General features: G+C 35.9%; 5 protein-coding genes across 7 annotated transcripts; 3 read left to right on the top strand and 2 right to left on the bottom strand.

Annotated features, from left to right (window-relative positions):
- Positions 1-5,661: 5,661 nt before the first annotated feature.
- On the bottom strand, positions 5,662-10,474 carry LOC149415352 (uncharacterized). The gene is made up of 3 exons (XM_089642319.1): positions 10,348-10,474; positions 10,085-10,172; positions 5,662-8,861 (listed from the first exon to the last, which is right to left on the bottom strand). The coding sequence occupies exons 2-3, from the start codon at positions 10,157-10,159 to the stop codon at positions 6,099-6,101; spliced, it is 2,838 nt and encodes a 945-aa protein (XP_089498445.1). The 5' UTR covers positions 10,160-10,172; positions 10,348-10,474; the 3' UTR covers positions 5,662-6,098.
- Positions 10,475-16,038: 5,564 nt separating this feature from the next.
- On the bottom strand, positions 16,039-37,807 carry Pits (Protein interacting with Ttk69 and Sin3A). Of its 2 annotated transcripts, none has more exons than XM_089642550.1 (4): positions 37,065-37,807; positions 22,954-23,202; positions 18,556-18,899; positions 16,039-17,745 (listed from the first exon to the last, which is right to left on the bottom strand). In XM_089642550.1, the coding sequence occupies exons 1-4, from the start codon at positions 37,636-37,638 to the stop codon at positions 17,620-17,622; spliced, it is 1,293 nt and encodes a 430-aa protein (XP_089498676.1). In that variant the 5' UTR covers positions 37,639-37,807; the 3' UTR covers positions 16,039-17,619. The 2 variants fall into 2 exon arrangements, with proteins under 2 accessions (XP_089498676.1, XP_089498677.1); XM_089642551.1 differs by having other exon boundaries at positions 18,556-18,884.
- On the top strand, positions 27,394-62,543 carry LOC149415348 (uncharacterized). Of its 2 annotated transcripts, XM_089642555.1 has the most exons (3): positions 30,850-30,878; positions 30,990-31,037; positions 61,696-62,543. In XM_089642555.1, the coding sequence occupies exons 2-3, from the start codon at positions 31,005-31,007 to the stop codon at positions 62,401-62,403; spliced, it is 741 nt and encodes a 246-aa protein (XP_089498681.1). In that variant the 5' UTR covers positions 30,850-30,878; positions 30,990-31,004; the 3' UTR covers positions 62,404-62,543. The 2 variants fall into 2 exon arrangements, with proteins under 2 accessions (XP_089498680.1, XP_089498681.1); XM_089642554.1 differs by lacking the exons at positions 30,850-30,878; positions 30,990-31,037 and adding an exon at positions 27,394-27,444.
- LOC149415350 (uncharacterized) lies at positions 39,960-42,704 on the top strand. Its single transcript, XM_089642552.1, has 2 exons — positions 39,960-40,374; positions 41,383-42,704. Exons 1-2 carry the CDS (start codon positions 40,033-40,035, stop codon positions 41,848-41,850), a joined length of 810 nt encoding a protein of 269 aa, XP_089498678.1. The 5' UTR covers positions 39,960-40,032; the 3' UTR covers positions 41,851-42,704.
- Positions 44,499-50,868, top strand: LOC149415349 (uncharacterized). Its single transcript, XM_089642821.1, has 4 exons — positions 44,499-45,554; positions 45,927-45,961; positions 46,151-46,613; positions 49,407-50,868. The coding sequence occupies exons 1-4, from the start codon at positions 45,195-45,197 to the stop codon at positions 49,899-49,901; spliced, it is 1,353 nt and encodes a 450-aa protein (XP_089498947.1). The 5' UTR covers positions 44,499-45,194; the 3' UTR covers positions 49,902-50,868.
- Positions 62,544-65,575: the final 3,032 nt, after the last annotated feature.

Genomic DNA, 65,575 nt, shown 5'->3' with positions numbered 1-65,575 from the left:
CCTTGACAATTCGGCACCCGGAGCGGACTACTCCAATTGCGCCCGGTTAGGGCCGGCCCTGATTATGGTAGTAAAACGATGCGTGGCATAACTTTCCATGAATCAACCGTCTCGCGAACATAACCCCACTTACCGCTGTGGGCGTTACATTAAAAAAATGGTCATTAAAAGATTTACGTGTTAGGTACGTGTTACCCGCTTCTTTACACAAGCATTGCTTAAAAGAGGAGCGTACCTAGTATAATTTATAATAGCATAGTTTATAAACAATTTCAACAATAAACAAAATTTCGTGCCTGCTTAAGTATAAAGAATATATTATATTATTAGCCTGAAACACTCATCCACATTGAAAAATCTCCTGATAAAAGATACATGACGCCAACGGGACTTGAACCCGTGTCCTTTCGATTTCCGGTCGACAGCTCTGACCACTGAGCTATGGCGGCTTATCTCTTATCCGCGAAATAATTCAATATATACTAGTGTTTCATTCAACAATTACTGCTTATTACATTTTTTCACCTGAAAACAACCAACTTTATTTTATATGAGAAAGGCATTGTAAGTGCTAACTCTCTCACTAGATGGCTTCGAGACAAATTGTCTACATTTTTTGGTGAAGATACTAGAACTTATCAAATATTATTATTTTTTTTTTGGTAAACTAATGTTTAAGACAAGATTTTTTATGCATAGCACAAAGGGTAACAATTATTTTCCGGAAATCGAAAGGACACGGGTTTAAGTCCCGTTGGCGTCATGTATCTTTTATCAGGAGATTGTTCAATGTGGATGAGTGTTTCAGGCTAATAATTATTGCTTATAAAATAATTGTTACCCTTTGTGCTATGCATAAAAAATCTTGTCTTAAACATTAGTTTACCACAAAAAAAAATAATTAATATATTATTATCGTAATTTACTAATTAAGGTGACGATATATAAGAAACTGGTCACATAAGATAATATTCGGAGCAATTTCCACACCTTGCTCATTGTTGCTTTTCCAAGAATTTACTGGATAAGCCGTAACGTGTGTAATTTCTCGAACGACCGGGAAATTAATGCATTTACGACAGTATAATTACCTATTGTAAAATAATTAGCTACACAATACACATTGCCTATTGTATCTCTTTAATTAATTATAACATGTTGAACCTTTCGCCTTGTATTTGTCAGGTTTGAACGACTAATCCAAAACTAAATATTTAGCTTTATTTCTTCTCAGAATCAGTTCTAATTTATTTTAATTAAAACTAGCGCTGTTTATTTTGAGTGCTTTTGATACTTATACAGCTTTACTAATACCAAATCACTTCACAACCGTTAAACGGTGTTTTTGTTACACATTGTATAAAGGCTGTAAATTTTATTATTAATATTACCAATAAAAATACCTCCAACTGCACTGCGAAGAACTTGCAACGTTGCATTTCGGCAGACTTCACGCATGCGCCGTGGACGTCAGTTTCCCGGCGAATGAGTTATGATTTGACATTTGTAATTAAAATAATTTTTTTAATAATAACTTATTCTGATGACCAATTCACTACTATACTAGCATAATTTAATATATTTTTTTTATTTTAAAAGAAATACAAACATTCCCGGGTTACGAATAACCTGACAATATTTGAAAATCTCCTACTACCACCACAGTAAGCTGAAAATGTTGCTTGTGTTGTGATGGAGGACTTAGCCAGCCGAGGAATTGAACACACTATGCCCGAGTGGGACCCAAGCGCGATGTCAACTCGGCCACCGACCGGAATTTGTGTTATTCTTTGTCAGTTTTAAACTATCAATAATATCATATTGTGAATATAGTTTTATGTCATCGGCAACGCGAAATTATTTCGGACTATTTTTTTAGTTAACTTTTACCGCGTGAATTTAATAAAACATCCATGAAAGTGATGTTGTATAATAACACACATGCCTTAAGCATATGTACGTAAATACAAATGCTTAAAAATCAACGTTTATATTGTGACAAAATGAATCCAAAATGTCTTGACTCTTATTATTCTCTGGAAATAATTATAATATTTTTAATTACATGAACGAGATCAAAAGTGAAAGGACAGTTCTTGCATTTTTTTTAAAATAAAAGGACTGTTTTGGAATTTTTTAATTCTCTGAAATTAATCGACTTTTGATTCAAAATGTTTGTACTAAGCTTTTTTTATAAAACGTTTTTCATGTTTAAAATTAAAATATTGCAATTTTTAAACATTAAAGTATATTTCGAATACAAAAATCTAAAAGGTAATTTTATCTAGTTTCCAAATTGATATTTGTTTTTACGACTCATTTTGAACTAATTTGTCAGTTTCTATTAGTAAGGTTTTCACATACAAGGTCATTTATGATTGAAAAAAAATTTCACCAATAGTATTTATGCCAATATTTAAAATGCTTATTCTTTCTGTGATTTCTTTTTATGATATTTTATTACTTACAGAGAAGGTAGCTTGTCAGCATATCAAGAACCATATTTATATGAAGACTAGCTGAAGTTCCCGTAGTGTCCCGGGTTTTGCAGAGTTTTTCGAAATTTAATATAGACATTGATTTTCTTCGTGTTTTGAAGTGTGCAAAATTTCATCAAACTCGGAATAAAATTATAGATTTGTGTACAAATCAAATACAACATCCAACCCACCACAAACAGGGTGATACTGAGCATCGTCCATACCACATATTATTTAATTGTGACTGTAACTGGTTTATCTTATATTCAACTTAAATATAAAATGAATTCACATGTACAACTGTCTGTTTCCTAAATAAACAAAAATAAAATAAAATAACACCTTTTGATCAAAATAAAATTTTTGCACATGCCGGGATTAGAACTCGTGACCTCCGAATTGCCTGTCGAGTCCCTCATCCGCGGAGGCACTGCCGTCTCTATAGATGGCAGTGGCGGAGGCCGTCAATAATATTTACATAACTTTGTCCATGCATTCTTAAAAAAAGCGTAGTTGCTGGTTTAACTTGCTGAATTTAATTAAAATACATATTTATAATTAAGTACCTACATTTGAAATAAAGGCCAAAGGGATGTAAAATTTTTCCCAGTAACTACTAACCGAATATTAAATAATATTATATTATATACTTCTTTTAAATAAATGTATGGTCACCCTATCTCCACAACAGTTGTACTCACACTATGAACCATAATGTAAAGCTGTGTAAGTAAAAATACTATACCTACATCCATTTTCCAGCAAATCTTAATTGAGTTGCAAATTAAGTGGACAGTAAGAAAGGAACAAGTCTAAAGATTCACAATAGTTTTTAATTTTATTTTTGGTCCGATTTTATTTAGCATGGATTAATTATGGTAGTTAAGTATACTTATGTGCAACTTCATTTGTGATTCCCCTATCGTAACAAACAGATTGCAATCTTTAGAGCTCAGGCATCAGGTCGGAATGCTGTCCTTGTTCTACCGGTATTTCAATGGAAGATATTCCGAGGAACTAGCAATGTAATTTAATATTGTTACCTTCGGCACCGGTGAATTTTTTTGATATTTTTATCGGTTGATATTTGTCATATGACGCATGAGAATAAGTCTCTTCTACGACTCCTTCTTGAGTTTAACAGCTCGGCTGTGGAATAATTTGCCTGCCTCTGTATTTCCTCCCTCCTACAACAGGTTCACTCCTTCCTCTCCTCAAAAAGACCCACCAAACATCCCCAAAGATGACAGAGGCCCTGAATGAAATTATTTTCCTGAGGACTTCAAAAAATAAGTCGGCATTTAAAAAAAAACATTACCCTTTATTGGAGATGCCATTATCCAACTCTGAGCAGTTGGATTGTGACTTATCAATTTGTATGGTCATAATTTTCTTCTTCATAAGTCTTCTGTACAGGTGCATTGAAGCAGTCCGCTCTGGGCGACGAATTGCATGGCGCTGCTACCTAACACGGCGCCATTGAGGTTTTTACGAGCGCCAGGCGCCATTTGGCCCTGGATAAGTCATCTGGGATATAGCATCGGACATAGGTCTCCAGTTTGACTGATTCTAGGCAACTCTCACCCATCTTAAGCCGGCAGTTCTCTTTAGGTCTTAAGCTAATCTTATTTGTGGGCTATGTCTAGATAAAAACTCATTATATTTAAATAGTTAATAAAGACAGTAAACTTAGTTATTCGATATCTCCAAAATGACTACTTTCAAAGTGAATATAGATCAAATGTATAAAATGTGTCTTGTGACGTCACACGTAGTAAATTCATAATTCGAATGCCAGAGTTGCGTAAAGCCGCGCAATGCGCATGTACCGTGATGTTACACGCTTTTGGGCTAGCTGAAAATATCAACTTTTTACGGCTTATATCTTTGCCCTCAGCCCGCTCTAAATAATATCGTCGCCGTTCAGACAAAAGTTTTGAGATTTGAATATTAGAGAAATAATTTTTTTTGTTGTTTGTTTTTGGGGTGTTATGCCGTGTTGCGCTAACTCCTTCTTTAGCCGACGTTTCGGACAGCGTTGCAGTGTCCATCATCAGGGCAGATCCGGTAGATCCGAAGATGTGTAGATTAGAGAAATAATCTTATTCGAATGCTTTTAATTTTTTTCTATTAGTTCCTATGCCAGTAGATGAAACATATTTTAATGTTTAGGTTAGATAATTCAGCTTTCAAATTTGCAGAAATTGTTCAAAATGTGATTTTTGGCTGAATGGCGATGATATATTTATAAATATGATAAAATTGTAAAGAACATGAAATTATGTTTTAGGAGACCTCATTAAAATGTAGAAATAAGTAAATAAGTTGCTCTTTATGTAGTTTTCTCACATTGTAATGACAACAATTGAGATAAAGAACAAGTAGATAAGATTATGTTTTTATCAGATGGATTATTATTATTTCATTGCATTGTCCGAGTGTCAATTTATGCTTTTATGTAATTTGCACCCACCAGCTGTCCAAATAAAAAAAAAATTATTACTGACAAACCGAAAACTATATTGTATGGCTGTAGGAAGACATCGTGGTCTAGTGGTAAAACACTAGATTTATGAATTGTCGTGAATCTACATAATATTTGCAAGAAACAATTTAATACATTCATCGTCATTCTTAATCAAAATATAAAAAACAATCAAATACCCCCATGCACAAGTTTTGAGATATCTAAATTTGAATGTTAGAGAAAAAATTACATAATTTGAATTGTTCTCATTTTTTTCTGTTATTATGCGAGTGGATAAAACTTTGGAATTTCCGTTACATAAACTAATAATATATGTTAGCTTTCAAATTTGCAGTATATCAAAAATGTGTGTTGTGGTTTGGTGTCTTTTGTCTGTACGGCGACGATGTGTTCAATTTGCTAATAAAAAAATATACAAAATTGTTATAACAATTTACCACTTATGACAATTTTGAAATACCTTGATTATAAAGGATGTAGACATAATATTGTAGCGTTTTAGCTTCCATGCCAAAATTGTTTTAATTTTTTTATTTATTGGACAGTGCTAAAAAGGTTTAGGTTAATTTTTGGCTGAAACATAAAATGATCATGTACAAAAAAAAACAACTTGTATAATATTATATACCTACGTTAATATTTAAAATTTTATCAAAATTTTACAATTTTGCCACAACAATTACAATTATGGGAGAACACATCTTAAAGGAAGAGACTAGAGTAAGTTATGATAGTTTTCAGAAAAAAGCTACTCAACTGTTTTATAGAGACTGAAAAATAAATAAATGCACATATTCACTTAACCACTGTTAAAATTCACCTATACAAATATAATCTAATTTCTACTTCAGAATTGGTGCACTGAATGTGCTTTTGTACTCCTAATTCATTTCATTGTGCGTCCATGAATGCTCAACTGGAAGATTGGCTGCCCACCTTGCAACAATAAGAATACCTAATGCTATTCGAGGCTAATTATATTATTCCACATCCCAATGTTGTTTTGGATTCGAAATGGACAAATAGGTCAGATGTCAGCATATTATTATTATGTTGCATCAGAGTCTAAGGCCTAGATAATTTTTATTTGTTGATATAAATTAATGTCGCCATCGATATATAGAACAGGATTATTTTTCTATTATAATTTGACCTGCACTTAATTCCCCGTCACTCTTCCCCCCGTAATTTGTCCTGTCAACGTGATCACTGCTGCTACTTGTCACGGGTGAATTAATATTGCTATTGGAATTTGATTTCGCCTGTCTTCTAATAATAAAAGACTTCTTCCGGAGAATTCTTAAATTGATTTCGCCCAAGCTGTGAGTTTCACTTGATTCAGAATGAGATACGTCTGTATATGTTTCTGTGGAATCTTTTAACGTTGGATTGGGGCTGCTTTCGTGATGTATTATAATTAATTTCTCTTTCAAATCTTTATTTCCAAGACTTGAATTGTTTTGGAGAGCCTTATTTTTCAATGCCGTTTCTAAATTTGATAATGCTTCCCGAGCGGATGATTGTATACTGGTGGATTGTGGTTTGGGCAATGTTACATCGTTATGCGTTAACTCTTCCGAGTTTAGAGACACGTTTATGTCACAGGGACTCGTGGTCGCATCTATTTTTACCTCTCGGAATATTGGAGATAATATTCGGCTTACCATTTCGGTTGGAGATGTCATTGCATGGCAACTTTTTAATGGCGAGGTCTGCGTGTCTTTTGGGAGGGACAGTTTGTTTACGGTCAAATCTTCTGAACCATGTACATTAAGTAAAACTTTACTATTTTTATTTAATTTTTTTTCATTGTCTTTGCTGCAAGTAGGTGTGTTATCAGTGTTAATGTCATTTAATTGATTTGAAAAGAAGTTTATATTGAGCGAAGCTAAACTTTTTTGTATCTCTATCATGTCCCTCAATGTAAGATTTGCAATGTCAACCTTTTCATTGGAATTTTCAGCAACATTCAATTTAAATTCATTTACACTTTCTTTTGTATCTACTTCTCTGGGACTTGTTTGAGTTTGTTTGAAATTTGAATATAATCCAACACCACTTTGTGTCGAATCATCTTTGGTTTCTATGGCATGAACAAAGTCAAGCACTTCGATAGTTTTCTTTAATTTTAGGGTGATGGGTTTTTTTCTATTTCCTTGCGGCACAGTATGTGTATCTTTTTTACTGTTATGACTTTTGGTGTCTGACTTTGACATTTGTTGAGAATCAGATTTAGAATCATCATCAAAGTCATCGACATAATCGTTTGGTGATTTTTCTTCACTAGATGAAGATTCGGCCTCGGATGAAGTTTTATTACTCTTTGATCGCTCTTTAGAAATTTCACTGTGATCACTGCGATCGGAGATATTTCCATCTTCATTTGCCTCAGATTTGGTATCATCCAAATCATTTCCTGAAACGGATTGTTTCCTTTTTGATGCTTCGCCAGAGCTAATTGTTAGTTGTGTTGTTTTCGCAATTGCCTTTTTATCAGATTCGTGGATATATTTATTCATTTCATCGGCATTTAAGCCCCCCACCGTCAATTTAGAATAAGGGATATATTCTGTGGACGAGTGATAGCTTTCACCTTTTAAAATTGGCACATCGTATAGCTTCCTGTCAAATGTTTGTGGCTTCTTCATTACAGAGGAATGTTTGCTAAACTGCGTAAAATAACTACTCGAAATAATGGATGATTTTTTCGAAACGGTTTTTCTAATATTGGATTTAGGATTGTAAATCTTCTGTATTTCTGGTATGGCATATTTCTTTAACTTAGAAATTTTTTTTGAGTAAGATGTGGAAGGAATGCTAATGTATTGGTTATCACTTTTAGATCTATCGAAAAATAAAAACGGTTCATTGGAATCGTTTAACATTGATCCTACACTTTGATGTTTGGTCTGCGAATTTTTTGGAGTTTTCTGTCTTCCCTGTGAAACGAATCTGTCCAAAATGCTTTCCATATTTGTATCTTCTAATGTTTGTTGCCCTGTCAATTTGCCTGTTTGCATTTTATCCTGCCCTCCTACATTTCCACAAATTGGTTCTTCTGGGAGGTTTATTTGTACCCTTTTTCCCGTTGTCTTTTGGTCAGAATGTTCCAATCTTATTAAGCCTACATTACTTGCCTTTCCAGGTTGAATGTTGTTTTGGTCTTCGGGATAAATATCTAATGAAGGAATCTTCTGTTCGATTAATTCACTTCTAATATTGACGCTGGGCATTACAGTGATTGACAATCTGCAATTGGTAATAACAGGACATTCTATAATTTCTTCGACTGCGTCAGATTTGATTTCAACTAGCTTGTGATTTCGAATGGACAGTCTTGTGTATTTACCTTCTGCTTTGCTAATCTTTTCGCTTGAAGGCATTTCATTCCTAGAACTCTTAAAACTACTTTCTGATACAACTCGATCGTCATTCTTTGAATAAAATTGGGTTGGGGAATCTTGGCTTTTGAAGTTTAGTTCCTTTCCAGCAGCCTTGTTACTTACATCACCTGAAGTGTGTGAAGTCTTGGATCGTTTAGTTTCATGGCCATCGCTTCTTCTGTCGCTGATAGTCTCTAAGGCCTGTTTAAGAATCATGATCTTTTGAATCTTAGAAGCAGCTGTATCTTGTTCGACAACTTTCATCCCTTGAATTTTGGCACTAACGAGATTCTGAATGTAACTCTTTTGATCAAAATCCTCATCGAAATAATTAGGTTCAGGAAGGTGAATTATCTTCTGTTCCCTGTTCTGCGTCAGGCTGGCTGCGATGTTGTTGATCTCTATCTCGGCAGATTTGACTATATTTTTGATGACCTCGAGTTTTGCAACATCTTCTTCCGCAAGAGAACCTTGCAAGTCAGAAGTTATCTGCCGGTTAGGATGACTTTTCTGTAACAAAAGTGAGATAGGTACATCATAATGGCCCTAAATTTCAGTTGCTCTTTAAGAGAGATATTTACGTTCATCAAGTTGCTAGTAGGAGCCCTGATAAGATAAGCAGAATAATACCATTACTAAAAATTACTGATGTACCGGCCCGATAAGCATCAATGTTTGGCCTTATGCCTTAGAATAAGACTGAGTGAGCAATTTAGGAAGCTAGATGAACACAACTATTAAACCAATGTGTGATCAAATTAAAGTTTAGAGTAGAACTGGAACCCTTTATCATTCAGGAAGTTCATGGTTAGAAATTTTATAAAATGTATAATTATCACCAATGACGTTTTAAAATATATAGACACATAGTAGAGTTCTCAAGAGTGCCAAGCAAAAGATTCAGTAATTGTCATACTTTCGATTTTAACCTGTTGAAGGCCGGATCATAAAACAGAAAAATATTATTGGAATGCTGATTTTGTTTTTTGTACATTTTTCGAAGCATTAAGGTCAAAATCGCATTGCAAATTATTCTAAAACAGATAATATTAGAATGCTCGCATGTTCTCTAGAGACCCATCGGCGTTCTGCTGGTTAACTGCCATTAGAGAAAGTGAGATGGCGAACGTAGCAACATATAAATATAAGGATAGCCTACTGGCAGTAGGTCGTCTCATATAGTGTTCCGTATTCGTTTTGGTGTAAGCGAGTAAGCGCAGGGTCATCTCATTCACACCAGTGATGTAGGATGTACTATTAAACGCAACTTTTAAACACAAAAACACCGGCCGGTCCTATATCTATTTTGTTCATACACACATATTCTTTGAATATTTATCTTTGTCGTACATGAACAAAGTTTGAATTACGAATTTACTGGAAACGCAAGTGTGTGATAATGACATGTCTAGATGTATTTTAATGTCGTAGATTGCCTGCATGGCACCAGTAATCACTTAGGCCATAGGCCCATCGTGCTAACTCTCAAGTTTCACCTTATTCCTTTGACAAGAGCCCATTTCTTATAATAATTAAATTTAGTAGGATTGTCATTGGGTGTTTGGCGATGTCTCTTGGAAACACAATGTGACTTCTCCGGTATCGGAGCCTTCTTACCATCAAGGCGGAACTTCGGTACAGTAAATTAAACTAGTGCTGATTCCTCTTCTTCACATCTGCATTGTAAGACAGTTTAAAATATCGAGAATTATAATCAATTTACATAAACTCACCAAATATCTTTGCAATGGATATGTGTACTGGTTTTCTTTTGACTTCAAAGCCTGTTCGGTATTGTCAGCTGCCATAATCGCCTGAGATCTGAAATATTGAAAAGTTTTCAGTAAAAATAATGAACTTGCATTATAATACTGTTATTATGAGCCTAAAGCAAGAGCATAAAAATGTATATATTTGTACAACTCTTATGGTTTGTGTACACAACTTCAAGTCGTATTTCAAATTCACTGCAAAAAACAACTAGTGTATTACTTACTTCTTGTTTTGTAATTTGACACTGGAGAAACACACTTCTAAAAAACACCAAATAACTTATCGTCACGCTTTTAACTTATTGATTGAATTCATTGTTATTTTATGTGGTCGTTTCTATGATAGCAAAAACTTATGAATACATTTGCCTTCCAAAATTACTGACATTGTAAACAAAATTATTGAAAAACAGTTGAAAAGTCGAGTTCACTTGAGTTTGTTCAGTTTGTTGCCATTTGGTTGCCAATGGTAACCGACTGACATCCAAAAAAAGTATTGCCATAAACAAAATAACAAATCCCTGGATAAATTTTAGGACTAATAATTTAAGAAATGGCAATATTAATTCATTTTTTGATATGCGGCAAATTCAAACCTTGACCATTTGGTGCTTTAAATAATTACTAGCAGCAGGTAAAAACCTAGAAACGCAAATTTTTGGCTGCTAGGTCCCGTCAGGCGGGTTTTTCTTGAATTTCCGTGCAGCCCACTGCATCATGCCCACTGAGCACGACGTGACCATCGTGCACACCACACCCGCCATCAAGGTCCACAGTATCTGTGGAGACTTTCACCTCACTGGAACATCAGGAAGACCCGTGGTCTTCACCACCAGTGATGGTGCTCCGCCCGCAGCCCGTCGAGCAACCGATTACATCGCCACAACCACTTACAACTACCGTTTATCTCCCCTTCTACGGTGTCGAGCATCAGCCTGGTGAATATGCCATCGCGGTGGAAATAATCAGTCGGCCTGGAGGATTCACTGGAGGAGCCACTGATAATCTCCACTATGCGTCGAGCGTCAGTCCGTAGGAATTCATCGTCAGCAACAAACTACTACTACACTGACTTCTCTAATAAAGACACTGTGCACCGACCACATCTTTCATTCGTCTCTACCGACCGTCACCCACATAGGAATAAATTCAATTTTTTTCACAGTCCTCACTGGGGTTTCCTGATCGGAGGCAGCCTGTAGTTTTTGAAACTTTTGTATATAGTTTAAAGTTGTCTTTACATTGTCTTCATAATAATAATAATAATTGGATGACTTGTAATGACTTGAATTCTGTTGGACTTGTTATGAATCTTAGTTCCGGAGGGAGTTTATTCCAAGCCTTCGGCCCAGATACTCCGAAAGCTCGATCACCAAACTTAGTATTTGCTTGCGCTTAGGTTCCATCAGTCTGCCTACAGCTGATGATGTTGTTGATCTAAGAGTTGACTGCATCAGACCAGTGTTTTCCGGGACGCATAGTTCAGAGATGTAGGGTGGGGCCATTTCATTGATGGATTTAAAAACCATCCAGCACAATTTGTACTGGATTCTTTCAGGGCACTTGAGCCAGTGAAGGTTTTTATTTTTTTTTTTTTTTATGTGACACCTCACAAGAGTGTCCCTGCCTGTGCAGTGTACAGACAGAGGAACTATGTCACCACCCGGTTGGGCGGCGTTGTGAGGCGGAATAAGGTAGGGGCTGTAGGAAGGGATTTGTTAATGCGGGCCTTGAAGAGGCTAGGATTATAGGAGGGAGGAAAAACAGATACCGGTAGCTCGTTCCACATACGAGCCGACTTACACAAAAACGACCCGTTCTTATGAAGCCAACGTCAACCGTGAACGGGTGTTCAGTTCGTGTCCGTCGAGTTTCGCGCACGTGCACCGGTGTTCAGGAATCAATGCTGCTAGCTCCTTGGAGCAGGCTCCATTGAAATACCTGTAGAACAGACACAGCATGCCTACATTGCGTCTATGCATTAGAGAAGGCAATCGGTCTGTTAACAACGGATTGTCAATCAGACGGATCGCTCTCCTTTGCACAGATTCAAGCAGGTTTATCAAGTATTTTGGGGCACCAGCCCAAAGGTGGCTCCCAAATTCAATAGTTGGGCGGACTTGAGACTTGTACAGGGTCAGCAGCTGGTCACTGTTGAAGAATCTCCTAGCCCTGTACAAATATTTGCACATTTCAGAACATCTTCGGTTACGAAGGTGTTCTGAAATGTGCAAATATTTTAAAACCCCGGTTATGAGCCGTGCTGCTGCATTAAACACTGATTGAAGTTTGTCAATTTGATATTTTGGAAGGCTGGCATAAATTCCGTTGCAGTAATCGAGACGTGAGACTACTTAAGAGTCGATAAATAGTGTTGTTGCTTCTGTAAGAAGGATTCTTCGGACAGACTTGAGATGTCTTAGGTGAAAAAAACCAGTGCTTACAGTCCTATTTATTTGACTTTTGTAATAATATTTGTAAGTTGATCATCACTTTGTTCTCTCAGCCATGTTTTATAAATAAATTAGTTTCCATAAAAAAAAATTGATTTGGTAGAGCATTGTATGGTTCCGTAGCATTTAATTTAATATTTTATGTCCAAAAGATGTATTCAAACTGGGAGTAACCAGTATATTTTGGCTTATTACTCAGGTTGAGTATTTATGTTGGGCAGTGGAGTAGTCGGATATGTTTTTTTAAAAGTTTAAATGTTATATTTTATGAAAATAACTTTTGTACAGTGTATACTTCAAACTTTTGAAATATTTCTTCTTTAGAGTTTCTAACCGAAACATTTTGTGATATTTTGTCTTTAATACTCCTTTTTGGGCTATGTTGAGCCGCTCTGTGAGTGCCCAAAGCAGATCCCATCCAGTTATCCCATAATCTATTAGTGATTGACACAACTTTTTTATGTTGAGGTTATTACGGATGTTTCTAAAGAAGCATATATAGACCTGGTGTTTTTTTGTAATTACTTCAATGTGTGAGTTTCACCGGAGATTGTCATCGATTTCAATTCCAAGATATTTGATGCTTTTGGAGTGTGCTGAAGTGGGACAGAGGCATGATAAACCCTGATTATGTTGTTAGATTAGTAGTCATCCAACTATTATATAAAATTTCAGATATTTTTTTTTATTACTAACAGATATTAGTTTACCAATTCTAATATATCTATTGTATTGTAAGGGTTTACCTACTCTGAAATATCTATTTAAAGGTTTACCTACTCTGAAATATCTATTGTAATCACAGACATAGGAATTAATAGACGAGAAGATAATGGCGAGGGGTAAAATCAACTGTTGAAGAACGAAGGGGGTTAAGCTGACTGTGATTCGTCAATAAATCAATCTGACAGTAAATAGGCATCTCGCATTATAATATCACCATTTAGTTCTTAAAAGTAAAATCTGCTTTTGAATGAATAGACATTTTTACATGGGAGCGCAAATTACTCGCCACGTTATGAACTAATTTGCGAAGTCCAAATTCGGCAAAGTAAATTTCTTCTGTTTGCAGAGTCGTAGTTAGTTTCAGAGTATTTAGTTAAGACACTTTTACAAATGTTTCATAATTTACTTACCCCAGTAAACAACGATGAGCACACTTGAGAATCGCTACATTGTGATGTGATAGTATATGTTTCTAAAACTGATCCATATAATACGGTGTGAATAAGCTTAAAATAAAGTAAAATAATGCTTACTTATGGAATGTAATACGACAATTGGGTTTATTCTCTTTTTCACATCTATTTTTACAAGTTTTCATATCACAAGTCAACATTTTGCCGTGTTATTTCGTAAAATGAACCGATGATGCCTCGACCATAGTTCGCACAAGAATGATGACGTCACGTTTTCAAATTTCACTTGAGGCCTTACGCGAGCCCAGCCGGCTCCAATGGAACCGGAATGGGGAGTGGGGATAATACGCTTTTAATCACTTAGGGCAGGTCTACTAATATTCATATGTCTATGATTGTAATGTTTACCTACTCTGAAATATCTGTTGTAAGGTTAAGTTTACCTACTCTGAAATATTTATTATAAGGTTAAGTTTACCTACTCTGAAATATTTATTAGAAGACAAATATGTATTTACCTTTTTTTAATTGAAGTAGATAAATTTTGAGACAAGTTTGTCTGCTCTGAAATATTTATTATTAAATGAGACGCATAAGTTACAATTATTGTCCTAGTCTAAAATACCTAGTATGTATGATACAAATTAATTTCTCAAGCGCCAAAAGTACCCATCGGATACAAAAAATTTGTATTCGTTGAGCGACGGCGTATCTGTTGCGGGATTTTTACCCTCAACACACTACAAAGGTAGTTACGGAAGCTCGGCATTTCAAAAATTAAGTTTACATAATCTGAAACGTCATTTAGGAGACATAAGTGAAGCTATTTAGAGCAACAAAAGCCCAACCCACAATTCTGTTAAAACACACTTATCTACACACATATTTAAAATCGGCTCTTCTATAAATGCATAAATCGTGCAAGGCTGTATTTAAATTACAATGATTTTGCAGTGTAAAATTTGTTCATGTCATTGATAATGCAACACCAACCCATTGAGGATTGGGCTGTTGTTGCTAATTAAGGTATGCGTCATTGTGCAATTTACTCCAAAACAACAAACAGCCTAAACCACATATTTTTCTTTTATTTATGGATATTTTTCAAGAATACTTGGTATAAATTTATGCTAAATTATAACATGTTAATTAACATAGCTGACGTGTACCTGGCTTTGCCCTACTTTCTATAAATATAATATGCATGTCTTTTATATATAAATCTTCCGGAAGAAATTCTGTAAATGATAATGAAAACCCTATCAAAATCCGTTGCCTAGTTTAGAAGAACCAAGCGGACAAACAGACATATGCAGATAGTATTTTTTATAAACTTTATTTTAGTATAATAGAGATTTGCACTTAAAATTATACCTATTTCTTCAATTAAAATAATCCTTTTTATTTTCAATACTTCGTAAGCATTGACATCCAAATTATACTTGCCCTTAGATAAAATCTGGGTATCATTTCAACGAGCTTATTCAAAGCATTCTTATACCCTCTCGGGGCCAAAAGTATGGTCTCGTGGTTTATCTCCAGCTCGTCGAAATGATACCCAAATTTCATGTCAGGGCAAGTCTATTAACCGTTTGATTGCCAATCGTCGATTCGTGTTTTAACAAAGATTGCCGATCGTCGATTTCCGTCGATTGCGTCAGTCGTGCTCTGATTCGCGCGTACGTCGGGTGTAGTGCTGCGGCGTTGGTAAATATTATCTTAATAGTTGTAAGATCGTAGTAAACCATTTAAATTTCAGATTCATTTATTATTTTTTTTATTTTAGTTAATTGAAAAAATATAACGTCGAGGGCGTCCTCTGAAATGTCTGACAGCGGGAGCGACAATTTCCACTCCTCTAATTCAAGTTCGAGTAAGAGTAGCTCTGATGAGAGTGATGTCAGTGATGTCATACCTGTGTTTCCCAACCGCAGGATGCGAATTTCCAGTAATTCTTCGGATCGTGACCAAGAAATGGAGAGTAACACCGGAATTTTCAAATGTACCTCCCGGAACCAATTTTTCTACCGAAAATTCTCATTTTTTCGAAACGCTGATTCTAAACCAATATTCTTTAATAAAACACCGAAAAAATCATCAAAATCCTTGAAAATTCAAAGAATTTATAGGGTTTAAAAAAAATATATAGTTTCATAAAAAATAATGTTTTTTTGGTGGCATTTTACAAGCAACTGTATGAATTTTTTGGCATTCAAACGGTTAATTGGGTGTCTATGCCCTGTAGGATTGAAATATCCATTTAATTGTCATTAACAAAAGCTGGTAGGGAATAAAAGGTATGTGTAAATAAAAGAAGAGTGTATACAATACAATCACATTTATTCATAAACATTAATACTTAGCACTAGTTTCAAGCCGATATCCATTGCGAGTTTAAAATCCTTCCAAAATGTTACATCGTTTTGCTAAACAAAATATGGATATATATTGGAAACAAAACACTGGACACTCACTGAAATATACAGGATAGGTATTGTTAACGCAGTAAGTTATTTACAAAACATTCCAGAGAAGTTGGGCGAAAGAAGAAGCACAGACAGAATAGTCTGGATTCATTCCATAACAAGCGAGGCGGAGCACCTCTTATAAACAGAGATATTTAAACAAAATTAACATACTAAAAGTAGACATTATAAGGTAATTATGTTCCTTTTTACACATATACCAGCGAGTTTTAGAGTTCCTATATACGCCGCAGCAAATGGGCTTGCGGGCAGTTATTACAATTCAAATGACTAGGTTAAGTTTATCATACGACAGCGGACATTCCCGGCGGGACCATTGTCCTCAGTGGGAACCATAGACAACCCACCAGCAGTACTATCTCTAGAGACCAGAGACGGTGAGAATCAGAGATGGCCACCACATTCTGTGGGCACTCTTGGAGAACCAAAGTATAACCCACCTCACACTGACAAAGTTATAACAACTTTAATTTATCAAATCAACAAGGAAACATCATGGTCTTAACACACTTTACGTGAATACAATTTCTCTTTGATTGTCAATATAATACAAGATAAGTTAGCAATTAAATGATGACAAAACAATGCTTTCATGATCTGCAATTATACATTGTAAAGCTGACAGTATTGTCAACGAGAAGTAAACTTACTAAATTATATTCCTACTGTAGACTGTGTCCTATGTGATAAGTTATAATAAAATTTGTACAAGTGAATTAAACATTACTCTGAAATAAAATTCTAACATCTATTTACAATTATTTACAAGGATTACGGGATGCGGGGAATCCCCTTTCAAAGGAGTAGTACGAAATAGAACCTTAAAAATCAGATCAAACATGATGCCATGTTACGATATCAAAAAACCTACATCAAACTAAAACCGAGTACTTTATAATACACGTCCAAATTCACCCCACGGTCTCTCGAAACCAAGAATGAATAATAAAAGTAACAATCGATTGAAGCGTTCACGCTCAAACATAACAAAACCTGGGTTCCGTCCGCAGCGCTGCGGCCTAGCGCCGTCCTCAGCCATTATACGGACGGAACGACTCTACAAGTGTTACTACTGGCAAAGTTTCACTCCTCAATATACCGCACAGAGAGCCAAATAAAATTTATACATATCCAACAAATGCTTATTACTTATATAATGACACGACCGTGCGTTTGCGCAATCTAACATCTCCGCAAGCCGCCAACGCGCGGTGAAGAGACTTCTCCATCGGGCGGCGTACGGCGCCTCGAGGGCCACCGTCGGGGACAAGTCACGCCGCGCCGACCCGGGTTCCAGGGCACGCCTGGGCAGGTCACGCCTGGGCAGGTCGCGCCAGGTCACAGCCTGGGTAAGTCACAGGCCGGGTGCGCTTAGGACACACTGCCAGGGACAAAGAGAGGAGCGCTAGCCCCGGCGCTTAGGTATCGCGCTCCTTCTTGGGCTTGAACTCCTCGCCGAGGATGGTAGCGATCTCGCCCTGCATGAAGGCCCACGGCACGTTGGAGTTGGCCAGGGGGCACTTCTCTCCGCTCGGGCAGTACACCTGAAACACATCACAGAGTTAAAATTTTGTAACTTCTATATATATTATACGCTAACGGATAAAACAGTAACAACAGAATGTAATTAAAAAAATAGGTTAGGATTTTGTGTGTTTGTTCTTTTTTTTTACGTTTCTTCAATGTTCTGTTTTGACATGGAACCATATACATATGATTATATGCAGAGAGAAGTAAAATTCACTGTCCTAAAGAACGTCTGAATGTGCAAATCGGTAACTATACATTAAATCTGTTTGAAGTTACAATAATACATTTTTCAAATGAAAAATAGGGGTTTCTGTAAAATATGAAAAGGACTCGGTTGTAAATAGTATTGGCAATCGGGGTGCAGATGGGTGGTAATAAAACCAAGCGATAAATGATGGGGGGAAAATGAAAAAAGAACTAATCCATCATTGACAGGGTGTTAAACTTTGTCAAATTTGATTGGAAATCAGATCGACAGTTTGAATTTGGCCACATGAATGATCCCATTAAAGACTGATTTGATTGTCAGTCCATTTTAGCTTTTGATCAAATTATATTCAACAGTTGACCAATAGCTAAAACGAACTGAGAATCAGCAATGGGGACCATTCAAATGACAAAAGTTCAAAGATTTGATGTAATTTGAAACACTCCAACCTAAAGCATAATAAAAAGTTGGGAGAATCTAATAAGCAGTATTTTATGTCTCTTGCAGATTGACTCCAGATCTGATTAGGGTTTGTTAGTATCCAGTCATTCATGTATAATGATTATTCAAGCAACGAAAGATGGATGAAATGTGATATAACAGTAGGGCAACTCACTTCAGTTCCAGCCTGCCTCTTGATGCTGTCTCTGCTGCAGGGGAAACAGAACTTGTGGTGCGGCTGCGAGGGGCACTGCACAAAGTGCGTGTCCTCCAGGCGCTCCTGACAGAGCGTGCACTTGAGCGTGGGGGCGACGGGGGCAGGGGGCGCAGGCGCAGGTTCCGGGCCGGCCACTCCGGGCCCGCCCTCACCAGGTGTGGTGGGCCCAGCCGGGCCGGGCCCCGCAGGTCCCACGGCCTCCGAGGACGTCACCGAGGTGGTGGAGGACACGTGCCGAGAGCCCGACGAGCGGCGCCCACTTGACGTGCCCGATGTTGGGAAGTGTTCTGGAACCAAGGACACTGTTTAATCAGTGATATTCTGCACCAAAACAGAACTAATAATTATCTAAGAATCTTTCTATGTATTTAATATATTACAATTCTGTTTTTACAAGGTTCACAGAGCGTAATGGTATAATGTGTCCGTACTTAGAATTGAGTACAAATAGAATAATTCCAGAATAATAGAATGATTCGAGGGCTTAGAGTCAGACAGCGTTATGTACAAAAAAAACATAACAAAAATTCGAGGGCTTAAAGTCAATTATTGGTATAAATGTTTTAAACTTTTATTTCAAATAAGGAATTATTCAATAACGTATTATAAACATCACTATCTCACAATTCTTTTTTCAAACTTTCCTCAGGTAGATACCATAACATTGAAAAAATAAATAAAAAAAGGTCATGTAATGTGACGATTTTACATTTGAAAAAAGAATCTTATTGCACCATTAAAACGGCCACTATCTTTAAACAGGAACAGAAATTGAGTAACGGCCCTTCGCTGCGCTTAGTTAATTACATATTGAAAATTTAGAGTTAATATTGTCTGAAAATTTTACAGGAAAGGCAAAAACAAGATACAATCTTACAATAAATTATGCTAGCATAGTGCAAAATCGATGTGAAAAATAATTATAAACATAAATGTTACAATAGTATAAAATTGATTTAAAATAAATATGATTTTTATATGTTACAAGACCAACAATTGGCGATAATATTTTCTGAGAAATATAATTTATTTACATCTTTTTATTCAAATAATAACACGATAGTGTATCCATCATTATTTCATGCACATCACACATATTATAATTGTAGTGAGATAGATGAGGATGCGGGTAAATCATGCAAATTATGTATAAAAAAACTGATTTGCTGATGAATATTGTAAATATGAATTATGTTAATTAGGTAAAAGCTGACGCAGGTTATTAAATCAATGATTAGGTACATTCTGGAAAGAAATTAAACCCCGTTATAATCATTATAATACTATTGTTTAAATTTGGCCTCTTATGGTTTTCTCTGGAATCGACTTTTTAAATAAGACTCGGTAGTATTAAAAAATTTGAATCTATTTACAAGGTTTGCTCGTTAGAGGTGTTCCTATCTAACTTTAAACATCATAATATAAACTCATAGTGCTGACCTCTATTGCCAATAAGTGAAATTTATATCTTGTTAAAACAGAACAAATGGTTTGAAACCTGACTATTGGTTCATATTTTTTAATAATCTTTTGTAGTTACCAAGATTTTTTTAAAGTTAATGTGTGGTGTACACTGTACAGGATAAATTGTCTTTTTAACTGCAGTGATAGGTACCTAGGTAATATTAAAATAATATCAACTCTTCTACCAGTAATCTATCTACATAAATAAAAATTTTAATGTTCATTTGTTCAAAATCTTAAATCTACAAAAGTTCTTCACCAATTGTTTTGAAATTTTGACACAACGTTGAATTTGAATAAGCGCGCGTTTCTAATAAATGTAATATCAATAGAAAAGGAGGAAAAATAGCAACTGTAAATTTCATACAATGTGTAGTGTTTTTAAGGTAATTATTCGGAATCGCTGGACAAGGGTTATATGAAATATTTATATATAAAACCTTCTGATTTACATTAATTTACTATAAAAGGAATCTGACTGCATTTGGGATATTTTCAATTTTAGCATTTTAATTTTTAATTACGTAAATCGAAAATTCACTCTCGTTGTATGGGATGACAGCTGGAATGGTTTCTGTTGATAAAATTTTCTTTTGTTTGTATTCCTGATACGAGTGGCTATATTTTTTACCATGTGCAAATACTAGGTAGGTACTATTTTAGCCAAACTCGAAAAATAAAATAAAGATATTTAGGTATGTTTTATAAAATAGAAAAATTAAAAAAGGTGATGTTATTATAGGTTAGGTTGGATAATTTTAGGTTAGGTTGGTTTATTATTAGGATTTAGGTTAGGATAGATTGGATATTATAGGTAAGGTTGGATTATTATAGGTTAGGTACGATTATTATTAGGATATAGGTTAGGTTGGATTATTATAGGTTAGGTTAGAATATTGTAGGTTAGGTTCGATTATTATAGGTTAGGTTGGATTATTATTAGGATATAGGTTAGGTTAGGTTAGGTTGGATTAGGTAGAATGCAATCACAAACCAGTCTATACAAACCTAGCGTAGCCCACAAACTACTTGAAAACTGGGATATAACTCTAAAGGGGACGCGAGCAGGCGTTATTAAAGGTTCCCCAACATTTATAGGTTAAGTTAGGTTGGATTATTATAGGTTAGGTTAGGTTGGATTATTATAGGTTAGGTTAGGTTGGATTATTATAGGTTAGGTTAGGTTGGATTATTATAGGTTAGGTTAGGTTGGATTATTATAGGTTAGGTTGGATTATTATAGGTTAGGTTAGGTTGGATTATTTTAGGTTAGGTTAGGTTGGATTATTATAGGTTAGGTTGGATTATTATTAGGACATAGGTTAGGTTAGTTTAGGTTGGATTATTATAGGTTAGGTTAGGTTGGATTATTTTGGGTTAGGTTAGGATATAGGTTAGTTTAGTTTAGGTTTGATTATTATAGGTTAGGTTACTATAGTTTAGGTTAAATAAAACAATAATTATAATAATAACTAAATATAAGTTTTTTAAGTAACATAAAAATATTTTATTTTTCGAGTTTGGCCAAAACAGTACCTAACTAGAATTTGCATTCTGAAATGATTCAAATTCTAGCTACTCGTATCAGGAATACAAACAAAAGAAAATTTTATCAACAGAAACCATTCCAGCTGTCATTCCATACAACGAAAGTGAATTTTCGATTTACGTAATTAAAAATTAAAATGCTAAAATTAAAAATATCCCAAATGCAGTAAGATTCCTTTTATAGTAAATTAAGGTAAATCAGAAGGTTTTATATATAAATATTCCATATAACCCTTGTCCAGCGATTCCGAATATTTACCGTTTTTAATATTGTGTCTTAAAACTGTGTTTATTTGAAGTGACCTGCCTGTAAGCGAGTTTTCTTTTTCCGTTTTGTATGTGTATATAATTAGGTAGTGCCTAGAAAGTTGTATTTGTACCCTTGAGGTGATTTTTCACAATTCCTATCATACTATTAGAGTTGTTCCGGGAAATCAATTCAATATATCGTTAAAGCTGAATCAAATCGGACCATGTAATTCTTTAAGGATTCCCACGACTCCCACCAAACCTGAATATGTCATTTTATAAATATTCCCATTGAACTAAAATTGTTCCTAAATCTATCATTCTGTAAGCATTCTCATGATACTAATAGAACTGAACCAAATTTGCACAAGTCGATCGGTAAGTGTTCTCATAACACTTTCAGAGCAGAATCGAATCTCAATCAGTCATTCTGTAAGTGTTCCCATGATACTATTACAGCTGATTTTACTTAGAACAGGTTGTTTCACAGAAATTCAAATGTAACAATGTCATCAAATAGCCATTTAACGCCATTTTGCCTTTTGACAGTTGAAAGGTCCCAAAAAAATACCGATTCTAAGTCTGTTTCAGCTTTTGAACCAATTATGATCAGCAGACGAAGACAACTATCATGCGATTAAGCTTGTCAGCTTATTACGACATTGATAAAAAGCTGAAACGCACCTAGAATCATCGATTAACGGGAACCTTTCTAATGTCTAAAACAAAATGGCGCTGAATGGCCATTCGATGACAATGTTACATTTGAATTTCTGTGAAACAACCTGTCCTAAGTAAATCAGCTGCAATAGTATCATGGGAATACTTATAGAATGACTTAGCCACACGTGAATTTCTGCGAAACCATTGGGCCTTAGTTTTAAAGGAAAATAGATTTCGCAAATGTTCCTAGAAGAAATGTCCACATGAGTGTTCCCGATACTATTACAACTAAGTGTTCTCATGATACTAAATTAGAGCTGAAGCTGGTTATCGGTCTAAAATGAAATTAGCTTTCTAGAATGTTCCTTCGATTAGTGCTTTGAGAGTAACACGAAAAAGAACAAAAAATAAAAATAAATACCTATAATTTACCTGAAGAGTTGGGCGAGTGTTGACTGGAGCGGCTAGCGGACCGCTGCTGTTGTGGGGCTCCAGGGGGGGAGGCCGAGGGGGCGGAGCGGGGGCTCCCGGGAGGCAGCGTGTCGGCCACAGACATCAGGGCCGCCATGGGTGAGGGGCCAGTCTGGCCCTGGCCCCCCTGACTCTGCCCTGGGCCCTGCACGGGGACGCCTGGAGGGGATGAGGACTGTCCGTTGGAGAGGCATACGGAACTTGCGTAACCTGAAAAATAAATTGAATTTTATTATTTTGAAAGGAAAAAAGTAGACCGAATATGCTGTAGAAATGAGATATCTGAGCGAATCGAATACGTGATTCGGGTCATGACAAAAGAGTTACAAAACAGAAAAGTATGTATCGTCGTTGCGCTTGACAAAAACAGCTATGTAGATTTCAGCAAAACGTTATTTTTTACACCAAAAATTTCTGAAAAAATTATAGAATCGGGCGCAATCTTAGAACCAATATCGAACAACACTCATTCATATGTTGTTTTTTGATACATTTGAATACAAAACTGGGAAGTTACCGTTTCCCCTGTAAAATTTGGTAAAACTCACACAGTCGGTCTTGCAAGCGCAACAACGGTACGAGAAGATATGTGAATGAAGCAAGAAGTGTGTGCTATGTTGTGTGGCGGTCTATACTATCTGCCTACCCCTGCGGAGAAACGGTGTTATGGTTGGTTGGCTAATCAGATAATTATTTTTTCAGACCAATATACCCTTTCTAGACTTAGTTGGTCGATGTATGGGACCCAACAAATAATATACGAGGTGGCAAAATTGATAGAAATATTATTATGGTTTATAATTAAGAAGGTATTTAAATACCTACATGTATATACTCGGCATATTCTAGGTTAGGAGCTGTTGGGACTATTGATATTAGTGTGCATCACTTGTATCAATTTTTGATATTAAAGTGTATCATTGTATCAATTTTTGATATTAGCGTGTATCACTTGTATCAATTTTTGTTATTAACGTGTATCATTGTATCAATTTTTGATATTAGCGTGTATCACTTGTATCAATTTTTGATATTAGCGTGTATCACTTGTATCAATTTTTGATATTAACGTGTATCATTGTATCAATTTTTGATATTAGCGTGTATCACTTGTATCAATTTTTGATATTAACGTGTATCATTGTATCAATTTTTGATATTAGCGTGTATCACTTGTATCAATTTTTGATATTAACGTGTATCATTGTATCAATTTTTGATATTAGCGTGTATCACTTGTATCAATTTTTGATATTAACGTGTATCATTGTATCAATTTTTGATATTAGCGTGTATCACTTGTATCAATTTTCGATATTAACGTGTATCATTGTATCAATTTTTGATATTAGCGTGTATCACTTGTATCAATTTTTGATATTAGCGTGTATCACCTGTATCAATTTTTGATATTAGTGTGTGTGTGTGTGTACTAATACCATATTCTATATTATTTTGAAGAGGTATCGCAGCCAGAATTATTGATAAGAGCACAGAATCTACTCACAGAGATGAATTGCTTGCATACGTTTTAAGCTTGTTATTCGAATTCAATAAAAAAAATGGAAATTAATGGGAAAACTTTTCAAACATTTGAAAACGAACAACATGAAGATAACATAACATAACGTGAACGTTCAACATATTTGTACAGCGCCCTTGAGGGGATTTTTCACGAAAACGGCGCTATATAAATCGGCCAAATATTACTATTATTATTATAAACGTGTCACATTTTAGTAAGCAAGTCATAGGGCTGTATCTCAGTGACGTTTCACAAGGAGATCACTTGCGGAAGTTTTTGAGTACCTACCTACATAATAATGACAACATTACAAGTTATATAGCACTAGCGCAGTCTTGTGAAAAATCACGGGATATTATGATAAAATTTTGGATTTGTGAAGCTTTTATTATAAAAAATTAAGACATATTATGCAATTACATTATTAAAATACAAAACATGTTGCATTCATACTAATCGAACAAAAAATGCAGCACCGCTTATTAAAATGGTAGCCATTCGAAGAATATGTGTGTACAAATGAAATAACTGAGTGAATGGCCCACTAAAGTATGTCCATTGGACATAGTTCAGTGAAACCTCGCGTATTGTCTCAGTTCACTCTATCAACACCTGTCAAACATTTCAAACAGCAGTTCCAAATTTTTAAAGCTAAAAGTTATTGAACTTGAACAATGTTGGCGATGCACTACGTAGTGTAATATTTCGAATCGAGCCGCTATCAATAACACACCTTACGTAGATGGCAATAAGGCTTAAATTACCGCATAACACCATCCACCTGTTTTGATTTATGCAAGAAAAAAACATGGCCAAAAGTGCCTTTTATTTTATTTTGTGGATGTTCAGGCACAAATATTTAAATGTTTTTCGATCATTTTATAAATAACTTAGTTCGCCACATTATACAATAAAACCATAGCCGAAAATGGGTTCGTAAGAAGAGATTTTGAACTTTAAAGCAGTTTTCATAGGCCTTTACATTATTTTTTTCTGGGCTTATAAAAAGACTTATCTAAAAAATACTCGATTATTTCAAAGGCCAAGATGTATTCTACTCTCAGTATTTAATTAAAGCATCTGAAACATTTCTAGGCGACAAAAACACATGATTTTGCATAACTACGTAGTGAATCGCCTTAAGCATTACACAGGAATATTTCACACTACGCACGCACGATTCAGTACAATTCATAATATTATTCGAATGACAATGCTGCAGCACCGCCATGTCACGCATTTCGGTATATTTTCACCAACCAGGGAATAAGTCTATTTTTCTGATTCTGGTCATCAAAATGAGTAATTTTTGCATTTTAATTCATAATTAAAATAATATAAAACTTCAGTTTCCTAACAAAAACAATATAATTAAAATTATTTTTTATCCATCCAGCACACAGTACTCAAGCAAAGGTATGTTTAATGATTTTACTGTATTAAAAAATGAAAACTAGAAAACAAATAAATATAAAGTTCCATCAATACAAATAGAAGTAGAACAATTAATTGGCTAACGACCGATAGTAGCTGAATGGTCTAAAACGTCAGGTTCCCATCCGGGTGTCAAGGGTTCAATTATCTCTTGTCCTCCATCGTTGACTAAGCAACATTTTAAGCTTGACAAAGTGGGTGGAATTCAAATTTGTCAGGTTATTTTCGTGACCCGGGAATGTTTGTTTTTAAAAATAAATAATTAATACATAATCTTGGAGGAAATATATACATGTGTAACTAATCAATAGAAATAATAAATAATAAAACAAGTTGTTCTCGGTTCAAGTGACGTCACAACGACAATTAAGCTATTAAGGTTAAACGCAACGCTCGTTGTATTCTACCTGTTCACAGATGGCGTTAATTAATTAATTTTGTTTAAATACGCTTTTGCAAGGTATTGCTTTACAATATTAAGACAAATCATTTGTTTGCGCCCGTATATACGCAATATGAATATGAATCAATAGTTTTGTTCGTTTAAAGACTTAATTCTTTCGAGAAAGGCACACAAATACAATATTTTACCGATGATTCAATCCAATATTGTATTTGTATGCCTTTCTCGATAGAATTGAGTTTTTATATGGACAAAACTATTTATTCATATTCATATTGCGTATATGAGGGCGCAAACAAATAATTTGTCTTAATACTGTAAAGCAATACCTTGCAAAAGCGTATTTAAACAAAATTAATTAATTAACGCCATCTGTGAACACGTAGAATACAACGAGCGTTGCGTTTAACCTTAATTGGCCCATTACGCGATGACGTCATAAGTCACTAGTGTTGGGCTAAAGTCGATTCACAAATACATCTAATGTCTCGAAACTAAATAAGATTTTAGTTATTTTTGAAGTGAGTAAAGTACATTGAAACGTTTGATATAATAGCTTTTATTCGCATGTTGTGATTTTAGAAATGACGAACTAGAACTATTAAAAAGTTTTTTTTAAATGAATTTATTTATTAATGGCCTTATTGGTAAGAGAGAAAATAAATATATCAATCAGTCTACCTCGAAACTATGTTGGTAGTTAGGCAGGCAATAAAAGTAAATTTAATGTAAAATAACACTTGTGTTAAACGATTCCTCCGCTAGATGTCGGTGGGCGCACGAATCGTCGTGTAGTAGAAGAGCAAACGAGCAACGTCGAACATCGTAAAAACCCGGGAGTATTGACACGGTACGTGACGTCATAGACGATTTACCAACACTGCGACAAGCACCGCCCTACTGACGGCACCAACACATCCAGACACGAAAAACAGTCAGACGCCGCGCGCCGTGGAATTTCTGTAGCGATCACGCATACCAATGTAGTAATATTCTCTCTCTCTTTGATCACGCACCACGTCTGGCACGCACACGCATCCAGACATAGATGGTGACGCATGCGTACAACGCCGCACGCATAAATAAACAAGTATGCGTTATTATTGATTATTTATACCTAATATACGTTCACGGGTATTCACGCACACACGCGCAGACGACATTCCGACGAGTAGTAGGGTTGTGCCTTAAATTACAATCGATATCGTTGCACTATTTTAAAATTGCGCAGTTAGCGTGTAAAACTTCCAGATGTTTTAAGGTAAGGTTTCGTTGTGGTCATTTGAACCATCGTAGCATTTTATGAACATTATATTGTGAAGTCCGAGGTGTAAACATATCATAAATTTAAATTGAGATTAATAGTAAACATGATTATTGCGAACTTCTAGAAGGACGGATTGTTTCACAGAATTTGAGTGGTCAAGTTATATGAAAAGTCCTATTCAAGTTCTGTTATTATCCAAGTAATGTGAAACACCGGCTCGTGATGAAATAATAACAAAACTTGAATAGAACTTTCACAGAACTTGAATTTTAACTTTGATGATTTGTCAAATACTGTGAAAAGCCCCATCCTTAGTGATATTACATAATTGTCTGTTAACAACTAACCTAATTCCAAAAATACATGCATATAGATTTAGGTCCCTTACAACGACAACATTTCTGTTTTTCAGACTTTCGTTTTCAAGGACGACTATTTACACCTACAGAAAAACTAAAAAAAGCTAATGGAATCTTGAAAAAACGAGCGAAAGAGAAGTTACAACGGAACTCTTAGTAGCAGTACAAGTAGTAAAATAACACTATAATGAATATTGATATAAGTTTTGTTATATGTATTTAGATAAACTTGCTTGATAACGGTGTTCTAATGGGTAAAAACGTACCTCATTTTAAAAACAGTCTTATGATTGATGAGATGTGTTGACAGCGTGCACTCGAGTATAAATCATTAAAAAAGGGGGCCAGTAATCACACAACACGTCATGACGGGCGGCTGTGAGACAGACATTGCAGGGCCATTGTAGGCCATCCGGTACCCATGTGATCTGTCAAGGCCTGTGACGTCACGGCAGCCTTTCGCTAGTGTTGGGCGGACACCACCACAGCCGAAAGAGAGCGATGCATGTGCTATGTAGCCAACCCACCACTACTAACTAGCCTGTAACCACGTAGCGTGTCGCGGCTGTCGTGCCCGACGTTGCATCGCAACTCTGCCGTGACGGCGAAAACCGGTTATGTTTTTGAGCAGCATAAAAAACGACAAGTCTACGATCCGTGAAGAGTATGAATGATTCGGTAACCCCATTATATAATGTATTAATTTTGGCTATTTTAACAAAGGACACCACTTAGCACACAATTCATTCAGTAGGATAGTAAATATTGACATAAGTAATGTCATTTTATTACAGCTTACTATGCATTTAAACAAGGTATAACAACAAAAATATTCCCACATTACGTACTTATTAAGAAAGTGATTAGCCAAATAGTAGATTTGTTATACAGGACAAACAAATAAAAACCCGCGTGAAAAGCGCAATCAACAATATTATTATTACGCCGGAAGACGATAATTATCAATAATAATAATATTTGTCTTATTTACATAGCGCCGTTTTCGTGAAAAATCACCTCAAGGGCGCTGTACAAATATATTTATCAAATAATTAATACTAGAACTACTGACATAAAACTAGTGACTTACATCTAAGAATCATATCTGGTGACTTACGACTAAGGCCTATAATTACTATCTTAATGACATATATATTTAAATATGCAGAAACACACAACTAACATTAACAATCTAATTTTACTAGCGCCAGAAGAAGAAGAAGGAAGTTCTATAATATTATCAAGGTAAATAATGTAATACACATCTATAATGATCAAATAATGCGGGGAAACAAAGGAAGTTATCCCTTATCAACCGACGACAACACTTGTACATAATGTAAAACTAATAAGAATGTGACATAATAGAACAACAACTAATGTATAATATTAAGTATGACGAGACGTCGCAATGAGACGACTTTGAGACGTTTGTTGGAGGTTATTTTCGTATACAGATTTAATTAATGTTTATACCATCTTACCGCAATGTTATGATATTAAATCTGTAAAACGTTTTAATGCGGTTGGTACGGTTTTTACACCGTTTAATTGCAATTAGACAGAAAAATATGTAATCTTCATTTTGTGCTTATACCTACTACACGAATGCTCGTTGAACAAGAAAATAAATTACCGATGTATCACCGAATATATTTTATCTTTATTATTTTCGTTGATTTTACACATCCAAGATGAATTTCCAAGTAAACTATTCTGCATAAATACATTACTGTTTATATAATCAGCTATCAATGCCGCTAATAGCTCCACTGAAACTTCCCACTCTTACAATCGACGCAGCATGTAACAGAATGAGAAATTAAAACAGAACTCTCAGCGGCAGGACCATATCTGTCAAATGCCTGTATAGGTGTCAAGGGACGCACTTATCTTATAATGAATGTAATAATAATACTTATTTGACTTATACTTTACTTTAACCAGTGATTCCTGGCATTCTTTGGAGTAAAAGTGTTAATGATATTTTGGTCTCCGTTGACTTTTGTTTTTTTTTCATACATTTTCATATTTTTTTTCTTTTCAAAAACTATTTACCGAAAAAATATCCACGTAAGTAAAATAAGTCAAGTACGTCCCCAGAAAAATGTCTGAAAAACTTCGTCATCAAAACCAGTACGCATTCATCTGATCCATTTTAACAACAAAAAAGGTTATCTGATAAATTATTATATTATTATTAATTATTGATTATTAATTATTATTAATTATTATTATATTATTATTAATTATTGATATTATAATAATTTTATTTCGAAAGATGAGAAAATAGTAAATGTATTTACGTATGCATAATTCAGACCTACCATAACGGACCTCGCATTATTATAATAGAGCGGTTCTATATCGATCCGGCCCGCCTCTCCCATCCCTAGCAGAGCCTGGTACCTACGGAGGTATGCGCGGCAACTCCGCCCCACCGTTTCGCGGTTACGGATTTTGCAACAGTGCAAAAATGTCGTCATGACCAACGACCAACGCAGCGTTGCCAAACGTCGGGTGGGAGGCGCCGCCAATATTTCGTTGTCATAATATTATAGTTTATTATACATCTCGACGGTATGCACATAATATAAACAAAGGGCCAGTTCATTATTATCGCGATAGCAAATAGGCTATTTCAGTCGATGACGTGTAGATTAGTCGCAGTAAACGACGATAAAAATGCCACGTGAAAGTGACGAGTAGGTAGGAATTAATTCAGTTCAGAAAATTAAAACAGTCTGAAATTACTGTTTGGCGACTTAATTTGAACTAGGTGCATTGCTGTGTAGGAGTGGAGGACATGAAATTGGCAAAATAGTTGACATTTAGCTGGTATTTCAATTACTTTTTAAGCCCGGCTTGTGAGATTTACCTCCGTCAAGTTGCTCCATGGTAAGATACGCATTTAAATACCACTACTAAAAATGTAACAGTAACAGAAATGGAATGTTAAAACAAAGCCTTTTCGTTTTGAGATTAAAATGCATTTATCTATAAATTTAGACGGGACGTTGAAAAATGCAACATGGCAGCTGGAATTCAAAAACAGAGGTACATAACGTCATATTATTATATACACTGAAGCAAGTTTAGATATTTTCTCTATCTTTATTGACTCTTGATAAATTGACATAGGTATAATTTACTATTGATTTAAGAAATTCATGCGGTTCTTTTGAGAAATAACATAATGAATATGGGAATAGTTTCGATGAGGCTGATCCTTCTGACATGCTTCTGAGGGTTCTGTTGGTGTTTTTTTTCCCTCTCGTATCTAGGTACCTACCTACATATTCGTCATACAGAACGAAGGTATTATGTATTACTTAGGTGTGCTGGGTGTGCATGCGTTTTAACAGAAGCAATCGTGAAAGTTGGATATTTGTATAGTGCTTGATTCCGGGACGTTGTAACTCTTGTAAGGTATTCGAATACAAATGTAATTTCTTAAATTTCCTAGACCCTGCTAACGAAGTCGATGTTTAATGTATATTGTGGCAGGCACGTTTGTTGATAAGGTTGCGTCGTTCTGAGAAGTCTTATCGTGTTTGCACGCGATTCGTGTAAATAAAACTGCCCTGGAATCTAACAAGGGATGAATTGGATCGTTTAGTTAAAAAAACGTGCACCTGAACTATGTATAATTTAATGAGTTAGACAGGCATCATATCTAATGATTGATGAATGGATAATTTATTTTTAAAACACCAATTTTTCACCTTACATAGTCTTCATGAAATAAATAAATTTAAAAAAGGGTCAATAAGGGACGAATTGAATAGACAATCCAAAAACACTACTTTTTACTTGCTGTGTGGGGGTCTTTTAAATGAGAGCAAGTTTTGGGAAGGAAAAGGTATGAGGGATGGATATGAATCTAGGCACCAGTGTGACCAGAAATCACAGAGTGAGAGACCAGTTGAAGTGGTCAAAGGGTCTCCCCAAACCAACCTCTCCCGAATCTGGCAAGTCACGCATTATTGGGTATGCATTAAAATGAATCATCAACATAAAAAAAGTTTTTTTTTCAACTTTGAGGATTTAAAAAAAAATCACAAGTTGCGCCACAATACGAAGTATGTCAAAAAATACAAATAAATAGTAGTATATCTGTGTGTAAGGATATAATGGTCAACCTTATGATTCCAGAGATAGCCTCATTTTTAATGTCAGTGCCATACAAATTTTTCTTAAAAAATGATGACTCCTTCATTTGTACACGCAATTGCTTCATACAAAATTTTATAGCATAGTAATGATCAGCAGAATTTATTTCTAGCCAAAAAAATACCCTTGAAAATTCAAGTCTGTATGTCTATGAAAGGCGACTTTCAGCCCACTGTGCGGCGCTACGTGCCACACAAGCAACGAAACCATTGATCTTTTACGGGAAAAGTTTCCGGACCGTGTTATCTCTCGAAGAGGTGATCACAATTGGCCACCGAGATCTTGTGATTTAACACCTTGCGACTTCTTCCTTTGGGGCCACGTGAAAGAAAAGGTCTATGCCAACAGCCCAGCGTCGATTCAAGATCTCAAAGATGGAATTCGTGAGGCTATCGAGGACATAAGGCAGCCACTTTGCGATTTGGTTATGGAAAATTTCATGAAAAGGATATGATATTGTACCGTGGTGGTCATTTGACTGATGTTATTTTTCACTATTAACGGCATACCTTCCTCTTTATAATGAAATAAACATTCGATCATTTATATTAAAAAAGTGCATTTTTTTTAAATATCAAAATAACACCTCTTATTGGAAAACCCTGTATTTTTTACATAATAATTAATTAATAATTAGCAATGACGTTACAGTAATGTCGTTGCTAATTACAGAAAATATTAAAGGATCCGATATTGCACAATTATTGTGCAAAAAAGATTATATTACTGAACATAAGTAATTACCTACCTACATATTACAGACTTGCTATGATTTTCAAAAAAGATAAGTTTTGAGGTTTGCTCTGAATTCTTAAGTTATATCATAATATAAATCTTGAACATTTTGACAGATATAAAAACAATATGGCGGCCTTCAAAATGTAGTTCCTAAACGTTCGAAAGTCCACTAAAATTGTAAGGCAGTAAAGGTTAAGTGAAAATGTTTTATGTGTTACATCTGGAGATTACAAGGTAAAATGTTGCATTTATGACTCCATTGGCTAAATAAATGTTTGAACAAGCCGTGTTTTTCAGGTAAGTGATTCAATTATTGCTTCCACGAACGCAGAGTTGAATTTATCAATTCAGCGTTATCTTATGTATTCGAATCAGTATAAATATTTACCTGATGTATTTAAAGATATGTGTAAATAATAGATTATAATATTATTATCTGCATTTAATTTTTCTCCTTCGAGCCGATAAAAATGCTGATCCGGATTGATAACCAGTTTTTTTGGAATAGGAATAAACCCATTGATAAAATATAGAAAACATACGATGACGGATTTATAAAAATGGTAGAAGGTAAGAACAGAGATTAATATTGTGATAAAAAGAAATATCGTGCCCTCTGTTCACACAAAACTGACGAGATAATTGGATTTGGCATATTTCAACAGCTCAATGCAATGACGTCTTCTTTGCTCTGTGGCAAGTTAGAATTTTATAAAGTTTGGTAGAGGCGTTGAGGTAAGGTATATCTGACTCAATTTTCCTTATTTAAAAAAATAATGCAAAGCACTACGAAGTAACGCGAAATCATGTGTTTTTGGTTTGAGAATTTTATCGCTTACAAATAATACTTTAATTAAATACTGCGAATAGAACATTAGTAATTAATGTAACGTATTTACGCCTGTATTGTAGCTTATCCTCGAGGAACATTGTACTTGTCATATTATAAGTGAAAACCTATTATTGGTTAAATAATTAACACTTAATACACCATACTTTGTAATTATTATAACTGTTGGTTTTCCAAATAAAATAAAATAAAATAAAATAAAATTATTCGATATCGTTATGTATATATTATTTGGCCTAATATGTAACTTATAATTTTTCAATACAAATGTACAGTAATAAAAAGGAATAAGAACACATCTTCGCCTTTGAAATAATCGAGTTTTTTGATCAAATAAATAAGTCTTTTTATAAGCCCAGCAAAAAATTATCAAGCCTATAAAACTGTTTTAAAGTTCAAAATTTCCTACATATGTACCCATTTTCGGTTACGCTTTTATTGTATAATGTGGCAGATTAAGTTCCTTACAAATGATCATAAAATTTAAATATGTGTGCTTTTTGGCGATGTTTTTTTCTTACATAATTGAAAAGAGGCGGCTAGTGTTAAGCGGGAAATTAAACCTTATCGCCATCTATACAAGGAGTGTTATTGTTAGCTGCCTGATTCCAAATATTTCACGACACGGCCTTAAGAAAGTTTGTTTTAAAATCATACTTAGGGCCCGTTCCCACTTCCGTTTTCAAATCGGAGGCGGGTCCCGTTTTAAAAACGGACGGCCAATGGCCCTGTTCACACTACCGTTTTAAAAACGGATCCGTTTTAAAAACGGACCATACTCTACGAAAAAAAATAATTGTCGATTCAACAAAAACATGTTATTTGCTCATTATTCAGTAATGGTGCGCAATGGACGACGATGAAGTTCTTGTTGACATGTGGTACTTATTAAATAGAAGGAAAAAAGTGAAAAGAAAATTTTGAGTACACCCAATCATAGCCGAATGATTTTCTGTAGGAATTTTCCAAGTGTTAATTGGTGAGTTAAGAAGTGATGAACTAAAGTTCTTTAATTATTTTAGAATAATAATGAATGGATTATTTATATAGCGCCGTTTTCACCATGAAAAATCACCTCAAGGGCGCTTAATGGCTTAAGAGAATGTCTATCACTTCCTTTAACCATCTACTGGAATGAGTTTCAGAGAGCTTAACATATCAAAATACAAAATTGAGAAAGTGCATTTGTCCTGAAGAAAGGCTATCGATATTTTAAGAAAACAATAAACACTCAAATATTTTTTATTATGTGTTTATTTAACTAATACGCTCTTCCGTGCATCTCATTAAAGCTTTAAAATTTAAAAAAAAGTAAACTTAAATAAAATAAAATAAAAATTTTGATGTACAAAAGTTGTGTACACCAAGTGTTTTGTTTTTATTTAGTTAAATATAAAATATTACCATACTCTTTCTTCGACCAGTGGTATTAAATTTTCGGGATTTATTTCCTTATCCATTATTGTAGTTTTGATTTAATATTTTAGTAAATATAATTTAGTAAATAACCAAATACAAGCACGCAGCGTGCCTGCTTCCTTGCGACAGGGAGCGGGCGGGGAGGGGTCGGGGTTTGGCGGGGACTCTGCCGGAACGACTGGACGACAAGTGTGAACAGCTCCATACAACACTATGAGCGAGCGTGTGCCGACACGATTTGAAAACGGACGCGCTGCGTAGGCGAGCCATCCGACAAAAAATGTCGGATCCGTTTTCAAATCGTGTCGGACAAGTGTGAACAGCTCCATACATCCACTACAGCCACTAGGGCATCCGATTTTAAAACGGGACCCGCCCCCGATTTGAAAACGGAAGTGGGAACGGGCCCTTAAGTAGGTACCAGTTAATTTTGGAAATGAAGGCCCGAAACCCTAAGAGGATATTCCATAATATTATAAATTTTAACAGACCTAAATAAAGACTTATACCCGGAAGAGTGGACTAAAATAAAAACCCAAAGGATTACAAAACCTAACGGGGTCTTGAAATACCGATATTATCTTCCACAGCCTTTCGGAGAAAGTTCAAAGGAAGAAAGAGTGCACTCTTCATTTTTACTACCAATAAAAATAAAGCAAGTACCTACCCCAGTAAATGTAATAAATTACTCGAACCGTTAGAAGTTACCGTAAATATTGCCATTGTATGTATATTTTGGTTTTCACAGTTCGCTTGGATTATATATTATTTTAAACTGGGATTCTGTTCTTATAAGGATAGTTGTTTTACAGGGAGTTGTTTTTGGATTATAATATTTTAAAATTGGAATCATATTCTTTTATAAGCTTTGTTTTCACTTTTCCCTTGGATTGTAATATTTTAAATACGGAATTTTAATATATTTTTTAACTGTGCTAGGCTATTAAAATTTCTTGGAATTCTAATTGAAATAAAAATACTCATAATAAAGGATTTTAACTTATGCGTATTTTAACTTATGCGTATTATCAAATTAGTAGGTACTAAATATTTAATTAAATAATTTAAGTACTGTTAGGCGAACGAAGTAAAGGGGAATTGTTTCGTAAAAACTATAAAGTTGATGAATACATCACTTTTTATTTAAATTAGTAGGTAGGTACTATTTTAATAAAATAACTACCAAATTATTATGTAGTTTTACTGAAAAAATTACATGGTATTTGGAGCCTTTTAAAAAATAATTAAGAATGATTAATATTTGTAAATTACAATTGTTATTTTCATGGCCTTTTATTTTTGAATGAATACATACATATATGTTTCGCACTACTCTACCACATAAAGCTGTGCTGTGAAAATATCAGTGAATCACATAAATATAATAAAATTAATATACAGGTATGCACGCAAACTTTTAGCAAGCTGACAAAATAAGTAAAGAAAAAACGAATCATTTTGATTGCGATATGTAGACGAAAAATTTTTATCTCCATAAACTGGGAGAAAAGTTCTAATATTTGAAAATATAATATTTTTCGGAGAAAAAACGTAAAACCACAGAAAAAAACCGTTCATAGAAGGTTGTGAAAATCGGCACCAAAGTGCATCCATCATACTGGTGGTTCACCCCAGATTAATATCAATTTAATATTTCGTAATAGGCTGGTGCAATGGGACCTTTAAATCTGACTCGGTCAAAGAGTAATGTAATTTATTCAAAGACTTCTTCGAATGGAGTACGTTGCAAATATTATAATGCATTTTTTTTTCTTTCCGAATTACGGTTAGTTCCCTACTCCTAGGAAATTAAAAGTTCCTGGCTTGACTAAAGGAAAATGTCTGATTTACCTAATAGTGCCTAGTGTTGTAGGTAGTTAGTGGTGGTTGAATATAAGACTCACCGTTGGGCTTGAATCCGGTAGCGGTGTCGAAGGAGGGGGCCCGGATGGGGTGCTTTTCCTGCTTGAAGGCCCGCTCCTGAGCGAATGGGGCCGCCAGCGACACGGCGGGAAGAGATTCCCCGCGCGTCAGCGGCGGCCGGGGGTGCTCCTCGGCCAGGCGCTTGGCCCCCTCGTGGTGTTCGTCCTCCTCGGGGGCGCCGCGCTTCAGGCCCAGCGGCACGGGCGGCCGGTGGTGCAGAGCCAGGGCTCGCGCGCCTCCGTACTCGGCCAGCAGGCCCGAGCGTGCGTGGTGCAGCGGAAGGCCCAGCTGGTGGTGGGCACCCGGCGGGGCACCGTTCTGGTGCCCCTCCAGCCTGTGTCCCTTGGCGGCGTGCCCGGGCCGGCCCTCCTGGAAGCCGTGCGCACGCTTCATCTGGCGGGCTCCGTCCAGCACGAGCTCGATGCGGTCCGCCCCCTCGTAGTTGACGCAGCCCCTGCACACGGGCTCCGTGAAGTCGTGCAGCATGGCCCACGGCATGCGCGGCAGGTCGCACAGATAGCAGTGCTGCCGCTTGGCCTGTTGCATTACCGACATGGCGGATATCGTCTTTTATCACTCAGTTAAACTTCCTTAGTAAACACTCACTCGGCTACATATTCCTACACCCGGACAGAACTCGTCACACCGGATCTCGGCAACGCGCGGATACTTAAAGAGCGCACTCGCTTCACGAAGTTTCCCGACTGACTGAGCGCCGGGCGGCGGGGAGTCACCGAGCCGAGCGGTGGGGGCTCCCCGCTCTTCCTTCGCCCCTCGCCTATACACAGGCAGTGGCACTCGGGCGGCCATTATTGATCGCGTGACGTCACCGGTCGAGGAGCGCATGTACCGTGTCCCAACGAAGTGACTTTGTCCGGACGTCATTAAAAAATCTCAATCTTACTATTTTTATTACTTGCGGCAGCACATTCCAAAATGGATATGTTTCATCAATCATGATGATATCTCTCAATACATTTTGAGAATGTTAAAGTTCTTCTACTTCTTCGAATTAATCAAAATAAAAAAAAGTATTTATGAACGCAGGCGCAAGGTGGTTAATTCGCTGAAGAGACGCAACGTCATAGCACGTCAGGCAGCGGCACGTATGCGCTGCGCGCGCCGCCCAGCGAGCAGTCAGCAGAGCAGACCGATCCATAGCTCCTCCCGCCTCCCGCCTGCCGGAATGGAACAATCCGCCTAAATTTTACCGTTAATGTTACTTGGCCCGAATACCCCCTTGTATGTGTGCGTGACGCGACGGTAGTGGTGGCCGTACTCTCGCACACACGCGTCATTACACGTAGTGTACGAGCATTACCACATTTGAGTTGTTTACAAAAACTGGAGACGGCCGCCTCAGCGAGTCGGCGAGTCCACTAAATGGGTAGGTCCGTACCGCACTCCGCACTTCTGCCTGTCACCGGCACCGGCAGCGGGTGGCGGGTGCCCGGTGCATGTAGAATGAGCATGCCTTGTTGCCTACTGCCGAGCACGTACCAAAATATAAACACGACTCGTGAAACAATAATTGCACATATTTATAAACCTTTCTAATCCGCACAGCAAGGCGGATGTGGAACATAACAGCTGCGATCGCTATTCTCGTGTGAATTAACCGCGTTTTGGACGTGTTCAGCCGCTTATATAATTATGAATACATTATGGAATGGATCGAGGAAAGTAGACTTGAGCGAGGTGCTTAGGTCATCGATGTTGTTGAGCTTGCCCATATAATATAATATAATACCAAAGGGAAATGACTTTAGGCTAAGTTCATGCATACTATTATAGAGTTCTGTATTGGCTTGTTCCGCTCATTGTTGGCAGATGTTGCTAGATCACCCGGATAGCTGACTGACCTAGGACACTAAATAACAGATTCAACATGGAACTCACTCTGTTCTATTTACGCAACAAACTAACACACACTAAAATGGTTTAGATATAACAATAAGGTTCAAACAAGTTCGTTTAAATTCGCAATGGAGAAATTCAAGGTTTTATATTAATAGTCGGAAGTAAAAATACTTTAAGATGGAATGCCAGACATCTGCCTCATTGGATATGCCCCTTGCTTCATTTAAACTCATGCTTGTCATTCTATACCGACATTACCATACTCAAGCACTTGAATCACTTTTATTGGGGAGAATACACATATGTATTATTATCGACGGTCCCGAATAAATCGTATGCCGGTTGTGCAAATTTGTAGGTTTTCAGTAGAGCTGTTTAAAGTTTCGATAATAGATTTCTCCAATAAAATAAATAGGGGTTAAAGCAAAATATAAAACTACACTATATTTCATGATCTCAAAAACAAATGTAGAAATGTATGCCTGACATTCGAATCACATCATAAACTAGCTTACGTGGACCCGGCGTTGCTAGATTTTTCTATAAATTTAATATGCAGGTAATATAAGTATAAACATTCCGGAAGAAATTCTCTAAATGAAAACCCTATCAAAATCCTTTTCGTAGTTCAGAAGAACTAAACGCACAAACTCGAAAACGAATAGGCTCGCTACCCCTCTAGTAAATAATGGGTATGCACATGGTATCAGAACAACGAAATTATTTTTAAGTGGGTACCTGATGTTTGTATCGAACAAATCTAATATTTTTTTAACAAGAAAATGTCTAGGTACGCACATTTGCGCCGAATGAATTCACAAACCAATTCGAAAACACCTACAAAACGAACGTAGTGTCCAATTGACACAAATCGGTCCGAGCGCTGTTCGTTGTTTAGCTGCACGCTGTACGTGAGAAAACGAAACTTCTCGCAAAATTATCTCCATACATCTCGAAGGACTAAAACGCAACTATTTTCGTGTTCGCCCTGTTGGTGTGTTCGCTGCTCTCCGGAACCGCTCGGGTATCGCATTGATCTCGAGCTCGAGCGAGTTCGACGAACACTGGCGTGTTTAGTGACGCCGCGCCATGGCGATGGAATGGTCGCGCGATCAGACGGTTCGGTTGATTCGCTCGCTCAAACGCCAGGAGATACTATGGAACTCCAGATCCAAGTCCTACAGAGACAGGAAGAAGAAGGCCATAGCTTGGAGCACGGTGGAAACTGAGGTGGGGATACCCATCGACATCTGCAAGCGGAGGGTAGAGTCCTTGCTGGCTTCATGCAGGAGAGAGAAGAACAAGATAATCAAAAGCAAGACCATGGATGAACCGGAGTTTGTTTATGAACCGAAATGGATTTACTGGAAGGAGTTCAAGTTCCTGCGGGGGGTACCGGATGATGATGCCGATGCGCTTGACGAAAATTTGGTAAGCAAACTGTCATTTTATCTCTCATTCTTTCCAGTACTTTTTCGTTTGGCGCTCAACAAAACAGACAGCACAAATTTATTTATAGTAAAACAAAATAGATATATTTACCTATAACACATTTTTTTATTGGCTAATATCGTATCGTAATATAGTATCGTATCGTAGCACTACGGGCTTTCAAATAGTTTTAAACTCAAACATCAATTTCAGAGTGGAAGATACTACCAGTATCGCCCTGGTGTAAGACCACCATTCAGAATTGAAACGTTGCTCCAAATGGCTTTAGCTGTGTTTAGTGACTAGATCTGAATAGCCTGGTACTTCCCCACCCTCCTCTTTCCCTTCCCCACTTACCTTCAGCCTCACAACATCCCCCAATTGGGGATGTCATAGTCTCACTGGCTCCAGACGGGAGCAGTTGGGACTCTTGTGAGGTATTCACAATAAAAAAAAAATCTATTTATGGATATATTTTCACCGGCGTAATGATTTTTATGTCTTTATTTGATTTCGGTATTATTGTGTGCACACCATATTTATTTTATATTTTCATAGAGTGAAAAATTTATCATGGGTATTTACAAAGAATGTCGGGTTAGATTAAAAAATATATTTATTGCGATTTTTATCGCGTCTACGGTCATGCCCAATAATTGGCTGATATTTATTCAATATTGGTTTATATATCTCGATATGAATTTGAAAATAAATTTCCAATGTATAATTGCTCCTCTAAATGGTTGTTAACTCAAACATATTAAAGTGGCAATTATAATTTATGAAAGCGAGTTTATACGAAGAAAGTTAAATTGGCAAACCGCTGTAAAATACTATTGCTGTCTGATCCATCGGTAGTAATACAATAGTCATATTATATTACATGATACTATGTATAAATGTACATATTTAGATTTGATAATGATGATTTTTCACGAAAACGACGATCCATGTGTATAACGTCACGTCGGTGCAACTTATTATTGAATTTGATCAATTTTTTTTCAGGATCTTTCACAACCATTGATGCCTCAATGGTCCCCATCAGCCAGAAGACCTCCTCGAAAACGTCGCAAAGTCAAAGAGACATCGAAGATGGAGGAGAACCAATGGATAGCTCAGAAACCTCAACGGGATGGAGACGAACACGATGCCTTCGGAATCACTGTAGCTGCCAAACTTCGCAAGATGGAAGAGAACCAGAGACTCTTCGCCGAGAATATCATTAACCAGACACTGTACAAAGGCATGCTTTTCCAGCTCACTCCCCAGACAGAAGCAGAGTTTCTACATCATCATAGGATGGTGCCTCAGCATACTCAGCAGCAAGAACCACAACATCAGCAGGCAGACCAGTGGCAAACGCATGCGTTTACAACAACGGCTGCTTATAGCAACAAGCCTTCACTCCCAGTTGTGGTGCAACTTCAGCCAAGACAAGAGTCGGCCGATGAGTTTAAACAAATTCTGCTGTGAAATTGTCACTAACGCCGAAAGGCAAAACAAATCAATGTTAAACATATTAAGTAAATGACAGAATGAAAATAAGTGGCTGACAGGCAACCAGTGGCAAATGCAAGATTTCACAAAAAAATCAGCTTATAGCAACACGTCTACATTTCCAGTTTCCAGAGGTGCTGGTTAAACCAAGACAAAAGTCTGTAGGAGTTGAAAGTAAATCTTTAATATTCTGGAAACTCGAAGTAAACAAAAAAAAACAAATCGAGAGAGTGCAGACAAACTTGGGTCCAGAATTCGGTCGTAAACAGCGAAAACTACCGAGCCAAATTGATTAGAGAGTTTTCAAGAAAGTCTCTCTAGGGTCCAGAGTTTTATCTACTCGCAAGTTCAGATGAATGACGAAAGTTCAGCCAATCCGAGGAACAGGAGTAGAGAATTACGAGGAGCGTAGTCATACATACAAAGTTTTTTTTGATTTTTCGTAATACATGTTCAGAGTTTGGAGAAATATTAGCCTGTGATCGGGATTTCAGACACTCATTGCTTAAACCTCATGCATTTGTTTATTATTCCGACTTTTGATTTCGATCGTGCCATGTCCTTTTAGGACGTACCCGACTCCTTCTGTAACCTTCATGGTCGGATTCTTTGTTGTGGTTAAATTTTAACATCAATTAATTTAACGATTGGTGAAGCAATAATAAAATTAATTACCTACCTTTGTATTACGACGGTTATATTTTTCATTGTGATTGAAAGCAACGATAATTATTATTATTGATAAGAAAATATTATAAGCGACATTAAATTTTGTAAGCGCGTAGATTTAGAATAATATATTACGAAGAATGTAAAATTATTTTAGTACAACGTAGTAATAATGAAGAAATTATTTTCGATTTAAAAAAATTAAAAAAACATGTATTTTTTATTTTATTTTTTATTTCATTTGTGAAATGCATCCGGGAGTAAAACTTTTGTACTCAACTGGGAAAGTTCGAGCAGTACATCCTGCTCCCGCTCACTTACGAAGAATAAGAGAAAAGGAGACGAACAACATTATCCTGCAGAATCGATATTTCAACTGGTATTCGCTCTGCAAAGTTTGGTGGAAAGTTTCCAAAAAAAACCGCCGTACCTAAAAATGAATTGTAATCACGTTCACACAACGATGAATAGAACGCATTTGATGCCTTGGTTTCTGGAAATGGAAATTGTAGAAACAGTGAGTTAAAAAAAGTTATTTAGGAAAGGTATCCAATGAATATGCGATTTTTTTTCATAATTTTTGAGGAACAACTGTCGGTTGTAGCCTTAGGGGGTATTTCACTATGTCGGGCTAAATATCTGACTAGCTATCCGTTGGCTGGCTTTAAAGTTCAGAATAACTTCGTTATTCAACGGCGACCGTTTCACCATTGTTTCGAGCTTCCGGATAGATAACACTCGAAATAGTCTGGCAACATCGCAAAATGTTTGCAGTTACTCCATCTACTGCCACGGCTGTCATGCGTCACAGTCCGCACACCGCGAAGTGTGCATTTTTTTGGTTATGTTATGTTGATTTTCAGGTCATTTTAGATAGATTCGTGTCTAATTAATACATTGTTTCTTATTTTGAACACAATCAAATAATTCAGGATGGATCATACAAGCATTCAAATTCATTCAACAAAATTCGACTCACTTCTCAGCTGTTAAACTCGGAATGTTTTGACGCCATCTTTGATTCGAGGAATAGCGCCTAACGTGAAGTTCGAGCACTGATTAGTCAAATCTAACTTTAACCCGAGCGTTAGCGTTATTCAGATATAGTGAAAACGAAAAAATGACTAATCCGCGGATTAGTGCTTGTTCAGAACATAATCAGAGATAGTGAAATACCCCCTTAGATTTAACGTTGAGACACCATTGACTGCACAGTTCATTTGGTCAACCTGTAGGCATTTAGAACAAGCTATAAAACTAAAATAAAGTTCAATAGTATATTACAATTACCATTATATATTATGCAAAAAAAAAACAGAATGTTGCTCCGGTTAATGACATTCGTTGACCTAGATTAAAACACCATTAGTCTTATGGGACCCAAAATTCAAAACTCGAAATTCGAACTCAAAGTCATTTCCTTCAATTTCCACGGATTTGATATTCATCCATATCCGAAAAAACAAGACGCCATATTGTTTTTCCTATTTTTCAATTAATGCTTAGTGAATAAGAAAAAGGTGTATTGAAACTCTGGCAACGCCGATCAGTCGTTTTGTTAGTCTACCAGTAATAAAATGTTATTTTACATTTATTGTATAAAATTTATACCGAAAATGGTTTCTACATAAAAATTATAGTCTGGACTGAAAATTATTTCAATTCCAAATTCAGTAGAACGGACTTAATAACTTTCATCAAAATGGAAGTAAGTATTTAATTAAAAACTTTTTTAAATTATAGCTTTTTAAGACCATACTGACCTTTACATTCAATGTAGAAAAAATAAAAAAAAGTTAGTTAAAATGTTGATTTAAATATTGGAAACCTAATTTTTAACGCAAGTTTGAGCGTCTGTCCACAACGCACACACCCGCAAACAGCTTATACTAGTGAAATGCGAGCGCAGAAATATCGGCGTCTCTGTCTCGCTCGTTCGCCAGCTACGCTTGAGAGGGAGACAAAAGCACGTCTCTGCGGCGATAGAAGCGTCGCATTTAGCCATGGATGGGTATTTGGTGCGCGGCAACTCAGTTTCTCGCAGTCCTCTAACCGGGATCGTTCGCAGTTTGAATTTTGTTCCAATCGTTGAACAAAATGTAAAATACCTTCCATTGCTTGCAAAGTAATCGACATTAGTGATGGACACAATATATTCAAGAATGCCAAAAATTATCCACGAATCGCATTTTTGTTAACAGAATAATGCTAAGTTAGCAAAAGTAATTAAATATGTCTCAGTTTAAATGTAAAAAATTCTCATGTAGTGTGGACGCAGGTGCATTGAGTTGAATCGGCTAATTTTCTCTTGGTTTTTTTTTAACCCGCCCCGCTTCATTCATGACATTGAACAAACGTATAAACTTTGCGGGAACCGGTTTCTAATAGAAAATAACTATAATGGTGTTGGTTGCTCTGTCCCAAGACACGTGGAATCCAATATTATCGCCATCCATATCGATAAAACCATAAACATTATATATATACATATATATGTTGGTCCACACCATGACATGTGACCAATGACATATATTACGAATGATTAAATCCTTTCCATCTTTCGTAAACTGTTTTTAAAACAAGACAAGGTACACAACAGTGTACATACTACAATTTGTTTATTTTTGGCGGCAAACGTTCAATTTTCAAACATGGATGACGATACAAATATGGATCTGACTTACACGGAGTCTATGCGTTTGATATGCGCTTTCAAAAAGCATGGCATCTTGTGGAATCCCCACGTGAGAGGGTACCACAACAGAGAGACCAAGGAAGAGGCTTGGAAGATCATTGCTGCTGAGTCTTCCATCCACCCTGAGGTCTGCAAGAGAAAGATGAAGTCCCTAGTATCATCCTGCAGGAGAGAAAAGATAAAAATTATCAAGAGTAGATCTTCTGGAAAGCCTCAAGATATCTATGATCCAAAATGGCGGTATTGGAACGCTTTCAAATTCTTGAGAGGGCTTGAAGATGATGACGAAGACCCCTTAGGAACAGCTCCAGAACAGGTAATCTCAACTATAAAGTGAAAACTCTGTTTTTGTACACATATCTACTTTACAAATCTTTATATCCCTTATCTCCTTTCCCACCCCACACCTCTTAGCCTCACAACATACTTCAATTAGGGATATTGCATACGCCAAAGTTCCAGTGGCTTCGTGCAGTTGTCATTAAAAAAACTGACGTCAATTTTTTCATTTTAGAAATTGTGTTCCTTTTTCGGAACAGGTTTTTTTCGACAGGCAGAGTTTGGTACCCACCCTAATAGAAACATCTTTCAATTTGATCTCTGCTTGTTGAAAACTCAATTTAATCTATTTAAATGGTGACAAAATTACATTTTTATGTCATGAATGCATACTTGATGATATTTTTAGTTGAGAACCTTAAATTTCTCCAGACCTGAACATAGGTATGTCATTTTTCACATTAAAATGGTGCTTTCAATTATTTTTTTCCGAGCTACGGCTCGTGGACGCACGTACAATATTCTTGTGAACACCGAGCATTCTGTTTTCGAATGCTTCGGCATTGCTCGGGTACGTTCGGGTAAGTTCGGGAATGTTCACGGGCAGTTCGGGCTGTGACGTCGTGCCGATAGTACGGGTCCGTACGGGCCGCAGACCTGTGCCGAAACATTAATTGTTCAATTCCCTGATCTACAACTAAATTCGCTTGAGAATATAATCGAACAGATATCTATGACCAACACTTGGAAAAGAATGGATTTCTCACACGAAGAGACGCTTGTGCTTCTCAACATTTACAAGAAATTTCCAATACTTTGGGATACAAAAGCTCGCGGGTACCACGATAGAAAACTGAAAGCTAATGCCTGGAATGAGATATCTACGGAAGTTAAAGTTCATCCCGAAATCTGCAAGCGGAAGATAGACTCTTTGTTCGCCTCGTACCGTAGAGAAAAGAGAAAATTGGATAAAAGCAGGACAACTGATGCTGCAGAGGATGTTATAACACCGAGATGGAGATTTTGGAATGCGTTCAGATTCGTCAGAGGACTGGCTGATGGTGACGAAGACCCTCTCGGAGAAGGACCAGAGGTGGTGAGTCATATTTTATTAATAGTTTATTTTAAAATGCCATTATGAATAATATATTTTATAATTTATTTATCTTAACCTCTCCAGCGTTTTAGGGTCATATATGACCGGGCGTCCGTATTTTATAAAAGTATTTTATTTTATTTTTCTATCGTGCTGAAATACGTAATTTTTGACGTTAGTAAGGTATTTTGTTTGTCTCAATTATTTATTCTGGAAATAAATAATAATAAAATAATAAAAATAGCCAAAATGAATAGTTCATATTTCGCCCCGATATAGTAACAATCGGTTTAACTTCAGAAATTATTTTTTTCCCCAAACAAAACGAATATGTTTTAGAACTATCGAGTTCTCTCAATTTTTCTATGATTGGAGTAAAAATGTGGCTAGCTTTCTTTGCGACATTTTACACGTTTTATATTAAAATTTTATTATTTATAAATAGTAATGTTTATTTTAAATGCATACACCGGAAAGCTCATTTTATGTGGTTTCTGAAACAGGATTTGTTTTTACGTAAAATCAAAAAAATAAGATGTATATAGCGTATTTGAAACACACAGAAAACATAGAAAACTGAAGAAATGTGTTGAAAGTAGGGAGGCCGTTACAGTTGAGGGATATACATAATATACAAATATACTTAATACGAAATCGCTTGCCATACAATCTCATGCAGTTCTCACACACGAGTAATATAATTAAATATACACGGTGTATGAAAATTTGTAGTACAAGCGGAAAACTGGTGAATCTGCATCACATTTTGAGTCGATTTTATGATACCTATAACTTTTTTTCATTTGAGTTTTCGTTTCTGAGTAAATGGAGTCCTAAGTTGGATTTTTTTGGTTAAATTTGAAAAAAATCCCTCTTAGGGGTTTATTATCGGCGGTATGTCTTTTAAAATGAATCGAAGCGTAGACCCGGTTCCAAAGGTTTTAAAATGAATCGAAGCGTAGACCCGGTTCCAAAGGTTTTTTAAACCTTAAAAAAATGCTATGATCGAAAAATAAAGTTTTTTTGAGTGTTCCTGGTTATGCAGTATTCCCCAAATTCTCGCTACAGGACATCATGTTTGATCAAAACCTCCTAGATCAAAAGGCCGGGACACTGAATCAAATCAGCCTCCTAACTTGTATGAGAACCTTCAAAAATGTATTTTTGTTTCTTTTTTAAATTAACTAAAACATTTTAAGATGTTTTGATAAATAAGATTAATTGAAAAAAAATTAAACGAAATTTTTTGTTAAATTCCACACAAGTTGTGTTGCCTTGTGATCTAGGAGGTTTTGGTACAATACACGTGGGGGTGACCTAGATTATACTTCTTGATCATATTTTGTAAGTTATCTCCCCTCTTCCACTTACTTATCTTCCAGTTTTCTCTTCCACTACATTAAATTATTGTATAGCTTCCGAGTGTAGCTAGAACATAATGATATAATCTATATATACTGAAGACTCCCACTTATATTTACATATTATACATATTCGCCGTGTGCCCCTAACTACCTTTATGGTATCCTAACCTATCGGAGGTTGGCTGTCATCAGGGCAATCATCACCCTGCGGGCTGCAGCCTGGAGCAACTGAAAGGCCCTCCACACGATCCGACTTGCAGAACGTACCGCCAACCGAATTATAATTATTCCGACCGGCCGACAATAGAATAATAATAATTTGGTCGGAGGTCTTGTCTACACAAATCGACCAAGAATTATCTAGACGGGGCGAGGGATCCTTTAAATTAACACCGAAACCAAAAATATTTATCAAAAATAAAGTGCATTATCATGCAGTCGAAAGATCGGAAGAAGCATTGCTTTTTACCTTTTGTTGGTCTGCACGGAGCAAATTTGTCTTCCACATTTATTTCTAGCAAAACAATTACGTCACGCAACAAATTACGACAACACTTTTGCCACAAAATGAACGATCTTCGCTGGTTTCGCATGCATTTTTAAAAGTTTACATCAAGTCACGTTGTTAAGTTCTTGTAAAGCGATGCCTTTCAGGTTTGCTATTGAGCGATAACTATAGGCTAAATTTACATCAATGGCGATAACATAATTGTGTTTTATATTATAGGGAACTTTCATTTATATCTAGGCTTTCGAAGCGAGGCATCGGAATTCGACGGGGAGTTGTATTATGAGTGGTTTTATTTTTGTATTATGATAAATAATTATGAGAGGGCTAATCTATTATTGTTATATAAAGATACCTACACACGATCCGATCCAGTCGGGCCTATTATCGAGAAATAACTTCTAAATTAGTTACCATATCCTTTCAAGGTATTTTCGTAGGTTTCATAGGCTTGATGTTTGGTATATTGTAAAATGAGAAGTTATAACAACACGCCATTCAGATTCTTAGTGAAAATATTAAAATAGAATAAGACACAGATAATACAAAAAGATAACGGTCGCCATTGGTACTCAAACCCTGATCATCTAACCAGTTGAGCTGCAGAGACTTAATTAAATTCGGTCATTTTTATTGATCCCATCTTTTAATTTCAGAATAAACAATTTCACATTTTATCATAAATAGGCCATTTTCACTTTAAAAAAAAATAATATATTCTTCTTAAAAAATACGATGGAGAAGGTATTTTTATTTTATTTTTATGTTGATGAATAAATTTTCTATAACGATTTAAAATGTGTTTTCGAATTGTTAATTTTTATTCGTGAATTTGGCGGCGTATTCTATTTTCTATCCCTTCGATAAATTATGCCAATGATCTTAAAATTGTATCTTTTTTAAATTCCCCATTTTTTGCAGGATACCAGTACTTGGCGAGACGTCTCCCCCTGGTCCACGTCCAAAATGCTCGCACACAAACATAGAAAGATCGAAATGTCTCCACTGCCTTCTAAACCTGCAAGTAGTTCATCCGATAAAGACTCACCAGAATCTCAAAAAGACGACGAAAAAAGAGAAAAAGACGACGAATACACAGCAATAGGGATAACTGTAGAAGCAAAATTACGAAAGATGTCGTACGACCAGAAGCTATTTGCGGAGAATATAATCAACCAGGCGCTTTACAAAGGACTTCTATTCCAGCTGACGGAATTGTCAGAGATTCGGACTACGGAATTTCCACCAGGATATTATCTCCCCAAGACGAAGTCAGGACGTAGCCAGGAGAGGTCACAGAAGCAAAAACCGCACAGTTCAATAATTGATAGAGAAGGTGGAGGTTCAATTCCAAGAACTACTATCAAAAGAAAGATCTCTTCAGGATCACCTGATGGTAGTTCGTCAGAAGATTAAACAAAGTTTAAAAAAATGCTAAATTGATATGAATGGTAGCCGAAAGAAAGATCATTGAAAATTCTCGACCAAAAAGAAGGCATTTTGTAGCCAATCAATTTACGATGAGCTTTGGTAGCAAGACGCTGAACAAGTATTTTTCACTCTTTTACTTTCGTCTTCTTCTTCTGATGCCCTCACCTATCGGAGATTGGAAATCTTCGTCCTGCAGGCTGCCGCCCGGAATCTCTCGTCGGAACTTCACTTGTACCAGCATATAGATTTCGAAGCCAGGAAGTGCTTTGTCTTTTTGTACTACTTTTTTTGTATTTATCTTTCCTTGATTTGTTCTATATAGATTTTTTTTAACAATCTTGGCGTCAAACTAAGAAATTAAAGTATGCAATGATTATAATAAGTAGTGGGTACAGGTAAATCATTTTAAGAGCGAAAATTTGTATGTATTTCTGCACACCGTGGTTTAAATTGGTTCAAATAGTTTGGTACAGCCTCCCGCAGTCCCCTTTTACTGCAGTTAAACCACTGCACAAATATTTTTTAGTTGATTCTACGTGCTGTATATGTTTGAACCTAATAATAAATAACATGAGTGAGAATACCTATTTTCAAATAAATAATACCCATAACTCATAAAACTCACTCATTCAAAACTCGCAACAATATTATAACACTTAAATCTCAAATAAGAAGCTGGATACAAAACGCAGGGAGTTCAAAAATTTAAAATATACTGACACCAAATACAGACTGAAACCGAAACCACACCATGTAACATAATGTATAATTATTTCAGAAAAAATACAACATGATATGTTTTTAATTACTTCATATTATCCATACAAATAAATTTTAACAATATGTAAATGAAATCCTGAATCTCCAGTGAGGATATCATTATCTCTGTTCGTTACAAAAAAGGAAGATACTAAAACATGTATTATTATTATTACATTCGTTTTTAAAATTATTTATTTAACTGTGTTATTTATTAGCAGTGATTTTTGTCAGATAACCTTTCACTTTAAGCCATTTCTTATACGCAATTTCTACCGATTTATAACAAGTTTCTCGTAAACTCCTTTTTAAGTTCCAAAAAAAATATTTTATTTTTTAAGATAATATCTATACATTTGTTATGACGAAACATTAATTATATTAATTCCCACGATAGAAAAACATCGCAAAGTAAGCTCCAAAAATGATTAAAAACATTTTTTTTCTGTTATTGAACATGTTATAGGCATGAAAAAACTCATAGTGTATCTCTAAATGCAACTAAAGCATTTGTCGAGAGATTATTCATCTATTTCAAACGAGTTGTGTTTTATTAAATATTATCGATTTTTTAATATCAGCGCTATTCATATTTACGGTGACCGGATAAATCATCACAATGATAATTCATCACATCTTTAAAAAGTTATACATATAAAGTAATGGAAAGTGATGAAACAAAAACTTTATTAACTGGGTTAAGTAGGTTAGGTTAGGTTAAGTTAGGTTAGGTTAGGTTAGTAAATTATATTTTTTTCATCGTTTCTAATGACTTTATATCATTTTTTAAAAGTGTGTTGAATTGTCACTGTGTTGAGTTATCATGGAACCCGCATTTACATATCTCCCTTTCAAACCATCTTTGAACGCGTACTACGGGGTTTTAATGCAGAGATCCGTGAGTGTGCTTTCGAAAACTCGAAACGTCAATATTTTTAGTACCTAATTAAAATCGTTAAATAACATGTACGGCAGGTACTATTTTATTTAGTTTTAGTTTAGTGCCTACTTAGTAAGCCAAGGACGAAGAGAAAATTCTTATACTAGGTAGGATCTTATTTATATTTTAGTCCTTGCCTTGTGATGTGAAAAGGCCTGCGTTCCGCGGCCTTGTCAAATGGAGCCTGCGTTGTGTTATCCATAGTAATAAGGTGTGAAGGATAAAAGTTAATGCTGTATAATAAAGTAGGTGTTATTTACCTGATGGAGAAAAATTTATTTTTTGTTTGTGGTACCAACTTGTATAATAATTATTAGTAGATAGTGATAGTGAAAAATCACGGGATGGTTTAAATTCTTTACAAATCAGTTCTAATTTGGAAAATAAATTTCCGTTAAAGTTTTCACGTTTAATTTTTTGCTTGTCTGAATGCTTCACACAAATCAGTTTCAATTTTGAAAATGATACTAGTTAGAGCTAATGCGTTATTTATGTAGATGTCGAATTTTTATTTTTTTTTTAAATTCGGATTTTGTGTGAATATTTTCAGGAAATCGGTGACAATTAGATCGACAATCGGGGAAATCAGATACTTGAGTCGGGCTATGTCAAGAGTCAGAACAGTAGAAGAGGATGTATGAGACTATGTATGAATGTGAATGAGGCAAGGAGTGTGTGCCAAGACCGAGTTGTTTGGCGGTCCGTTCTCTCTGCCTACCCCTGCGGGGAAACGGCGTGATGGTTAGTTAGTTAGTTAAATCGGTGCAGCGCACTGCCAAACTGAAATTTCCTGAAAATATTCATACAGAAAATTCGAAAAAAAATAAAAAATCGTTTTGGATTAAACGACATCATTAATGTCGAATTTTGCAAAATTAGCACCCGTCATACTCAAAAGTCACTGCTTTGAGCAAATCCGAGTGCATTCACGGAGAAAGATCAGTAGAGTCACGTGGGGTAACCGTACGCGGAGTGTAAGTGTTCGCAGTGATGTTTCCGACAAGATTGTGCCTGTTAAGCGCCCGCGCGTTCCTTAATTCAGTAGCGTTCTGGATCGCGCCGAAGAGGGAAATGTGTACAGTGGATGCTGATTTGTCAATTAAAACTGGTAGGTAAATTACTTTTTTTCGTGCTTTTCTTAAATTTTTCATCTCCGTTACCGATGTGTGCTATTGTGTAACCAGCTGTGTCAGAGCGACGTGGTCTATGATAATTTTTAGTGAAATATTGTTAGTTAGACGGGTGCAAAGTGATAATTCTAATAAAGATAACCACTTATCTGATTTTCAAAGTTTATTAAATTTTGGTGTGATGGGGTAAGTGTGCTGGGGTAAGCGTTCGCAGTTGGATGAGTGCGAACACTTACCCCGATAGATAAAATTGATTTTATAGCATAATATTTCAACTCTCGTTATATTTTTACAGTGAAATATGCCGCGTGTGTACGTGAGAAAGAATCCAGAGAGGTCAGTTTGCACTCAAGAGCAGATTGAAACTGCAAAAAGGCTTGTGATAGAGGGGAAGAGTCAGCGGGCTGCTGCAGATATTGTTGGGATCAGTGAAGCCACTCTGCGTAAACGCCTAAAACTAAAAATTAATAGCAACTTCAATGGAGAGATATCGTCCGACTTTTACACCAGATAAAGAGGTAGATTTATAGATAAATAGGTACTTAATTTATCGTGCAGATGTCATTTTTTTGTGAAATGACGATCTGATAATTATTCATTTATTTTCAGGCCGAAATCGTTGATTATTGTAAAAAAACTGACGAAATGTTCTACGGCCTGACTATGCAGACAATGAGAAAATTTGTTTACGAGTATGCTGAAATAAACAAGATCGAGAACAGATTTGACAACATTAAAAAAACGGCTTGCAAGGATTGGGTGTATGGATTTCTAAAACGTAACCCTGTTTTAGATTTAAGACAGACTACTCCCACAAGTATTGCGAGAGCTATTGGGTTTAACGTAGTTCAAGTTTGGCGGTTTTACGCAAACTGAAAAATAAAGTCCTTATAAAAAGAAACTTCAGCAGAAGCAGAGAGATGCAGATGCAAAAATTTTCCGAAAACCAATAGTTAAAACCATGGAAATCGGACGACCACCTCTTTTCAAGAAAGTTACACCACAAAGAATCACCACAAAGCGTAAGGCGGGAGATTCCAGCGTGCATAACTGTTTAAAGAGAGCACAAAAACAGGCTTCTAAGGACTATTTTTGCCCACAATGCAAGGAGAAATATCGAGATCCAACAACAGAAGATTGGATAGAATGTATTGCGCGTAAAGCATGGTGGCATGAGAACTGCACAGACTACGATAAGGGGCAATTTAAGTGTGATAATTGCAATGGGGGGTAACTCTTCGCGGTGCGAACACTTACCCTACGGTATGCGTATACTTACCCCGCACACGGGGTAAGTGTACGCAATCGACATGCATGTAAACTTTTTTATATAACTGTTTGATTTATGAACCATATGAGGTTTTTATGGTTGTTTGAGATGCCTTAATAATCGTTCATATTAATAAACAAAAAAATTGAGTAAAATACCTAAAGCTTTTTAATACAAAAATCCCAATGTAAAAATTGCGCACGGTTACCCCACGTGACTCTAATGCTGATTTATTGAAAAACCTCTTCAAATTATTAGTCATCCTGCTAAAAACGGGACTGCAAGCCGCTTCCTGATAAAGTGTTGGTAGATTCGTAATAATATCTGAATATCCACCTGCTTTTGTGTTAATAATAAATGATGAAGACATGCAAAAATGTTGGGACTTTTATCGTTACATGTTATTTTGCTTAAATTTTATCGGGATACCTATCATTCGTTAATGGCCTATACAATCAGGTTTTTACAAGGAATACGAATAATTTGGAGAGATTTTGAATAAATTTGCATTATTTTTCAGACCGTTATGCGTTACAGTGAATTTAATTTTCTGTGCAGGGTCTTACAGCACTCGGTTGTGGCGATTGCTTACCGACCCGTGGGACGACGGGCTTACACGGGCAGACACACAATCACTAGTTGGAACCATAGATTAGTTTTGACAAAGCTCTTCAAAATGTCCCTGAAGTGTGGCACTGTGCCCTCTGGTTGGAAAAAAGCGGTAATTCACCCTATTCCCAAGAAAGGTGACCGCTCCAACCCGGCCAACTACCGCCCCATAGCGATCACATCAGTTCTGTCCAAAGTGATGGAACGTGTGATCAACGACAAACTGCTCACATACCTCGAGAAGAACAAAATTATCAACGACCGTCAATACGGATTCCGGCGGAACCGCTCGTGCGGTGATCTTCTCGCGTATGTGACGCATGTTTGGGGGCGGTGCCTGGAACGTCACGGTGAGACCCAAACGGTCGCACTAGACATATCCAAGGCCTTTGACCGGGTCTGGCACCGAGGACTTGTCAACAAATTGCATTCTTACGGACTTCCCGCATCCCTGTGTACGTGGATTGCTGACTTTTTAAGGGATAGGTCGATTCAGGCGGTTGCTGACGGTTTCACCTCTTCCTCGCACTCCATAAATGCTGGCGTCCCACAGGGATCGGTTCTGTCTCCGACTTTGTTTTTGTTGCACATCAATGACCTTTTGACATGTGCACCGATTCATTGTTACGCGGATGACAGTACAGTTCATGATAGCTTTTTGTTTGACAAGCCCCCAAAGGGCACACAAACTCCAACGGCTCGGAGGGCTTTGAAGCAGAGAATGGACGGTTATCTCGAGAGTATTTCCTCCTGGGGTAAAAATAATCTCGTCGAATTTAATGTTTCAAAGACCCAATCCTGTCTGATTACGTCTAAAAGGGATCCAAATGATAATCTAGTCTCCTTCAACGGAAGCAATCTTCCGAACAGGCCTTCCATTGATATGATTGGTGTAACTATAAGTGACCAGCTCAGGTACGGGGGCTCCATCGAAGCTAGAGTAAAGTTGGCCTCTCAGAAGCTGGGCGTACTGTACAGGGCCCGCAGATACTTTAATAGTACACAACTGCTCACCCTGTACAAATCGCAAGTGCGCCCTACTGTCGAATTTGGCAGCCATCTCTGGTCTGGAGCCCCAAAATACCTGAAAAAAACCCTTGACTCTGTGCAGAAACGGGCGGTCCGTTTGATAGATTCCCCAATCTTAACAAACGGACTGCAATCTTTAGAGCACAGGCGTCAGGTAGGTATGCTGTCCTTGTTCTATCGGTATTACAATGGAAGATGCTCTGAAGAACTAGCGTCATTGATCCCTTCGGCACCGGTGCGTAGTCGGGATACACGCCAAACGCGCGCCCAACATTTGTACACAGTTGACACTTGTCACATGAGAACGGGTCGCTTCTACGATTCGTTCTTAAGTTCAACAGCTCGGCTGTGGAACGAACTGCCGGCCTCTGTGTTTCCTCCCTCCTACAACATGGGACTCTTCAAGACCCATGTTCACTCCTTCCTCTCCACAAAAAGACCCTCCACACAGCATCCCCAAAGATGACATAGGCCCTGAGGGAAATTATTTTCTTCAGGGCCTCCTGTGTGGAGTAAATATAAAAAAAAATAAAAAAATAGATAGTTGCATCAGTGCAGATAATGCAGATATACAGGGTGTCCGGAAACTCGTAGTACAAGCGGGAAACTGGTGAATCTACATCACATTTGGAGTCGATTTTGTAGTATATTTTTTTTTATTTGAGCTTTCGTTATCGATTAAATCGAGTTTGAAGTTGATTTTTTTTTTTTTTTTTTAATCAAATTCTTATAAATTATTACTGAAGATCAAAGTACCCAACTAATTAAAACTATTTGAAAGTAAAACAAATGAAGAAACTCGGATTTGAAGCATTATTTTGAAATCACCCTTCATTTAACCCGGTGTAATCATAAAATATTTCTGCTCTGCAGGGTTAAAACATCTGTTATTCAACCCTAAACACCAGAAAAAACTTTAACCCTAAAATAGCCGAAAAATATTTTTTTTTGTTTTTTTTTTTTTTTGAAAATGCTCAAATCAAAAAACTTTATGTTTTTTTGGGTTCCCCATGTGGTGTAGATTCTCCAGTTTCCCGCTTGTACTACGAGTTTCCGGACACCGTGTATAACTAATTATAATAATATTTTTTTAGTGGGGAGTTTAGTTCAATCCCACACGTACCATATAGATAGGTATAGGTACATATTTTTGTACAATAGATATCGTCCCATAGCTTACAACACCGCTCAAGTCGAAAATTGGCGGTTTTCACATTTTAATGCCGATAGATAGAGCTGCTCATTGCGCGTCTAACCATTGGTCACATGATATAGATTTCAGTCAATTAGAAGCCTTCATTCAAAAAGTAGTAACAGCGCGCAAGTCGGTTAGCCTCTCAACACCGCACAAGTCGTTAGTCTGTCATACATTTCTCGTAAGAGTACTTCGCGCTCCGTGATTATTATATTTTTATGTGAGTTTTATCGCTGAAAGGTCTTTGCAAGATGTTTTAATAGAAGATTAAGAGGTAAGCTATATAATACAGTAATGTTTATTGATTATCACATAATATTCATATAGAAAGAAATCATTATTGAATATCTTCATTTACTTAAGCGGTGTTTACTAACCAGCTTTTTTAACTTGGGCGGTGTTTCAAAATGTATTTTATTTCTTTGAGGAAGCTCAATAATTGAAATACACTATGGATGGAGAAGAAAATGATTCATGGAGTTCAGGTGATGATGGTGTTTTGCAAGAAATCTAAACTCAGATCATGTGACAACATAACGAACAAAAGCGGCAATATTTATTTGAAAATTTCTGGAAGAACATGAACTGGGAGCAGCAAAGATCATTTATAACTTCTCATGTTAATAAAGTACCAAAGAAAATTACAAAAAATCCAGAAATCATCCAAAAGAACTGATAGTCGAACTTACGTTTTCAAGATTGATAATGTACGTCACCAAGTCTTTAAAAAAATGTTCTTGGCCACTCTTGGCATTAAAGATTCGTTTATAAGATATTGGCTGACAAAAACAGACTGTGCCATGCCTCCAAATTTGTCTACTTCAACCAGTAACCGCAGAAATCCAGAGAAAATTGAAGACCACAAATATGTTGAAAAGTTTTTAGCAGGTCTTCCAAATATGCCGTCGCATTACTGTCGTGCTAAAACATCACGAGAATACTTAGAACCAATTTTCTCGAACATGACACAGCTCTACCACACATATCAAGAGAATTGTGAGTTAGAGGGTAGAGAATGCCTTGGTCGTAAATTATTCGACAAATTATTTTTGAAACTCAATCTGAGCCTATTCTACCCGAAGAAAGATCAATGTAACGATTGTTGCAGTCATAAAACTGGAAACATTACGGATGAAGAATACGCACAGCATGTTTTGAAGAAAGATCGAGCCAGGAGAGAGAAAGATACTGACAAAGATATTGCACAGTCCGGAGCTTGTCATGTATTCACACAGGATGTTGAATCGGTAAAATTGGCTCCGTATCTTCAAGCTAATGCAATTTATTATAAAACTAAATTATGAATCCATAATTTTACATTATACAATTTAGCAACTAAAGAAGTAATGTGTTATTGGTTCGATGAGTCAAATAGCACACTTGAAGCCTTTGTTTTTGCTTCATGCTTAGTAGACTATCTAGAGAAAGTTTTGAGCCAGAAATTATTGCCTGTGATTTTATATTCCGATGGCTGTTGTGCTCAAAATCGCTATGATACCTTAAGCAATGCTTTATTACGTTTAGCGATTGAAAAAAAAATATTGTAATTACTCAAAAGTACCTGGTAAAAGGCCATACCCACATGGAATGTGATTCCGTACACAGTGCAATAGAGTTTAAATTAAAAGGTAAAGAAATTTACCTTCCACAACAATACATGGCTATTACTAAAACCGCTAGGAGTGATCCTATGACTTACGAAGCTCGTTATTTGGACTATACCTTTTTTACCGACTTTTCGAAAGAATTAATTTATAAATATATACGGCCTTGTAAAAAAGCAGGTGACCCAGTCGTCACAGATGTACGTATGCTAGAATACAGACCAAATAGCACAATTTGGTAAAAAATTGGTTTTGATGACGAGCTTCAGCCGTTACCACATCGTCCCACGCCAATTAACAGCATTAAACAAATAAATCACCTGCAGAAATTGTATGCAGCTAGAATACCAATTACAAATCGGAAGTATAAAGATTTGTAAGACCTAAAAAGTGTATTACCATCTAGTTGCCACTCTTTTTATGATGACCTTCCGCACAGCAATCGCTAAAGACTGCAACTAACTATTAGACTAGAGATTTCGAGTATATTTATTTATTTTTATAATTTTATTACTATTATATCTTGTTTAGTTGGAGTTTATTGAAGACTATGTTTTAAATATTTTCATGGTAAAATAAAAAAATAATAATAATAATTGCACTTAGGTACGCTCTAAAGGTTCGTGTGTCACCAAATAACTTTAAGCAATTGATCTCAACAATGTTATTCTTAAGATTTAGGTTATAAATACCTATTTATAACGATTGTTAATTATTTTTGAAATATTTCTTGATAAAAACTTTTCTTTGTAAATCGTCTTTAATACCTTATTCCCTAACATTTCCGCAAGCAACACCGCCTAAATCTAATAAAATATCAGTCAACACAGCTCAAGTCATAAAATAAAAGTTAAAATAAAGTAAATTGTCAAAGTAAGTATAAATAATTATTTCTTAACCTCTAACTAGGGTATTTATTAAGTAATAACAGAAAAAATCCACCGAGTTTTTAAAATAAACAGTTTTTTTCGTCTCCTGTAAAGTTGGTAAAAATGACTTATGCGGTGTTGTTAGCTAAGGGACGATATGCGAAAAAAAAAAAAAAATAAAGAAAAATAAATTAGTAATTAAGGAGAACTATGCAGGGCGTGGTCTTGAGTGAGCTTGGGCCCAGCGCTCACTCAGGAGTGGCGCTTGGTGCTGGTATGCTGCGGTCACCACCGTGTTGGCGGAGGCCATTAGCCGCATCCTGGCTCCAGTGACCTGGTGTCTCATCAGACCGGCAAATCGGAACATAGACGATGTCCTGCTGTATCTTCTGTATCCAAATATCATTCTACAGGCGTCATTATATTGGATTCGGGGTCGTTCCATCGAGCAAGTTCGGTAGTGACACCATGTCTCACACGCATAAAGGCCGGTACAGAATGCGTTGAACAGTTTGTACTGATTGAACGTTGATAATGGACAATACAATGCGTCTGGAAGGTATTCGTTTAGGAATACTAATTTACAATGTTAGCGCTACAACATTCACATATTGGCACTTGTGCGCGGTGAATTTGAATTGAGTGTCCTTTACTATCGAGAAGGTTTTGCAAACGCTGACTGGACAGTAGGTGTAATTCTTTCAATTATTTTACACACGTAACTTAGCGGAGAATGAATTGCAGTACCCCCATTAATTAATTTTCTCCATTTATATTAGTTACTAGGATCATTTTAGCCTCTTGTTGCTTATACTGGGACACTCACTTGCTCAACATTTACAGTGGTCAACAGACACATTTCTTCGGACAGATTCTTACAATTCTTCCAGGTATCTAGAATATTGGTAAATTCTTTCACTAACCCAAGTCTTCACTGACACTCGGTTGCATTACCAAAAAAGTACTCATTCATTTGATCATTTATCAATTGGCTAAAGAGGATGGGCGCTGCTACCAATCTAATAACCATTTAAATACTTTACTACAATTTACTGCAAGCGTTTATTATCATGATTAATAGTCCCTTATCAAATCACACACACTCCTAAATTAATATATTTTTCTCTTGCAAAAGGCGGAATAGGACGAGGTCTATGTTCACATGTAATCGAATTTCACTTTTGTTTTCCGTGATGAATGAATGCAAATCATGGAAGCCTAATTAAACCCACTTCCCGACATCTGATGGAGCTGAACTCGGCAGATAGGCTCGTTCTTGATGACAATGCATTCTATCAATTTTTGATGGCAATAACGTACACACATTCGGATATGTACGCATTTCTCTGAAATCGGATGACATTACAGCAGTTAATATACGAAATAAATGTCGGTCTTCGATCAGCATTTTGCGAGGTTGGTAGAGTTTTCGACTCCAGTTCCTGGGGAGGAAGGAGCAATCCTGAGTCAAAACAAAAAAAAAATATATCAAAGACATTTAAAATAGATGTATTAAAGTAAAGCAAACATTTTAATTGTAAAAATTGCTGTATTTTTGCTGAAATACGTTTTATTGAGTCAGATTATTCCTGATATCCAATAAGACAGTGGTGAAAACAATTTTGCAATGAATCACAAATAAATATATTCGTAGTTCATTTTTCATATTTTTACTTGTGTTGAATGTTTCTCCGGGGGGATTCCTTCTTCATTCTGCATTTTTGGTGTCTTTAACCCTTTCAGACCTGAATTCAAACTGGCAGCGGTAGATTATATTTTGATGCTTGATGACAATTGGTAGTTATTTGGAAAAAAATAGTTTGTAAGTTATTGCTATTTTTCATTTGTATCTTGAATTTGAACTTTAGGTCTCAAAGTGTTTTTTTCACTTAAAATTACAAATCTTACTCTGTGTACGAAAATAGATCATTTGATTCATTTAATTTTTTTTTTAATAAAAATTAAATACTTTCAAAACAAAAACAAAAAAATCGTGAAAAAAGATTCTTTTAGTTTAAACACAAGAACCTGCATTCAATACATAAAAAATGGCTACCGCCTGAACTAGTAGCTAAAATTCAGTAAAAAATAGCGTGTAAAACCAGCTATACCAGCAATTGGAAAAAGAAAACAGCTAATTTTTATTGCCAATTTATTAAAATAAAATTCTGAATTGTATGTATTTTCAAGTATACACACGGTCTGAAAGGGTTAACAACATTTTGTAACCCATTTATTATTTTTGTGCCTACGCTCATGCCTACAAGCTACTTGAAGTACAGTAGTTTAGCTGGTAGAAAATTCTTTCTGTAAACAAGACCTAATTACAGCACACGCTTTACAAATTATCGTCTAATATATTTATTATTTCCAGGATATTTTAGACCCAACGATGACGCCATCTTGGCTCAAGTCTAGGATGATCGGGAAACGGAAACAGACCCCACCAAAACCAATTCCAGACCCTCTGGCAGCCGCCCAACAAACGGTCGCCCCCTGCAACGGAGATGAAATCCATTCAATTGGCGTTACTGTTGCATCGAAGCTGAGGAAGATGTACCACGACCAGAGACTGTTTGCAGAAAACCTGATCAACCAGGCGTTGTTCAAAGGCATGATGTTTCAACTGAGTAGGCAATCAGAGATCAAAACCCCTCCGCAAAAACCCTCTAGCACTGAGACTTCTGGACTAAACGTTAGTCCAGTGACTTGTATAGAAATTTCTTCTAGCCAATCAAGTCAGTCGTCTCCACCTTTACCTGTACTAGAGAATCATATTGATAAAGACAAAGTTATTGAACAGTTGCAATGTGCTGAATCTAAAGTGACACATTGCGAAATTCTTTCTCAGGTTGTAAAACCTCGTGATATTCTTCCCTGTGATGTGAAACCGTGCGAGATTCTGCCTCACGTTGAACAGTCTTTTAATATCCTTGAATCACCTTGTCAGGTTCTGCCATCTCGCCACACACTGCCTTCCTTACCTCCGATTAGTCATTTAGTGATGGATAATCGTTTGCTGGATTCGGGATCTCTGTCTCCAGATGATTCGAGTGACTATAAGGAATTAACCATTCTATAGAATAGTTGTATCGAGACATACCGCTGCTATCTCTATTTTAACGTGAAGCTACAATAGAGCTCTCAGTAGCAGAACCATAGTTTATTTTTGATGAAAAGTGTCTAAAAATATCTAAAATATTTTAATTAGTCGTCGATTCTGTGCCATAAAAATTTATATAAGTTAATATTAGTTTTTTTTATACCAATTTTAGTCCATTTTAATGTCTGAATGATTTTTATTAAAGTACCTATCCTCATTTTCTATTTCTTCTGATGCTCCCTCCTATCCGAGATTACCTAATATCAGGTCAGTCTTCCTTACTATGAACGGTCTGATGTGACCAAAATATTGGAGTTGAGAACAATATGCTTGCAAATTGCAACTATATTTTTATGATCAAGGTCATTTTATGTTTTATTAAATATTTAGCCCTAATGGTTTTTTAATAAGGCATATAAAAGCAACTAAAATTCTACATACAGACTCATTTATTGACATTGGATAAATAGACACATAAACTAGATACGAGATAAACAAGAAAAATAAATGGAAAATAAATTACAAACTACAGCGTAGATATTGTACAACCATTGCAGCAAGGAAAGATGCAAAACAATTATTCATCTATGACAATACGCTTTGCATTTTATGGGTACATATTTAGATAGGGTGCTTAAATAACAGGTAATCTGTAACGCTCGCATCATCCGCTGGCGATGGTGTAGTTGGATATCACTCCAGTCATTATTTTAGTTCTTAAAATGTCTCAATGTTGTATTGTGCCTTTATGTTCCTCAAGAACGTCTGGACATGGGTTTTCAAGGGATGAAGTCAATATAAAGGTGGAAAGTGACTTAAAAATACATACATTTTAATGTAAAGTAATAAAAAATTCTAGTTGATTTTGCAATAATCACTTTGTTTTTTCAGACTATGTGATGCCACTAGAATCTGTTGTAATGGTAAGTATAGTCTAACTTGAGCAAAAAGCTGTTTTAATAGCATTTTAATTATTTACGTTTTCGAAAACTTTACTTAACCTCACTTTTCAACATTTTAGTTTAGAAAATCGTTTGAAAATTGTTATTTCGGTCGCAAGCCGCCAATTTAACATCTTACTCTGTTAGTAGTATTTGTGGATACATTCGTTCACAACGAAAATAATCTGAAATAGTTTGCGGTTATAAACATACCAAGGTTTCCCTTTTCCGAATTAATTTTGCAGTTATATTTCTCAATTTATTTTTTAATAATGACTTAAGAGTGGGTTATAGGGCATAATGGTGATTTGCTGGAAAACAGCTCCCTAAAACGGCTTAATACTACCTTTCGTATGTCATTCTCAGACTTCATATTTTTTTATACCAATTAATGGACTATTATTTTTCAGTCTGCCTATTTTTTTTTGTAGTTGTTGTAGGCATTCGACTATAAAAAATAAAAACATTGATACACCATACAACCCACTTTTAAAACTTCGATCCATGATTATCGCATTAAAAACGCTTTTACACAATATTTTTAATTTAAAATATGTATATAATACACACATCTGTAGAAGTACGGCCTCTTATTATCGTTATGATATCTGTGGATATTAACAATTAAATAAATACTTCATCTTGCACCAAATTTTCAAGACATTTCACAGTATTTTACTTATTACGGGTGAGAAGCCCCCGTGAACGGTACTGAAGCTATCGCTCCCTGTTTCACGGCGTATATATTTCGAAAATGCCATCAAAATGTTTCATTAATGGGTCTAAAAGTAGAATACCGACTCACTTGAAGCATTGCAATAATCTAATGAAGCTACAAAAACAGTAATTACTCACAAATTCTCTTTTTTCATGTAAATTTGACGTATTGTATTTTTTCAAGTGTCATATTTTAAAACTCAACATTTAATATGCGTTCCTTTTCCTAACGGTTAGCACTAACGTCATGTTGTTTACTGGCGGCATCTTTATGCAAGTGTGTGTGAGAGAATTCATTGTCTTTACGCGCTCTGACCAAGTGGGAGAGTGAACGTTTTATCATAGGGCACGTTTGGTAATTGAACCAAAAATTACCAATATTATTTTTCTCTTTGTAGATCAATATTATGATTTATCCATGGCAGCCGGAAAAAATACTCCAAACAAGGTATGCTTCAAGTAACGAATAAATGAAAAAAGATTATTGTTTAGTTGTACTAAATAACACAGAATAATTTAACAAATATATAAATAAAAAAATAAAATTTCTTTCATTTCTCGAGGTCAATTTATTAATGATGGTATTAATATGTATAGATATTCTATCAAATATAAAATTAAGAAATTTACCAAATAAATCCACCTTCGATTTTCTCGAAAACGAAAGCTCAAATAAAAAAAGTCATAACCCAAAATTGACAATAAATGAATAACTGCTTTGATAATTTTATAGAGAAACTGACCAGGACGCGATTTTCGTAAATTTACTCAACATGTGAGAACTTTGGGCGGTTGGTTCGATTCAAGACCTCTGTGCGTTACCTCAGAATGATTACAACCCAAGGGCTTATAACTTGTAAACATAAAGAAATATAAACCTTAATGTTGCAGGTCTCAAAACTATCCGTTTTTAGCTTATGACCTATAAAGGGTTTTACCGTTTATACCACGAGTTTCCGAACACCGTGTAAAACAAACTATATGTATCGGAAATGTTCCTCAACACTAATGACAACAGCAAGTGAATGATGAAACATTTATAAAAAAATGTCAAATTAAATGCTTTACCAAAATAGTAGGTTCTGCAAATAAGTCATACTTTTTTACTAAGTTGTTTGTTTTACTTAATATTTCACATTCATATTATACGTTCATTGCTTTGCGACAAACGCACGTGTGACGTTATATTTTAACAAGTTCATTAATGTACAACTACCGCCCTCTAGTGACATAAAAATGAAGACATTTTGACAGTTTGCGAAATTTCGCTATCATATAACAAGCGCTTAACACTATTTATCAATATATCTTTTAAAATGCCTTTTAATATTTAAAACAAATATAGTTTAAACCATCGTTTCACATAGCTGTCATATCATGCAAATGATATCCAACCTCACAAGCGCCAATTGCTTCAAACTTTCCAGATTACCTGCAAATCTGTGCAATTATGTGAGATATAAAAGGAAAACTGAAATTCTTGGTCGTATAAT

This window comes from Hesperophylax consimilis, chromosome 18 (assembly GCF_061612785.1).
Source record: "Hesperophylax consimilis isolate HC1 chromosome 18, BYU_Hcon_1.0, whole genome shotgun sequence".
NCBI lineage: Eukaryota > Metazoa > Arthropoda > Insecta > Trichoptera > Limnephilidae > Hesperophylax > Hesperophylax consimilis.
The sequence above is the reverse complement of the archived record's forward strand: the minus strand, read 5'-3'. Positions and strand labels throughout refer to the sequence as shown.

Coding starts and splice junctions, on each gene's coding strand:
- LOC149415352 (XM_089642319.1), bottom strand. CDS start 10,159: ATGGCAGCTGACAATACCGAACAGGCTTTGAAGTCAAAAGAAAACCAG. Junction 8,862..10,084: donor ATCCATTGCAAAGATATTTG/GTGAGTTTATGT, acceptor CTTTTGTTACAG/AAAAGTCATCCTAACCGGCA.
- LOC149415348 (XM_089642554.1), top strand. CDS start 27,403: ATGGTGACGCATGCGTACAACGCCGCACGCATAAATAAACAA. Junction 27,445..61,695: donor CCGCACGCATAAATAAACAA/GTATGCGTTATT, acceptor TATTATTTCCAG/GATATTTTAGACCCAACGAT.
- Pits (XM_089642550.1), bottom strand. CDS start 37,638: ATGTCGGTAATGCAACAGGCCAAGCGGCAGCACTGCTATCTGTGCGAC. Junction 23,203..37,064: donor TACCGGATTCAAGCCCAACG/GTGAGTCTTATA, acceptor TTTATTTTTCAG/GTTACGCAAGTTCCGTATGC. Junction 17,746..18,555: donor AGAGGCAGGCTGGAACTGAA/GTGAGTTGCCCT, acceptor GATGTGTTTCAG/GTGTACTGCCCGAGCGGAGA.
- LOC149415350 (XM_089642552.1), top strand. CDS start 40,033: ATGGCGATGGAATGGTCGCGCGATCAGACGGTTCGGTTGATTCGCTCG. Junction 40,375..41,382: donor ATGCGCTTGACGAAAATTTG/GTAAGCAAACTG, acceptor ATTTTTTTTCAG/GATCTTTCACAACCATTGAT.
- LOC149415349 (XM_089642821.1), top strand. CDS start 45,195: ATGGATGACGATACAAATATGGATCTGACTTACACGGAGTCTATGCGT. Junction 45,962..46,150: donor TTCTCCAGACCTGAACATAG/GTATGTCATTTT, acceptor TCGTGCCGATAG/TACGGGTCCGTACGGGCCGC. Junction 46,614..49,406: donor TCGGAGAAGGACCAGAGGTG/GTGAGTCATATT, acceptor CATTTTTTGCAG/GATACCAGTACTTGGCGAGA.